Source organism: Somniosus microcephalus, chromosome 11 (assembly GCF_052327205.1).
Source record: "Somniosus microcephalus isolate GS21.2 chromosome 11, FLI_Smic_1.0, whole genome shotgun sequence".
NCBI lineage: Eukaryota > Metazoa > Chordata > Chondrichthyes > Squaliformes > Somniosidae > Somniosus > Somniosus microcephalus.
The window spans coordinates 79,182,968-79,255,056 of record NC_140997.1 but is presented as its reverse complement, the minus strand read 5'-3'; positions in this window follow the sequence as shown (position 1 = coordinate 79,255,056).

Sequence of the window (72,089 nt, the reverse complement as noted above, 5' to 3'; positions counted from 1 at the left end):
CCGTGTCCTAACTCGCACCAAGTCCCGTTCACCCATCACCCCTGTGCTCACTGCTGCCCATGTCCTAACTCAAACCAAGTCCCGTTCACCCATCACCCCTGTGCTCACTGCCCCGTGTCCTAACTCACACCAAGTCCCGTTCACCCATCACCCCTGTGCTCACTGCTGCCCGTGTCCTAACTCGCACCAAGTCCCGTTCATCCATCCCCCCTGTGCTCACTGCTGCCCGTGTCCTAACTCGCACCAAGTCCCGTTCACCCATCCCCCCTGTGCTCACTGCTGCCCGTGTCCTAACTCGCACCAAGTCCCGTTCACCCATCACCCCTGTGCTCACTGCTGCCCGTGTCCTAACTCACACCAAGTCCCGTTCAAACATCACCCCTGTGCTCACTGCCCCGTGTCCTAACTCGCACCAAGTCCCGTTCACCCATCACCCCTGTGCTCACTGCTGCCCGTGTCCAAACTCGCACCAAGTCCCGTTCACCCATCACCCCTGTGCTCACTGCTGCCCGTGTCCTAACTCGCACCAAGTCCCGTTCACCCACCACCCCCTGTGCTCGCTGCTGCCCGTGTCCCAGCTCGCACCAAGTCCCGTTCACCCGTCAGCCCTGTGCTCACTGCTGCCCGTGTCCTAACTCGCACCAAGTCCCGTTCACACATCACCCCTGTGCTCACTGCTGCCCGTGTCCTAACTCACACCAAGTCACGTTCACCCATTACCCCTGTGCTCACTGCTGCCTGTGTCCTAACTCGCACCAAGTCCCGGTCACCCATCACCCCTGTGCTCACTGCTGCCCATGTCCTAACTCGCACCAAGTCCCGTTCACCCGTCTCCCCGGTGCTCATTGCTGCCCGTGTCCTAACTCGCACCAAGTCCCATTCACCCATCACCACTGTGCTCACTGCTGCCCGTGTCCTAACTCGCAACAAGTCCCGTTCACCCATCACCCCTGTGCTCACTGCTGCCTGTGTCCTAACTCGCACCAAGTCCCGGTCACCCCTCACCCCTGTGCTCACTGCCGCCCGTGTCCTAACTCGCACCAAGTCCCGTTCACCCATCACCCCTGTGCTCACTGCTGCCCGTGTCCTAACTCGCACCAAGTCCCATTCACCCATCACCCCTGTGCTCACTGCTGCCCGTGTCCTAACTCGCACCAAGTCCCATTCACCCATCACCCCTGTGCTCACTGCTGCCCATGTCCTAACTCGCACCAAGTCACGTTCACCCATCACCCCTGTGCTCACTGCTGCCCGTGTCCTAACTCGCACCAAGTCCCGTTCGCACATCACCCCTGTGCTCACTGCTGCCCATGTCCTAACTCGCGCCAAGTCCCGTTCACCCATCACCCCTGTGCTCACTGCTGCCCGTGTCGTAACTCGCACCAAGTCCCGTTCACCCATCCCCCCTGTGCTCACTGCTGCCCGTGTCCTAACTCGCACCAAGTCCGGTTCACCCATCCCCCCTGTGCTCACTGCTGCCCGTGTCCAAACTCGCACCAAGTCCCGTTCACCCATCACCCCTGTGCTCACTGCTGCCCGTGTCCTAACTCGCACCAAGTCCCGTTCACCCATCACCCCTGTGCTCACTGCTGCCCGTGTCCTAACTCGCACTAAGTCCCGTTCACCCATCACCACTGTGCTCACTGCTGCCCGTGTCCTAACTCGCACCAAGTCCCGTTCACCCATCACCACTGTGCTCACTGCTGCCCGTGTCCTAACTCACACCAAGTCCCGTTCACCCATCACCACTGTGCTCAATGCTGCCTGTGTCCTAACTCGCACCAAGTCCCGGTCACCCTTCACCCCTGTGCTCACTGCTGCCCGTGTCCTAACTCGCACCAAGTCCCGTTCACCCGTCACCCCTGTGCTCACTGCTGCCCGTGTCCTAACTCGCACCAAGTCCCGTTCACCCATCAACCCTGTGCTCACTGCTGCCCGTGTCCTAACTCGCACCAAGTCCCGTTCACCCATCACCCCTGTGCTCACTGCTGCCCGTGTCCTAACTCGCACCAAGTCCCTTTCACCCATCCCCCCTGTGCTCACTGCTGCCCGTGTCCTAACTCGCACCAAGTCCCTTTCACACATCCCCCCTGTGCTCACTGCTGCCCGTGTCCTAACTCGCACCAAGTCCCGTTCAACCATCACCCCTGTGCTCACTCCGCCGTGTCCTAACTCGCACCAAGTCCCGTTCACCCATCACCCCTATGCTCACTGCTGCCCGTGTCCAAACTCGTACCAAGTCCCGTTCACCCATCACCCCTGTGCTCACTGCTGCCCGTGTCCTAACTAGCACCATGTCCCGTTCACCCATCACCCCTGTGCTCACTGCTGCCCGTGTCCTAACTCGCACTACGTCCCGTTCACCCATCACCCCTGTGCTCACTGCCCTGTGTCCTAACTCGCACCAAGTCCTGTTCACCCATCACCCCTGTGCTCACTGCTGCCCATGTCCTAACTCACACCAAGTCCCGTTCACCCATCAGCCCTGTGCTCACTGCCCCGTGTCCAAACTCGCACCAAGTCCCGTTCACCCATCACCCCTGTGCTCACTGCTGCCCGTGTCCTAACTCGCACCAAGTCCCGTTCACCCATCACCCCTGTGCTCACTGCAGCCCGTGTCCTAACTTGCACCAAGTCCCATTCATCCATCACCCCTGTGCTCACTGATGCCCGTGTCCTAACTCGCACCAAGTCCCGTTCGCCTATCACCCCTGTGCTCTCTGCTGCCCGTGTCCTAACTCGCACCAAGTCCCGTTCACCCATCACCCCTGTGCTCACTGCTGCGCATGTCCTAACTCGCACCAAGTCCCGTTCACCCATCACCCCTGTGCTCTCTGCTGCCCGTGTCCTATCTCGCACCGAGTCCCGATCAGCCATCACCCACTGTGCTCACTGCTGCCCGTGTCCTAACTCGCACCAAGTCCCGTTCACCCATCCCCCCTGTGATCACTGCTGCCCGTGTCCTAACTCACACCAAGTCCCGTTCACCCACCACCCCCTGTGCTCGCTGCTGCCCATTTCCTAACTCGCACCAAGTCCCGTTCACCCGTCACCCCTGTGCTCACTGCTGCCCGTGTCCTAACTCACACCAAGTCCCGTTCACCCAGCACCCACTGTGCTCGCTGCTGCCCGTGTCCTAACTCGCAGCAAGTCTCGTTCACCCATCACCCCTGTGCTGAGTGCTGCCTGTATCCTAACTCGCACCAAGTCCCGGTCACCCTTCACCCCTGTGCTGACTGCTGCCCGTTTCCTAACTCGCACCAAGTCCCGATCACCCGTCTCCCCGGTGCTCACTGCTGCCCGTGTCCTAACTCGCACTAAGTCCCGTTCACCCATCACCACTGTGCTCACTGCTGCCCGTGTCCTAACTCGCACCAAGTCCCGTTCACCCATCACCACTGTGCTCGCTGCTGCCCGTGTCCTAACTCACACCAAGTCCCGTTCACCCATCACCACTGTGCTCACTGCTGCCTGTGTCCTAACTCGCACCAAGTCCCGGTCACCCTTCACCCCTGTGCTCACTGCTGCCCGTGTCCTAACTCGCACCAAGTCCCGTTCATCCGTCACCCCTGTGCTCACTGCTGCCCGTGTCCTAACTCGCACCAAGTCCCGTTCACCCATCAACCCTTTGCTCACTGCTGCCCGTGTCCTAACTCGCACCAAGTCCCGTTCACCCATCACCCCTGTGCTCACTGCTGCCCGTGTCCTAACTCGCACCAAGTCCCTTTCACCCATCCCCCCTGTGCTCACTGCTGCCCGTGTCCTAACTCGCACCAAGTCCCTTTCACACATCCCCCCTGTGCTCACAGCTGCCCGTGTCCTAACTCGCACCAAGTCCCGTTCAACCATCACCCCTGTGCTCACTGCTGCCCGTGTCCTAACTCGCACCAAGTCCCGTTCACCCATCACCCCTGTGCTCACTGCTGCCCGTGTCCAAACTCGCACCAAGTCCCGTTCACCCATCACCCCTGCGCTCACTGCTGCCCATGTCCTAACTAGCACCAAGTCCCGTTCACCCATCACCCCTGTGCTCACTGCTGCCCGTGTCCTAACTTGCACCAAGTCCCGTTCGCCGATCACCCCTGTGCTCACTGCTGCCCGTGTCCTAACTCGCACCAAGTCCCGGTCACCCATCACCCCTGTGCTCACTGCTGCCCGTGTCCTAACTCGCACCAAGTCCCGTTCACCCATCACCCCTGTGCTCACGGCTGCCCGTGTCCTAACTCGCACCAAGTCCCGTTCACCCATCCCCCCTGTGCTCACTGCTGCCCGTGTCCTAACTCGCACCAAGTCCCGTTCGCCCATCACCCCTGTGCTCACTGCTGCCCGTGTCCTAACTCACACCAAGTCTCGTTCACCCATCACGCCTGTGCTCACTGCTGCCTGTGTCCTATCTCGCACCAAGTCCCGTTCACCCATCACCCCTGTGCTCACTGCTGCCCGTGTCCTAACTCGCACCATGTCCCGTTCGCACATCACCCCTGTGCTCACTGCTGCCCGTGTCCTAACTCGCACCAAGTCCCGTTCGCCGATCACCCCTGTGCTCACTGTTGCCCGTGTCCTAACTCGCACCAAGTCCCAGTCACCCATCACCCCTTTGCTCACTGCTGCCCGTGTCCTAACTCGCACCAAGTCCCGTTCACCCATCACCCCTCTGCTCACTGCTGCCCGTGTCCTAACTCGCACCAAGTCCCGTTCACCCATCCCCCCTGTGCTCACTGCTGCCCGTGTCCTAACTCGCACCAAGTCCCTTTCACACATCCCCCCTGTGCTCACTGCTGCCCGTGTCCTAACTCGCACCAAGTCCCGTTCACCCATCACCCCTGTGCTCACTGCTGCCCGTGTCCTAACTCACACCAAGTCCCGTTCACCCATCACCCCTGTGCTCACTGCGCCGTGACCTAACTCGCACCAAGTCCCGTTCACCCATCACCCCTATGCTCACTGCTGCCCGTGACCAAACTCGCACCAAGTCCCGTTCACCCATCACCCCTGTGCTCACTGCTGCCCGTGTCCTAACTAGCACCATGTCCCGTTCAACCATCACCCCTGTGCTCACTGCCGCCCGTGTCCTAACTCGCACTACGTCCCGTTCACCCATCACCCCTGTGCTCACTGCCTCGTGTCCTAACTCGCACCAAGTCCCGTTCACCCATCACCCCTGTGCTCACTGCTGCCTGTGTCCTAACTCTCACCAAGTCCCGGTCACCCCTCACCCCTGTGCTCACTGCCGCCCATGTCCTAACTCGCACCAAGTCCCGTTCACCCATCACCCCTGTGCTCACTGCTGCCCGTGTCCTAACGCGCACCAAGTCCCATTCACCCATCACCGCTGTGCTCACTGCTGCCCGTGTCCTAACTCGCACCAAGTCCCGTTCACCCATCACCCCTGTGCTCACTGCTGCCCGTGTCCTAACTCGCACCAAGTCCCGTTCGCACATCACCCCTGTGCTCAGTGCTGCCCATGTCCTAACTCGCACCAAGTCCCGTTCACCCATCACCCCTGTGCTCACTGCTGCCCGTGTCGTAACTCGCACCAAGTCCCGTTCACGCATCCCCCCTGTGCTCACTGCTGCCCGTGTCCTAACTCGCACCAAGTCCCGTTCACCCATCCCCCCTGTGCTCACTGCTGCCCGTGTCCAAACTCGCACCAAGTCCCGTTCACCCATCACCCCTGTGCTCACTGCTGCCCGTGTCCTAACTCACACCAAGTACCGTTCACCCATCAGCCCTGTGCTCACTGCCCCGTGTCCCAACTCGCACCAAGTCCCGTTCACCCATCACCCCTGTGCTCACTGCTGCCCGTGTCCTAACTTGCACCAAGTCCCGTTTACCCATCACCCCTGTGCTCACTGCTGCCCGTGTCCTAACTCGCACCAAGTCCCGTTCGCCCATCACCCCTGTGCTCTCTGCTGCCCGTGTCCTAACTCGCACCAAGTCCCGTTCACCCATCACCCCCTGTGCTCACTGCTGCCCGTGTCCTAACTCGCAACAAGTCCCGATCACCCATCACCCCCTGTGCTCACTGCTGCCCGTGTCCTAACTCGCACCAAGTCCCGTTCACCCATCCCCCCTGTACTCACTGCTGCCCGTGTCCGAACTCACAACAAGTCCCGTTCACCCACCACCCCTGTGCTCGCTGCTGCCCGTGTCCTAACTCGCACCAAGTCCCGTTCACTCGTCACCCCTGTGCTCACTGCTGCCTGTGTCCTAACTCGCACCAAGTCCCGTTCACCCATCACCCCTGTGCTCACTGCTGCCCGTGTCCTAACTCACACCAAGTCCTGTTCACCCATCACCCCTGTGCTCACTGCCCCGTGTCCTAACTCGCACCAAGTCCCGTTCACCCATCACCCCTGTGCTCATTGCTGCCTGTGTCCTAACTCGCACCAAGTCCCGGTCACCCCTCACCCCTGTGCTCACTGCCGCCCGTGTCCTAACTCGCACCAAGTCCCGTTCACCCATCACCCCTGTGCTCACTGCTGCCCGTGTCCTAACTCGCACCAAGTCCCATTCACCCATCACCCCTGTGCTCACTGCTGCCCGTGTCCTAACTCGCACCAAGCCCCGTTCACCCATCACCCCTGTGCTCACTGCTGCCCGAGTCCTAACTCGCACCAAGTCCCGTTCGTACATCACCCCTGTGCTCACTGCTGCCCGTGTCCTAACTCGCACCAAGTCCCGTTCACCCATCACCCCTGTGCTCACTGCTGCCCGTGTCCTAACTCGCACCAAGTCCCGTTCACCCATCCCCCCTGTGCTCACTGCTGCCCGTGTCCTAACTCGCACCAAGTCCCGTTCACCCATCCCCCCTGTGCTCACTGCAGCCCGTGTCCTAACTTGCACCAAGTCCCATTCATCCATCACCCCTGTGCTCACTGATGCCCGTGTCCTAACTCGCACCAAGTCCCGTTCGCCCATCACACCTGTGCTCTCTGCTGCCCGTGTCCTAACTCGCACCAAGTCCCGTTCACCCATCACCCCTGTGCTCACTGCTGCGCATGTCCTAACTCGCACCAAGTCCCGTTCACCCATCACCCCTGTGCTCTCTGCTGCCCGTGTCCTATCTCGCACCGAGTCCCGATCAGCCATCACCCACTGTGCTCACTGCTGCCCGTGTCCTAACTCGCACCAAGTCCCGTTCACCCATCCCCCCTGTGATCACTGCTGCCCGTGTCCTAACTCACACCAAGTCCCGTTCACCCACCACCCCCTGTGCTCGCTGCTGCCCATTTCCTAACTCGCACCAAGTCCCGTTCACCCGTCACCCCTGTGCTCACTGCTGCCCGTGTCCTAACTCACACCAAGTCCCGTTCACCCAGCACCCACTGTGCTCGCTGCTGCCCGTGTCCTAACTCGCAGCAAGTCTCGTTCACCCATCACCCCTGTGCTCACTGCTGCCTGTGTCCTAACTCGCACCAAGTCCCGGTCACCCATCACCACTGTGCTGACTGCTGCCCGTTTCCTAACTCGCACCAAGTCCCGATCACCCGTCTCCCCGGTGCTCACTGCTGCCCGTGTCCTAACTCGCACTAAGTCCCGTTCACCCATCACCACTGTGCTCACTGCTGCCCGTGTCCTAACTCGCACCAAGTCCCGTTCACCCATCACCACTGTGCTCACTGCTGCCCGTGTCCTAACTCACACCAAGTCCCGTTCACCCATCACCACTGTGCTCACTGCTGCCTGTGTCCTAACTCGCACCAAGCCCCGGTCACCCTTCACCCCTGTGCTCACTGCTGCCCGTGTCCTAACTCGCACCAAGTCCCGTTCACCCGTCACCCCTGTGCTCACTGCTGCCCGTGTCCTAACTCGCACCAAGTCCCGTTCACCCATCAACCCTTTGCTCACTGCTGCCCGTGTCCTAACTCGCACCAAGTCCCGTTCACCCATCACCCCTGTGCTCACTGCTGCCCGTGTCCTAACTCGCACCATGTCCCTTTCACCCATCCCCCCTGTGCTCACTGCTGCCCGTGTCCTAACTCGCACCAAGTCCCTTTCACACATCCCCCCTGTGCTCACTGCTGCCCGTGTCCGAACTCGCACCAAGTCCCGTTCAACCATCACCCCTGTGCTCACTGCTGCCCGTGTCCTAACTCACACCAAGTCCCGTTCACCCATCACCCCTGTGCTCACTCCGCCGTGTCCTAACTCGCACCAAGTCCCGTTCACCCATCACCCCTATGCTCACTGCTGCCCGTGTCCAAACTCGCACCAAGTCCCGTTCACCCATCACCCCTGTGCTCACTGCTGCCCGTGTCCTAACTAGCACCATGTCCCGTTCACCCATCACCCCTGTGCTCACTGCTGCCCGTGTCCTAACTCATACCAAGTCCCGTTCACCCATCACCCCTGTGCTCACTGCCCCGTGTCCTAACTCGCACCAAGTCCCGTTCACCCATCACCCCTGTGCTCACTGCTGCCTGTGTCCTAACTCGCACCAAATCCCGGTCATCCCTCACCCCTGTGCTCACTGCCGCCCGTGTCCTAACTCGCACCAAGTCCCGTTCACCCATCACCCCTGTGCTCACTGCTGCCCGTGTCCTAACTCGCACCAAGTCCCATTCACCCATCACCCCTGTGCTCACTGCTGCCCGTGTCCTAACTCGCACCAAGCCCCGTTCACCCATCACCCCTGTGCTCACTGCTGCCCGTGTCCTAACTCGCACCAAGTCCCGTTCGTACATCAACCCTGTGCTCACTGCTGCCCGTGTCCTAACTCGCACCAAGTCCCGTTCACCCATCACCCCTGTGCTCACTGCTGCCCGTGTCCTAACTCGCACCAAGTCCCGTTCACCCATCCCCCCTGTGCTCACTGCTGCCCGTGTCCAAACTCGCACCAAGTCCCGTTCACCCATCACCCCTGTGCTCACTGCTGCCCGTGTCCTAACTCACACCAAGTACCGTTCACCCATCAGCCCTGTGCTCACTGCCCCGTGTCCCAACTCGCACCAAGTCCCGTTCACCCATCACCCCTGTGCTCACTGCTGCCCGTGTCCTAACTTGCACCAAGTCCCGTTTACCCATCACCCCTGTGCTCACTGCTGCCCGTGTCCTAACTCGCACCAAGTCCCGTTCGCCCATCACCCCTGTGCTCTCTGCTGCCCGTGTCCTAACTCGCACCAAGTCCCGTTCACCCATCACCCCCTGTGCTCACTGCTGCCCGTGTCCTAACTCGCACCAAGTCCCGATCACCCATCACCCCCTGTGCTCACTGCTGCCCGTGTCCTAACTCGCACCAAGTCCCGTTCACCCATCCCCCCTGTACTCACTGCTGCCCGTGTCCGAACTCACAACAAGTCCCGTTCACCCACCACCCCTGTGCTCGCTGCTGCCCGTGTCCTAACTCGCACCAAGTCCCGTTCACTCGTCACCCCTGTGCTCACTGCTGCCTGTGTCCTAACTCGCACCAAGTCCCGTTCACCCATCACCCCTGTGCTCACTGCTGCCCGTGTCCTAACTCACACCAAGTCCTGTTCACCCATCACCCCTGTGCTCACTGCCCCGTGTCCTAACTCGCACCAAGTCCCGTTCACCCATCACCCCTGTGCTCACTGCTGCCTGTGTCCTAACTCGCACCAAGTCCCGGTCACCCCTCACCCCTGTGCTCACTGCCGCCCGTGTCCTAACTCGCACCAAGTCCCGTTCACCCATCACCCCTGTGCTCACTGCTGCCCGTGTCCTAACTCGCACCAAGTCCCATTCACCCATCACCCCTGTGCTCACTGCTGCCCGTGTCCTAACTCGCACCAAGCCCCGTTCACCCATCACCCCTGTGCTCACTGCTGCCCGAGTCCTAACTCGCACCAAGTCCCGTTCGTACATCACCCCTGTGCTCACTGCTGCCCGTGTCCTAACTCGCACCAAGTCCCGTTCACCCATCACCCCTGTGCTCACTGCTGCCCGTGTCCTAACTCGCACCAAGTCCCGTTCACCCATCCCCCCTGTGCTCACTGCTGCCCGTGTCCTAACTCGCACCAAGTCCCGTTCACCCATCCCCCCTGTGCTCACTGCAGCCCGTGTCCTAACTTGCACCAAGTCCCATTCATCCATCACCCCTGTGCTCACTGATGCCCGTGTCCTAACTCGCACCAAGTCCCGTTCGCCCATCACCCCTGTGCTATCTGCTGCCCGTGTCCTAACTCGCACCAAGTCCCGTTCACCCATCACCCCTGTGCTCACTGCTGCGCATGTCCTAACTCGCACCAAGTCCCGTTCACCCATCACCCCTGTGCTCTCTGCTGCCCGTGTCCTATCTCGCACCGAGTCCCGATCAGCCATCACCCACTGTGCTCACTGCTGCCCGTGTCCTAACTCGCACCAAGTCCCGTTCACCCATCCCCCCTGTGATCACTGCTGCCCGTGTCCTAACTCACACCAAGTCCCGTTCACCCACCACCCCCTGTGCTCGCTGCTGCCCATTTCCTAACTCGCACCAAGTCCCGTTCACCCGTCACCCCTGTGCTCACTGCTGCCCGTGTCCTAACTCACACCAAGTCCCGTTCACCCAGCACCCACTGTGCTCGCTGCTGCCCGTGTCCTAACTCGCAGCAAGTCTCGTTCACCCATCACCCCTGTGCTCACTGCTGCCTGTGTCCTAACTCGCACCAAGTCCCGGTCACCCATCACCCCTGTGCTGACTGCTGCCCGTTTCCTAACTCGCACCAAGTCCCGATCACCCGTCTCCCCGGTGCTCACTGCTGCCCGTGTCCTAACTCGCACTAAGTCCCGTTCACCCATCACCACTGTGCTCACTGCTGCCCGTGTCCTAACTCGCACCAAGTCCCGTTCACCCATCACCACTGTGCTCACTGCTGCCCGTGTCCTAACTCACACCAAGTCCCGTTCACCCATCACCACTGTGCTCACTGCTGCCTGTGTCCTAACTCGCACCAAGCCCCGGTCACCCTTCACCCCTGTGCTCACTGCTGCCCGTGTCCTAACTCGCACCAAGTCCCGTTCACCCGTCACCCCTGTGCTCACTGCTGCCCGTGTCCTAACTCGCACCAAGTCCCGTTCACCCATCAACCCTTTGCTCACTGCTGCCCGTGTCCTAACTCGCACCAAGTCCCGTTCACCCATCACCCCTGTGCTCACTGCTGCCCGTGTCCTAACTCGCACCAAGTCCCTTTCACCCATCCCCCCTGTGCTCACTGCTGCCCGTGTCCTAACTCGCACCAAGTCCCTTTCACACATCCCCCCTGTGCTCACTGCTGCCCGTGTCCGAACTCGCACCAAGTCCCGCTCAACCATCACCCCTGTGCTCACTGCTGCCCGTGTCCTAACTCACACCAAGTCCCGTTCACCCATCACCCCTGTGCTCACTCCGCCGTGTCCTAACTCGCACCAAGTCCCGTTCACCCATCACCCCTATGCTCACTGCTGCCCGTGTCCAAACTCGCACCAAGTCCCGTTCACCCATCACCCCTGTGCTCACTGCTGCCCGTGTCCTAACTAGCACCATGTCCCGTTCACCCATCACCCCTGTGCTCACTGCTGCCCGTGTCCTAACTCACACCAAGTCCCGTTCACCCATCACCCCTGTGCTCACTGCCCCGTGTCCTAACTCGCACCAAGTCCCGTTCACCCATCACCCCTGTGCTCACTGCTGCCTGTGTCCTAACTCGCACCAAGTCCCGGTCATCCCTCACCCCTGTGCTCACTGCCGCCCGTGTCCTAACTCGCAGCAAGTCCCGTTCACCCATCACCCCTGTGCTCACTGCTGCCCGTGTCCTAACTCGCACCAAGTCCCATTCACCCATCACCCCTGTGCTCACTGCTGCCCGTGTCCTAACTCGCACCAAGCCCCGTTCACCCATCACCCCTGTGCTCACTGCTGCCCGTGTCCTAACTCGCACCAAGTCCCGTTCGTACATCAACCCTGTGCTCACTGCTGCCCGTGTCCTAACTCGCACCAAGTCCCGTTCACCCATCACCCCTGTGCTCACTGCTGCCCGTGTCCTAACTCGCACCAAGTCCCGTTCACCCATCCCCCCTGTGCTCACTGCTGCCCGTGTCCTAACTCGCACCAAGTCCCGTTCACCCATCCCCCCTGTGCTCACTGCTGCCCGTGTCCAAACTCGCACCAAGTCCCGTTCACCCATCACCCCTGTGCTCACTGCTGCCCGTGTCCTAACTCGCACCAAGTCCCGTTCGCCCATCACCCCGGTGCTCACTGCTGCCCGTGTCCTAACTCGCACTAAGTCCCGTTCACCCATCACCACTGTGCTCACTGCTGCCCGTGTCCTAACTCGCACCAAGTCCCGTTCACCCATCACCACTCTGCTCACTGCTGCCCATGTCCTAACTCACACCAAGTCCCGTTCACCCATCACCACTGTGCTCACTGCTGCCTGTGTCCTAACTCGCACCAAGTCCCGGTCACCCTTCACCCCTGTGCTCACTGCTGCCCGTGTCCTAACTTGCACCAAGTCCCGTTCACCCGTCACCCCTGTGCTCACTGCTGCCCGTGTCCTAACTCGCACCAAGTCCCGTTCACCCATCAACCCTGTGCTCACTGCTGCCCGTGTCCTAACTCGCACCAAGTCCCGTTCACCCATCACCTCTGTGCTCACTGCTGCCCGTGTCCTAACTCGCACCAAGTCCCTTTCACCCATCCCCCCTGTGCTCACTGCTGCCCGTGTCCTAACTCGCACCAAGTCCCTTTCACACATCCCCCCTGTGCTCACTGCTGCCCGTGTCCTAACTCGCACCAAGTCCCGTTCAACCATCACCCCTGTGCTCACTGCTGCCCGTGTCCTAACTCACACCAAGTCCCGTTCACCCATCACCCCTGTGCTCACTCCGCCGTGTCCTAACTCGCACCAAGTGCCGTTCACCCATCACCACTATTCTCACTGCTGCCCGTGTCCAAACTCGCACCAAGTCCCGTTCACCCATCACCCCTGTACTCACTGCTGCCCGTGTCCTAACTCACACCAAGTCCCGTTCACCCACCACCCCTGTGCTCGCTGCTGCCCGTGTCCTAACTCGCACCAAGTCCCGTTCACTCGTCACCCCTGTGCTCACTGCTGCCCGTGTCCTAACTCGCACCAAGTCCCGTTCACCCATCACCCCTGTGCTCACTGCTGCCCGTGTCCTAACTCACACCAAGTCCCGTTCACCCATCACCCCTGTGCTCACTGCCCCGTGTCCTAACTCGCACCAAGTCCCGTTCACCCATCACCCCTGTGCTCACTGCTGCCTGTGTCCTAACTCGCACCAAGTCCCGGTCAAACCTCACCCCTGTGCTCACTGCCGCCCGTGTCCTAACGAGCACCATGTTCCGTTCACCCATCACCCCTGTGCTCACTGCTGCCCGTGTCCTAACTCGCACTACGTCCCGTTCACCCATCACCCCTGTGCTCACTGCCCCGTGTCCTAACTCACACCAAGTCCCGTTCACCCATCACCCCTGTGCTCACTGCTGCCTGTGTCCTAACTCTAACCAAGTCCCGGTCACCCCTCACCCCTGTGCTCACTGCCGCCCGTGTCCTAACACGCACCAAGTCCCGTTCACCCATCACTCCTGTGCTCACTGCTGCCCGTGTCCTAACGCGCACCAAGTCCCATTCACCCATCACCCCTGTGCTCACTGCTGCCCGTGTCCTAACTTGCACCAAGTCCCGTTCACCCATCACCCCTGTGCTCACTGCTGCCCGTGTCCTAACTCGCACCAAGTCCCATTCACCCATCACCCCTGTGCTCACTGCTGCCCGTGTCCTAACTTGCACCAAGCCCCGTTCACCCATCACCCCTGTGCTCACTGCTGCCCATGTCCTAACTCGCACCAAGTCCCGTTCGTACATCACCCCTGTGCTCACTGCTGCCCGTGTCCTAACTCGCACCAAGTCCCGTTCACCCATCACCCCTGTGCTCACTGCTGCCCGTGTCCAAACTCGCACCAAGTCCCGTTCACCCATCCCCCCTGTGCTTACTGCTGCCCGTGTCCTAACTCGCACCAAGTCCCGTTCACCCATCCCCCCTGTGCTCACTGCTGCCCGTGACCAAACTCGCACCAAGTCCCGTTCACCCATCACCCCTGTGCTCACTGCTGCCCATGTCCTAACTCACACCAAGTCCCGTTCACCCATCAGCCCTGTGCTCACTGCCCCGTGTCCTAACTCGCACCAAGTCCCGTTCACCCATCACCTCTGTGCTCACTGCTGCCCGTGTCCTAACTCGCACCAAGTCCCGTTCACCCATCACCCCTGTGCTCACTGCTGCCCGTGTCCTAACTCGCACCAAGTCCCATTCACCCATCACCCCTGTGCTCACTGCTGCCCGTGTCCTAACTCGCACCAAGTCACGTTCACCCATCACCCCTGTGCTCACTGCTGCCCGTGTCCTAACTCGCACCAAGTCCCGTTCGCACATCACCCCTGTGCTCACTGCTGCCCATGTCCTAACTCGCAACAAGTCCCGTTCACCCATCACCCCTGTGCTCACTGCTGCCCGTGTCCTAACTCACACCAAGTCCCGTTCACCCATCAGCCCTGTGCTCACTGCCCCGTGTCCTAACTCGCACCAAGTCCCGTTCACCCATCACCCCTGTGCTCACTGCTGCCCATGTCCTAACTTGCACCAAGTCCCGTTCATCCATCACCCCTGTGCTCACTGCTGCCCGTGTCCTCACTCGCACCAAGTCCCGTTCGCCCATCACCCCTGTGCTCTCTGCTGCCCGTGTCCGAACTCGCACCAAGTCCCGTTCAATCATCACCCCCTGTGCTCACTGCTGCCCGTATCCTAAACCGCACCGAGTCCCGATCACCCATCACCCTGTGCTCACTGCTGCCCGTGTCCTAACTCGCACCAAGTCCCGTTCACCCATCCCCCCTGTACTCACTGCTGCCCGTGTCCTAACTCACACCAAGTCCCGTTCATCCACCACCCCTGTGCTCGCTGCTGCCCGTGTCCTAACTCGCACCAAGTCCCGTTCAGTCGTCACCCCTGTGCTCACTGCTGCCCGTGTCCTAACTCGCACCAAGTCCCGTTCACCCATCACCCCTGTGCTCACTGCTGCCCGTGTCCTAACTCACACCAAGTCCCGTTCACCCATCACCCCTGTGCTCACTGCCCCGTGTCCTAACTCGCACCAAGTCCCGTTCATCCATCACCCCTGTGCTCACTGCCCCGTGTTCTAACTCGCACCAAGTCCCGGTCACCCCTCACCCCTGTGCTCACTGCCGCCCGTGTCCTAACTAGCACCATGTCCCGTTCACCCATCACCCCTGTGCTCACTGCTGCCCGTGTCCTAACTCGCACTACGTCCCGTTCACCCATCTCCCCTGTGCTCACTGCCCCGTGTCCTAACTCACACCAAGTCCCGTTCACCCATCACCCCTGTGCTCACTGCTGCCTGTGTCCTAACTCTCACCAAGTCCCGGTCACCCCTCACCCCTGTGCTCACTGCCGTACGTGTCCTAACTCGCACCAAGTCCCGTTCACTCATCACCCCTGTGCTCACTGCTGCCCGTGTCCTAACGCGCACCAAGTCCCATTCACCCATCACCCCTGTGCTCACTGCTGCCCGTGTCCTAACTCGCACCAAGTCCCATTCACCCATCACCACTGTGCTCACTGCTGCCCGTGTCCTAACTCGCACCAAGTCCCATTCACCCATCACCCCCTGTGCTCACTGCTGCCCGTGTCCTAACTCGCACCAAGTCCCATTCACCCACCACCCACTGTGCTCACTGCTGCCCGTGTCCTAACTCGCACCAAGCCCCGTTCACCCATCACCCCTGTGCTCACTGCTGCCCGTGTCCTAACTCGCACCAAGTCCCGTTCGTACATCACCCCTGTGCTCACTGCTGCCCGTGTCCTAACTCGCACCAAGTCCCGTTCACCCATCACCCCTGTGCTCACTGCTGCCCGTGTCCTAACTCGCACCAAGTCCCGTTCACCCATCCCCCCTGTGCTTACTGCTGCCCGTGTCCTAACTCGCACCAAGTCCCGTTCACCCATCCCCCCTGTGCTCACTGCTGCCCGTGACCAAAGTCGCACCAAGTCCCGTTCACCCATCACCCCTGTGCTCACTGCTGCCCGTGTCCTAACTCACACCAAGTCCCGTTCACCCATCAGCCCTGTGCTCACTGCCCCATGTCCTAACTCGCACCAAGTCCCGTTCACCCATCACCTCTGTGCTCACTGCTGCCCGTGTCCTAACTCGCACCAAGTCCCGTTCACCCATCACCCCTGTGCTCACTGCAGCCCGTGTCCTAACTTGCACCAAGTCCCATTCACCCATCACCCCTGTGCTCACTGCTGCCCGTGTCCTAACTCGCACCAAGTCCCGTTCGCCCATCACCCCTTTGCTCTCTGCTGCCCGTGTCCTAACTCGCACCAAGTCCCGTTCACCCATCACGCCTGTGCTCACTGCTGCGCGTGTCCTAACTCGCACCAAGTCCCGTTCACCCATCACCCCTGTGCTCTCTGCTGCCCGTGTCCTAACTCGCACCGAGTCCCGATCACCCATCACCCCCTGTGCTCACTGCTGCCCGTGTCCTAACTCGCACCAAGTCCCGTTCACCCATCCCCCCTGTGCTCACTGCTGCCCGTGTCCTAACTCACACCAAGTCCCGTTCACCCACCACCCCCTGTGCTCGCTGCTGCCCATGTCCTAACTCGCACCAAGTCCCGTTCACCCGTCACCCCTGTGCTCACTGCTGCCCGTGTCCAAACTCACACCAAGTCCCGTTCACCCACCACCCCCTGTGCTCGCTGCTGCCCGTGTCCTAACTCGCACCAAGTCTCGTTCACCCATCACCCTGTGCTCACTGCTGCCTGTGTCCTAACTCGCACCAAGTCCCGGTCACCCATCACCCCTGTGCTGACTGCTGCCCGTGTCCTAACTCGCACCAAGTCCCGATCACCCGTCTCCCCGGTGCTCACTGCTGGCCGTGTCCTAACTCGCACCAAGTCCCGTTCACCCATCACCACTGTGCTCACTGCTGCCCGTGTCCTAACTCACACCAAGTCCCGTTCACCCATCACCACTGTGCTCACTGCTGCCTGTGTCCTAACTCGCACCAAGTCCCGGTCACCCTTCACCCCTGTGCTCACTGCTGCCCGTGTCCTAACTCGCACCAAGTCCCGTTCACCCATCACCCCTGTGCTCACTGCTGCCTGTGTCCTAACTCGCACCATGTCCCGTTCGCACATCACCCCTGTGCTCACTGCTGCCCGTGTCCTAACTCGCACCAAGTCCCGTTCGCCGATCACCCCTGTGCTCACTGCTGCCCGTGTCCTAACTCGCACCAAGTCCCGGTCACCCATCACCCCTGTGCTCACTGCTGCCCGTGTCCTAACTCGCACCAAGTCCCGTTCACCCATCCCCCCTGTACTCACTGCTGCCCGTGTCCTAACTCACACCAAGTCCCGTTCACCCACCACCCCTGTGCTCGCTGCTGCCCGTGTCCTAACTCGCACCAAGACCCGTTCACTCGTCACCCCTGTGCTCACTGCTGCCCGTGTCCTAACTCACACCAAGTCCCGTTCACCCATCACCCCTGTGCTCACTGCCCCGTGTCCTAACTCGCACCAAGTCCCGTTCACCCATCACCCCTGTGCTCACTGCTTCCTGTGTCCTAACTCGCACCAAGTCCCGGTCACCCCTCACCCCTGTGCTCACTGCCGCCCGTGTCCTAACTAGCACCATGTCCCGTTCACCCATCACCCCTGTGCTCACTGCTGCCCGTGTCCTAACTCGCACTACGTCCCGTTCACCCATCTCCCCTGTGCTCACTGCCCCGTGTCCTAACTCACACCAAGTCCCGTTCACCCATCACCCCTGTGCTCACTGCTGCCTGTGTCCTAACTCTCACCAAGTCCCGGTCACCCCTCACCCCTGTGCTCACTGCCGTACGTGTCCTAACTCGCACCAAGTCCCGTTCACTCATCACCCCTGTGCTCACTGCTGCCCGTGTCCTAACGCGCACCAAGTCCCATTCACCCATCACCCCTGTGCTCACTGCTGCCCGTGTCCTAACTCGCACCAAGTCCCATTCACCCATCACCACTGTGCTCACTGCTGCCCGTGTCCTAACTCGCACCAAGTCCCATTCACCCATCACCCACTGTGCTCACTGCTGCCCGTGTCCTAACTCGCACCAAGTCCCATTCACCCACCACCCACTGTGCTCACTGCTGCCCGTGTCCTAACTCGCACCAAGCCCCGTTCACCCATCACCCCTGTGCTCACTGCTGCCCGTGTCCTAACTCGCACCAAGTCCCGTTCGTACATCACCCCTGTGCTCACTGCTGCCCGTGTCCTAACTCGCACCAAGTCCCGTTCACCCATCACCCCTGTGCTCACTGCTGCCCGTGTCCTAACTCGCACCAAGTCCCGTTCACCCATCCCCCCTGTGCTTACTGCTGCCCGTGTCCTAACTCGCACCAAGTCCCGTTCACCCATCCCCCCTGTGCTCACTGCTGCCCGTGACCAAACTCGCACCAAGTCCCGTTCACCCATCACCCCTGTGCTCACTGCTGCCCGTGTCCTAACTCACACCAAGTCCCGTTCACCCATCAGCCCTGTGCTCACTGCCCCATGTCCTAACTCGCACCAAGTCCCGTTCACCCATCACCTCTGTGCTCACTGCTGCCCGTGTCCTAACTCGCACCAAGTCCCGTTCACCCATCACCCCTGTGCTCACTGCAGCCCGTGTCCTAACTTGCACCAAGTCCCATTCACCCATCACCCCTGTGCTCACTGCTGCCCGTGTCCTAACTCGCACCAAGTCCCGTTCGCCCATCACCCCTTTGCTCTCTGCTGCCCGTGTCCTAACTCGCACCAAGTCCCGTTCACCCATCACGCCTGTGCTCACTGCTGCGCGTGTCCTAACTCGCACCAAGTCCCGTTCACCCATCACCCCTGTGCTCTCTGCTGCCCGTGTCCTAACTCGCACCGAGTCCCGATCACCCATCACCCCCTGTGCTCACTGCTGCCCGTGTCCTAACTCGCACCAAGTCCCGTTCACCCATCCCCCCTGTGCTCACTCTGCCCGTCTCCTAACTCACACCAAGTCCCGTTCACCCACCACCCCCTGTGCTCGCTGCTGCCCATGTCCTAACTCGCACCAAGTCCCGTTCACCCGTCACCCCTGTGCTCACTGCTGCCCGTGTCCAAACTCACACCAAGTCCCGTTCACCCACCACCCCCTGTGCTCGCTGCTGCCCGTGTCCTAACTCGCACCAAGTCTCGTTCACCCATCACCCTGTGCTCACTGCTGCCTGTGTCCTAACTCGCACCAAGTCCTGGTCACCCATCACCCCTGTGCTGACTGCTGCCCGTGTCCTAACTCGCACCAAGTCCCGATCACCCGTCTCCCCGGTGCTCACTGCTGGCCGTGTCCTAACTCGCACCAAGTCCCGTTCACCCATCACCACTGTGCTCACTGCTGCCCGTGTCCTAACTCACACCAAGTCCCGTTCACCCATCACCACTGTGCTCACTGCTGCCTGTGTCCTAACTCGCACCAAGTCCCGGTCACCCTTCACCCCTGTGCTCACTGCTGCCCGTGTCCTAACTCGCACCAAGTCCCGTTCACCCATCACCCCTGTGCTCACTGCTGCCTGTGTCCTAACTCGCACCATGTCCCGTTCGCACATCACCCCTGTGCTCACTGCTGCCCGTGTCCTAACTCGCACCAAGTCCCGTTCGCCGATCACCCCTGTGCTCACTGCTGCCCGTGTCCTAACTCGCACCAAGTCCCGGTCACCCATCACCCCTGTGCTCACTGCTGCCCGTGTCCTAACTCGCACCAAGTCCCGTTCACCCATCACCCCTGTGCTCACTGCTGCCCGTGTCCTAACTCGCACCAAGTCCCGTTCACCCATCCCCCCTGTGCTCACTGCTGCCCGTGTCCTAACTCGCAACAAGTCCCTTTCACCTATCCCCCCTGTGCTCACAGCTGCCCGTGTCCTAACTCGCACCAAGTCCCGTTCACACATCACCCCTGTGCTCACTGCTGCCCGTGTCCTAACTCGCACCAAGTCCCGTTCACCCATCACCCCTGTGCTCACTGCTGCCCGTGTCCAAACTCGCACCAAGTCCCGTTCACCCATCACCCCTGTGCTCACTGCTGCCCATGTCCTAACTAGCACCAAGTCCCGTTCACCCATCACCCCTGTGCTCACTGCTGCCCGTGTCCTAACTTGCATCAAGTCCCGTTCGCCGATCACCCCTGTGCTCACTGCTGCCCGTGTCCTAACTCGCACCAAGTCCCGGTCACCCATCACCCCTGTGCTCACTGCTGCCCGTGTCCTAACTCGCACCAAGTCCCGTTCACCCATCACCCCTGTGCTCACGGCTGCCCGTGTCCTAACTCGCACCAAGTCCCGTTCACCCATCCCCCCTGTGCTCACTGCTGCCCGTGTCCTAACTCGCACCAAGTCCCGTTCGCCCATCACCCCTGTGCTCACTGCTGCCCGTGTCCTAACTCACACCAAGTCTCGTTCACCCATCACGCCTGTGCTCACTGCTGCCTGTGTCCTATCTCGCACCAAGTCCCGTTCACCCATCACCCCTGTGCTCACTGCTGCCCGTGTCCTAACTCGCACCATGTCCCGTTCGCACATCACCCCTGTGCTCACTGCTGCCCGTGTCCTAACTCGCACCAAGTCCCGTTCGCCGATCACCCCTGTGCTCACTGTTGCCCGTGTCCTAACTCGCACCAAGTCCCGGTCACCCATCACCCCTGTGCTCACTGCTGCCCGTGTCCTAACTCGCACCAAGTCCCGTTCACCCATCACCCCTCTGGTCACTGCTGCCCGTGTCCTAACTCGCACCAAGTCCCGTTCACCCATCCCCCCTGTGCTCACTGCTGCCCGTGTCCTAACTCGCACCAAGTCCCTTTCACACATCCCCCCTGTGCTCACTGCTGCCCGTGTCCTAACTCGCACCAAGTCCCGTTCACCCATCACCCCTGTGCTCACTGCTGCCCGTGTCCTAACTCACACCAAGTCCCGTTCACCCATCACCCCTGTGCTCACTGCGCCGTGTCCTAACTCGCACCAAGTCCCGTTCACCCATCACCCCTGTGCTCACTGCTGCCCGTGTCCTAACTAGCACCATGTCCCGTTCAACCATCACCCCTGTGCTCACTGCTGCCCGTGTCCTAACTCGCACTACGTCCCGTTCACCCATCACCCCTGTGCTCACTGCCCCGTGTCCTAACTCGCACCAAGTCCCGTTCACCCATCACCCCTGTGCTCACTGCTGCCTGTGTCCTAACTCTCACCAAGTCCCGGTCACCCCTCACCCCTGTGCTCACTGCCGCCCATGTCCTAACTCGCACCAAGTCCCGTTCACCCATCACCCCTGTGCTCACTGCTGCCCGTGTCCTAACGCGCACCAAGTCCCATTCACCCATCACCGCTGTGCTCACTGCTGCCCGTGTCCTAACTCGCACCAAGTCCCGTTCACCCATCACCCCTGTGCTCACTGCTGCCCGTGTCCTAACTCGCACCAAGTCCCGTTCGCACATCACCCCTGTGCTCACTGCTGCCCATGTCCTAACTCGCACCAGGTCCCGTTCACCCATCACCCCTGTGCTCACTGCTGCCCGTGTCGTAACTCGCACCAAGTCCCGTTCACCCATCCCCCCTGTGCTCACTGCTGCCCGTGTCCTAACTCGCACCAAGTCCCGTTCACCCATCCCCCCTGTGCTCACTGCTGCCCGTGTCCAAACTCGCACCAAGTCCCGTTCACCCATCACCCCTGTGCTCACTGCTGCCCGTGTCCTAACTCACACCAAGTACCGTTCACCCATCAGCCCTGTGCTCACTGCCCCGTGTCCTAACTCGCACCAAGTCCCGTTCACCCATCACCCCTGTGCTCACTGCTGCCCGTGTCCTAACTTGCACCAAGTCCCGTTCACCCATCACCCCTGTGCTCACTGCTGCCCGTGTCCTAACTCGCACCAAGTCCCGTTCGCCCATCACCCCTGTGCTCTCTGCTGCCCGTGTCCTAACTCGCACCAAGTCCCGTTCACCCATCACCCCCTGTGCTCACTGCTGCCCGTGTCCTAACTCGCACCAAGTCCCGATCGCCCATCACCCCCTGTGCTCACTGCTGCCCGTGTCCTAACTCGCACCAAGTCCCGTTCACCCATCCCCCCTGTACTCACTGCTGCCCGTGTCCGAACTCACAACAAGTCCCGTTCACCCACCACCCCTGTGCTCGCTGCTGCCCGTGTCCTAACTCGCACCAAGTCCCGTTCACTCGTCACCCCTGTGCTCACTGCTGCCTGTGTCCTAACTCGCACCAAGTCCCGTTCACCCATCACCCCTGTGCTCACTGCTGCCCGTGTCCTAACTCACACCAAGTCCTGTTCACCCATCACCCCTGTGCTCACTGCTGCCCGTGTCCTAACTCGCACCAAGTCCCATTCACCCATCACCCCTGTGCTCACTGCTGCCCGTGTCCTAACTCGCACCAAGCCCCGTTCACCGATCACCCCTGTGCTCACTGCTGCCCGAGTCCTAACTCGCACCAAGTCCCGTTCGTACATCACCCCTGTGCTCACTGCTGCCCGTGTCCTAACTCGCACCAAGTCCCGTTCACCCATCACCCCTGTGCTCACTGCTGCCCGTGTCCTAACTCGCACCAAGTCACGTTCACCCATCCCCCCTGTGCTCACTGCTGCCCGTGTCCTAACTCGCACCAAGTCCCGTTCACCCATCCCCCCTGTGCTCACTGCTGCCCGTGTCCAAACTCGCACCAAGTCCCGTTCACCCATCACCCCTGTGCTCACTGCTGCCCGTGTCCTAACTCACACCAAGTCCCGTTCACCCATCAGCCCTGTGCTCACTGCCCCGTGTCCTAACTCGCACCAAGTCCCGTTCACCCATCACCCCTGTGCTCACTGCTGCCCGTGTCCTAACTCGCACCAAGTCCCGTTCACCCATCACCCCTGTGCTCACTGCAGCCCGTGTCCTAACTTGCACCAAGTCCCATTCATCCATCACCCCTGTGCTCACTAATGCCCGTGTCCTAACTCGCACCAAGTCCCGTTCGCCCATCACCCCTGTGCTCTCTGCTGCCCGTGTCCTAACTCGCACCAAGTCCCGTTCACCCATCACCCCTGTGCTCTCTGCTGCCCGTGTCCTATCTCGCACCGAGTCCCGATCAGCCATCACCCACTGTGCTCACTGCTGCCAGTGTCCTAACTCGCACCAAGTCCCGTTCACCCATTCCCCCGTGATCACTGCTGCCCGTGTCCTAACTCACACCAAGTCCCGTTCACCCACCACCCCCTGTGCTCGCTGCTGCCCATTTCCTAACTCGCACCAAGTCCCGTTCACCCGTCACCCCTGTGCTCACTGCTGCCCGTGTCCTAACTCACACCAAGTCCCGTTCACCCAGCACCCACTGTGCTCGCTGCTGCCCGTGTCCTAACTCGCAGCAAGTCTCGTTCACCCATCACCCCTGTGCTCACTGCTGCCTGTGTCCTAACTCGCACCAAGTCCCGGTCACCCATCACCCCTGTGCTGACTGCTGCTCGTTTCCTAACTCGCACCAAGTCCCGATCACCCGTCACCACTGTGCTCACTGCAGCCCGTGTCCTAACTCACACCAAGTCCCGTTCACCCTTCACCACTGTGCTCACTGCTGCCTGTGTCCTAACTCGCACCAAGTCCCGGTCACCCTTCACCCCTGTGCTCACTGCTGCCCGTGTCCTAACTCGCACCAAGTCCCGTTCACCCGTCACCCCTGTGCTCACTGCTGCCCGTGTCCTAACTCGCAACAAGTCCCGTTCACCCATCAACCCTTTGCTCACTGCTGCCCGTGTCCTAACTCGCACCAAGTCCCGTTCACCCATCACCCCTCTGCTCACTGCTGCCCGTGTCCTAACTCGCACCAAGTCCCTTTCACCCATCCCCCCTGTGCTCACTGCTGCCCGTGTCCTAACTCGCACCAAGTCCCTTTCACACATCCCCCCTGTGCTCACTGCTGCCCGTGTCCGAACTCGCACCAAGTCCCGTTCAACCATCACCCCTGTGCTCACTGCTGCCCGTGTCCTAACTCACACCAAGTCCCGTTCACCCATCACCCCTGTGCTCACTCCACCGTGTCCTAACTCGCACCAAGTCCCGTTCACCCATCACCCCTATGCTCACTGCTGCCCGTGTCCAAACTCGCACCAAGTCCCGTTCACCCATCACCCCTGTGCTCACTGCTGCCCGTGTCCTAACTAGCACCATGTCCCGTTCACCCATCACCCCTGTGCTCACTGCTGCCCGTGTCCTAACTCACACCAAGTCCCGTTCACCCATCACCCCTGTGCTCACTGCCCCGTGTCCTAACTCGCACCAAGTCCCGTTCACCCATCACCCCTGTGCTCACTGCTGCCTGTGTCCTAACTCGCACCAAGTCCCGGTCACCCCTCACCCCTGTGCTCACTGCCGCCCGTGTCCTAACTCGCACCAAGTCCCGTTCACCCATCACCCCTGTGCTCACTGCTGCCCGTGTCCTAACTCGCACCAAGTCCCGTTCACCCATCACCCCTGTGCTCACTGCTGCCCGTGTCCTAACTCGCACCAAGCCCCGTTCACCCATCACCCCTGTGCTCACTGCTGCCCGTGTCCTAACTCGCACCAAGTCCCGTTCGTACATCACCCCTGTGCACACTGCTGCCCGTGTCCTAACTCGCACCAAGTCCCGTTCACCCATCACCCCTGTGCTCACTGCTGCCCGTGTCCTAACTCGCACCAAGTCCCGTTCACCCATCCCCCCTGTGCTCACTGCTGCCCGTGTCCTAACTCGCACCAAGTCCCGTTCACCCATCCCCCCTGTGCTCACTGCTGCCCGTGTCCAAACTCGCACCAAGTCCCGTTCACCCATCACCCCTGTGCTCACTGCTGCCCGTGTCCTAACTCGCACCAAGTCCCGTTCGCCCATCACCCCGGTGCTCACTGCTGCCCGTGTCCTAACTCGCACTAAGTCCCGTTCACCCATCACCACTGTGCTCACTGCTGCCCGTGTCCTAACTCGCACCAAGTCCCGTTCACCCATCACCACTGTGCTCACTGCTGCCCATGTCCTAACTCACACCAAGTCCCGTTCACCCATCACCACTGTGCTCACTGCTGCCTGTGTCCTAACTCGCACCAAGTCCCGGTCACCCTTCGCCCCTGTGCTCACTGCTGCCCGTGTCCTAACTCGCACCAAGTCCCGTTCACCCGTCACCACTGTGCTCACTGCTGCCCGTGTCCTAACTCGCACCAAGTCCCGTTCACCCATCAACCCTGTGCTCACTGCTGCCCGTGTCCTAACTCGCACCAAGTCCCGTTCACCCATCACCTCTGTGCTCACTGCTGCCCGTGTCCTAACTCGCACCAAGTCCCTTTCACCCATCCCCCCTGTGCTCACTGCTGCCCGTGTCCTAACTCGCACCAAGTCCCTTTCACACATCCCCCCTGTGCTCACTGCTGCCCGTGTCCTAACTCGCACCAAGTCCCGTTCAACCATCACCCCTGTGCTCACTGCTGCCCGTGTCCTAACTCACACCAAGTCCCGTTCACCCATCACCCCTGTGCTCACTCCGCCGTGTCCTAACTCGCACCAAGTCCCGTTCACCCATCACCACTATGCTCACTGCTGCCCGTGTCCAAACTCGCACCAAGTCCCGTTCACCCATCACCCCTGTGCTCACTGCTGCCCGTGTCCTAACTAGCACCATGTCCCGTTCACCCATCACCCCTGTGCTCACTGCTGCCCGTGTCCTAACTCGCACTACGTCCCGTTCACCCATCACCCCTGTGCTCACTGCCCCGTGTCCTAACTCGCACCAAGTCCTGTTCACCCATCACCCCTGTGCTCACTGCTGCCTGTGTCCTAACTCGCACCAAGTCCCGGTCACCCCTCACCCCTGTGCTCACTGCCGCCCGTGTCCTAACTCGCACCAAGTCCCGTTCACCCATCACCCCTGTGCTCACTGCTCCCCGTGTACTAACTCGCACCAAGTCCCATTCACCCATCACCCCTGTGCTCACTGCTGCCCGTGTCCTAACTCGCACCAAGTCACGTTCACCCATCACCCCTGTGCTCACTGCTGCCCGTGTCCTAACTCGCACCAAGTCCCGTTCGCACATCACCCCTGTGCTCACTGCTGCCCATGTCCTAACTCGCGCCAAGTCCCGTTCACCCATCACCCCTGTGCTCACTGCTGCCCGTGTCGTAACTCGCACCAAGTCCCGTTCACCCATCCCCCCTGTGCTCACTGCTGCCCGTGTCCTAACTCGCACCAAGTCCGGTTCACCCATCCCCCCTGTGCTCACTGCTGCCCGTGTCCAAACTCGCACCAAGTCCCGTTCACCCATCACCCCTGTGCTCACTGCTGCCCGTGTCCTAACTCGCACCAAGTCCCGTTCACCCATCACCCCTGTGCTCACTGCTGCCCGTGTCCTAACTCGCACTAAGTCCCGTTCACCCATCACCACTGTGCTCACTGCTGCCCGTGTCCTAACTCGCACCAAGTCCCGTTCACCCATCACCACTGTGCTCACTGCTGCCCGTGTCCTAACTCACACCAAGTCCCGTTCACCCATCACCACTGTGCTCACTGCTGCCTGTGTCCTAACTCGCACCAAGTCCCGGTCACCCTTCACCCCTGTGCTCACTGCTGCCCGTGTCCTAACTCGCACCAAGTCCCGTTCACCCGTCACCCCTGTGCTCACTGCTGCCCGTGTCCTAACTCGCACCAAGTCCCGTTCACCCATCAACCCTGTGCTCAGTGCTGCCCGTGTCCTAACTCGCACCAAGTCCCGTTCACCCATCACCCCTGTGCTCACTGCTGCCCGTGTCCTAACTCGCACCAAGTCCCTTTCACCCATCCCCCCTGTGCTCACTGCTGCCCGTGTCCTAACTCGCACCAAGTCCCTTTCACACATCCCCCCTGTGCTCACTGCTGCCCGTGTCCTAACTCGCACCAAGTCCCGTTCAACCATCACCCCTGTGCTCACTGCTGCCCGTGTCCTAACTCACACCAAGTCCCGTTCACCCATCACCCCTGTGCTCACTCCGCCGTGTCCTAGCTCGCACCATGTCCCGTTCACCCATCACCACTATGCTCACTGCTGCCCGTGTCCAAACTCGCACAAGTCCCGTTCACCCATCACCCCTGTGCTCACTGCTGCCCGTGTCCTAACTAGCACCAAGTCCCGTTCACCCATCACCCCTGTGCTCACTGCTGCCCGTGTCCTAACTCGCACTACGTCCCGTTCACCCATCACCCCTGTGCTCACTGCCCCGTGTCCTAACTCGCACCAAGTCCTGTTCACCCATCACCCCTGTGCTCACTGCTGCCTGTGTCCTAACTCGCACCAAGTCCCGGTCACCCCTCACCCCTGTGCTCACTGCCGCCCGTGTCCTAACTCGCACCAAGTCCCGTTCACCCATCACCCCTGTGCTCACTGCTGCCCGTGTACTAACTCGCACCAAGTCCCATTCACCCATCACCCCTGTGCTCACTGCTGCCCGTGTCCTAACTCGCACCAAGTCACGTTCACCCATCACCCCTGTGCTCACTGCTGCCCGTGTCCTAACTCGCACCAAGTCCCATTCACCCATCACCCCTGTGCTCACTGCTGCCCGTGTCCTAACTCGCACCAAGTCCCGTTCGCACATCACCCCTGTGCTCACTGCTGCCCATGTCCTAACTCGCGCCAAGTCCCGTTCACCCATCACCCCTGTGCTCACTGCTGCCCGTGTCGTAACTCGCACCAAGTCCCGTTCACCCATCCCCCCTGTGCTCACTGCTGCCCGTGTCCTAACTCGCACCAAGTCCGGTTCACCCATCCCCCCTGTGCTCACTGCTGCCCGTGTCCAAACTCGCACCAAGTCCCCTTCACCCATCACCCCTGTGCTCACTGCTGCCCGTGTCCTAACTCGCACCAAGTCCCGTTCACCCATCACCCCTGTGCTCACTGCTGCCCGTGTCCTAACTCGCACTAAGTCCCGTTCACCCATCACCACTGTGCTCACTGCTGCCCGTGTCCTAACTCGCACCAAGTCCCGTTCACCCATCACCACTGTGCTCACTGCTGCCCGTGTCCTAACTCACACCAAGTCCCGTTCACCCATCACCACTGTGCTCACTGCTGCCTGTGTCCTAACTCGCACCAAGTCCCGGTCACCCTTCACCCCTGTGCTCACTGCTGCCCGTGTCCTAACTCGCACCAAGTCCCGTTCACCCGTCACCCCTGTGCTCACTGCTGCCCGTGTCCTAACTCGCACCAAGTCCCGTTCACCCATCAACCCTGTGCTCACTGCTGCCCGTGTCCTAACTCGCACCAAGTCCCGTTCACCCATCACCCCTGTGCTCACTGCTGCCCGTGTCCTAACTCGCACCAAGTCCCTTTCACCAATCCCCCCTGTGCTCACTGCTGCCCGTGTCCTAACTCGCACCAAGTCCCTTTCACACATCCCCCCTGTGCTCACTGCTGCCCGTGTCCTAACTCGCACCAAGTCCCGTTCAACCATCACCCCTGTGCTCACTCCGCCGTGTCCTAACTCGCACCAAGTCCCGTTCACCCATCACCCCTATGCTCACTGCTGCCCGTGTCCAAACTCGCACCAAGTCCCGTTCACCCATCACCTCTGTGCTCACTGCTGCCCGTGTCCTAACTAGCACCATGTCCCGTTCACCCATCACCCCTGTGCTCACTGCTGCCCGTGTCCTAACTCGCACTACGTCCCGTTCACCATTACCCCTGTGCTCACTGCCCCGTGTCCTAACTCGCACCAAGTCCTGTTCACCCATCACCCCTCTGCTCACTGCTGCCTGTGTCCTAACTCGCACCAAGTCCCGGTCACCCCTCACCCCTGTGCTCACTGCCGCCCGTGTCCTAACTCGCACCAAGTCCCGTTCACCCATCACCCCTGTGCTCACTTCTGCCCGTGTCCTAACTCGCACCAAGTCACGTTCACCCATCATCCCTGTGCTCGCTGCTGCCCGTGTCCTAACTCGCACCAAGTCCCGTTCGCACATCACCCGTGTGCTCACTGCTGCCCATGTCCTAACTCGCGCCAAGTCCCGTTCACCCATCACCCCTGTGCTCACTGCTGCCCGTGTCGTAACTCGCACCAAGTCCCGTTCACCCATCCCCCCTGTGCTCACTGCTGCCCGTGTCCTAACTCGCACCAAGTCCGGTTCACCCATCCCCCCTGTGCTCACTGCTGCCCGTGTCCTAACTCGCACCAAGTCCCGTTCGCATATCACCCCTGTGCTCACTGCTGCCCATGTCCTAACTCGCGCCAAGTCCCGTTCACCCATCACCCCTGTGCTCACTGCTGCCCGTGTCGTAACTCGCACCAAGTCCCGTTCACCCATCCCCCCTGTGCTCACTGCTGCCCGTGTCCTAACTCGCACCAAGTCCGGTTCACCCATCCCCCCTGTGCTCACTGCTGCCCGTGTCCAAACTCGCACCAAATCCCGTTCACCCATCACCCCTGTGCTCACTGCTGCCCGTGTCCTAACTCGCACCAAGTCCCGTTCACCCATCACCCCTGTGCTCACTGCTGCCCGTGTCCTAACTCGCACCAAGTCCCATTCACCCATCACCCCTGTGCTCACTGCTGCCCGTGTCCTAACTCGCACCAAGCCCCGTTCACCCATCACCCCTGTGCTCACTGCTGCCCGTGTCCTAACTCGCACCAAGTCCCGTTCACCCATCCCCCCTGTGCTCACTGCTGCCCGTGTCCTAACTCGCACCAAGTCCCGTTCACCCATCCCCCCTGTGCTCACTGCTGCCCGTGTCCAAACTCGCACCAAGTCCCGTTCACCCATCACCCCTGTCCTCACTGCTGCCCGTGTCCTAACTCGCACCAAGTCCCGTTCACCCATCAGCCCTGTGCTCACTGCCCCGTGTCCTAACTCGCACCAAGTCCCGTTCACCCATCACCCCTGTGCTCACTGCTGCCCGTGTCCTAACTCGCACCAAGTCCCGTTCACCCATCACCCCTGTGCTCACTGCAGCCCGTGTCCTAACTTGCACCAAGTCCCATTCATCCATCACCCCTGTGCTCTCTGCTGCCCGTGTCCTAACTCGCACCAAGTCCCATTCACCCATCACCCCTGTGCTCACTGCTGCGCGTGTCCTAACTCGCACCAAGTCCCGTTCACCCATCACCCCTGTGCTCTCTGCTGCCCGTGTCCTAACTCGCACCGAGTCCCGATCAGCCATCACCCACTGTGCTCACTGCTGCCCGTGTCCTAACTGGCACCAAGTCCCATTCACCCATTCCCCCTGTGCTCACTGCTGCCCGTGTCCTAACTCACACCAAGTCCCGTTCACCCACCACCCCCTCTGCTCGCTGCTGCCCATGTCCTAACTCGCACCAAGTCCCGTTCACCCGTCACCCCTGTGCTCACTGCTGCCCGTGTCCTAACTCACACCAAGTCCCGTTCACCCACCACCCACTGTGCTCGCTGCTGCCCGTGTCCTAACTCGCACCAAGTCTCGTTCACCCATCACCCCTGTGCTCACTGCTGCCTGTGTCCTAACTCGCACCAAGTCCCGGTCACCCATCACCCCTGTGCTGACTGCTGCCCGTTTCCTAACTCGCACCAAGTCCCGATCACCCGTCTCCCCGGTGCTCACTGCTGCCCGTGTCCTAACTCGCACCAAGTCCCGTTCACCCATCACCACTGAGCTCACTGCTGCCCGTGTCCTAACTCACACCAAGTCCCGTTCACCCATCACCACTGTGCTCACTGCTGCCTGTGTCCTAACTCGCACCAAGTCCCGGTCATCCTTCACCCCTGTGCTCACTGCTGCCCGTGTCCTAACTCGCACCAAGTCCCGTTCACCCATCACCCCTGTGCTCACTGCTGCCCGTGTCCTAACTCGCACCAAGTCCCGTTCACCCATCAACCCTGTGCTCACTGCTGCCCGTGTCCTAACTCGCACCAAGTCCCGTTCACCCATCACCCCTGTGCTCACTGCTGCCCGTGTCCTAACTCGCTCCAAGTCCCTTTCACCCATCCCCCCTGTGCTCACTGCTGCCCGTGTCCTAACTCGCACCAAGTCCCTTTCACACATTCCCCCTGTGCTCACTGCTGCCCGTGTCCTAACTCGCACCAAGTCCCGTTCAACCATCACCCCTGTGCTCAGTGCTGCCCGTGTCCTAACTCACACCAAGTCCCGTTCACCCATCACCCCTGAGCTCACTCCGCCGTGTCCTAACTCGCACCAAGTCCCGTTCACCCATCACCCCTATGCTCACTGCTGCCCGTGTCCAAACTCGCACCAAATCCCGTTCACCCATCACCCCTGTGCTCACTGCTGCCCGTGTCCTAACTCGCACTATGTCCCGTTCACCCATCACCCCTGTGCTCACTGCTGCCCGTGTCCTAACTCGCACTACGTCCCGTTCACCCATCACCCCTGTGCTCACTGCCCCGTGTCCTAACTCGCACCAAGTCCCGTTCGCCCATCACCCCTGTGCTCACTGCTGCCTGTGTCCTAACTCGCACCAAGTCCCGGTCACCCCTCACCCCTGTGCTCACTGCCGCCCGTGTCCTAACTCGCACCAAGTCCCGTTCACCCATCACCCCTGTGCTCACTGCTGCCCGTGTCCTAACTCGCACCAAGTCCCATTCACCCATCACCCCTGTGCTCACTGCTGCCCGTGTCCTAACTCGCACCAAGTCACGTTCACCCATCACCCCTGTGCTCACTGCTGCCCGTGTCCTAACTCGCACCAAGTCCCGTTCGCACATCACCCCTGTGCTCACTGCTGCCCATGTCCTAACTCGCACCAAGTCCCGTTCACCCATCACCCCTGTGCTCACTGCTGCCCGTGTCGTAACTCGCACCAAGTCCCGTTCACCCATCCCCCCTGTGCTCACTGCTGCCCGTGTCCAAACTCGCACCAAGTCCCGTTCACCCATCACCCCTGTGCTCACTGCTGCCCGTGTCCTAACTCACACCAAGTCCCGTTCACCCATCAGCCCTGTGCTCACTGCCCCGTGTCCTAACTCGCACCAAGTCCCGTTCACCCATCACCCCTGTGCTCACTGCTGCCCATGTCCTAACTTGCACCAAGTCCCGTTCACCCATCACCCCTGTGCTCACTGCTGCCCGTATCCTCACTCGCACCAAGTCCCGTTCGCCCATCACCCCTGTGCTCTCTGCTGCCCGTGTCCGAACTCGCACCAAGTCCCGTTCACCCATCAGCCCTGTGCTCACTGCCCCGTGTCCTAACTCGCACCAAGTCCCGTTCACCCATCACCCCTGTGCTCACTGCTGCCCATGTCCTAACATGCACCAAGTCCCGTTCACCCATCACCCCTGTGCTCACTGCTGCCCGTATCCTCACTCGCACCAAGTCCCGTTCGCCCATCACCCCTGTGCTCACTGCTGCCCGTGTCCTAACTCGCACCAAGTCCCGTTCACTCATCACCCCCTGTGCTCACTGCTGCCCGTATCCTAAACCGCACCGAGTCCCGATCACCCATCACCCTGTGCTCACTGCTGCCCGTGTCCTAACTCGCACCAAGTCCCGTTCACCCATCCCCCCTGTACTCACTGCTGCCCGTGTCCTAACTCACACCAAGTCCCGTTCACCCACCACCCCTGTGCTCGCTGCTGCCCGTGTCCTAACTCGCACCAAGTCCCGTTCACTCGTCACCCCTGTGCTCACTGCTGCCCGTGTCCTAACTCGCACCAAGTCCCGTTCACCCATCACCCCTGTGCTCACTGCTGCCCGTGTCCTAACTCACACCAAGTCCCGTTCACCCATCACCCCTGTGCTCACTGCCCCGTGTCCTAACTCGCACCAAGTCCCGTTCAACCATCACCCCTGTGCTCACTGCTGCCTGTGTCCTAACTCGCACCAAGTCCCGGTCACCCCTCACCCCTGTACTCACTGCCGCCCGTGTCCTAACTAGCACCATGTCCCGTTCACCCATCACCCCTGTGCTCACTGCTGCCCGTGTCCTAACTCGCACTACGTCCCATTCACCCATCACCCCTGTGCTCACTGCCCCGTGTCCTAACTCGCACCAAGTCCCGTTCACCCATCACCCCTGTGCTCACTGCTGACTGTGTCCTAACTCTCACCAAGTCCCGGTCACCCCTCACCCCTGTGCTCACTGCCGCCCGTGTCCTAACTCGCACCAAGTCCCGTTCACCCATCACCCCTGTGCTCACTGCTGCCCTTGTCCTAACGCGCACCAAGTCCCATTCACCCATCACCCCTGTGCTCACTGCTGCCCGTGTCCTAACTCGCATCAAGTCCCGTTCACCCATCACCCCTGTGCTCACTGCTGCCCGTGTCCTAACTCGCACCAAGTCCCATTCACCCATCACCCCTGTGCTCACTGCTGCCCGTGTCCTAACTCGCACCAATCCCCGTTCACCCATCACCCCTGTGCTCACTGCTGCCCGTGTCCTAACTCGCACCAAGTCCCGTTCGTACATCACCCCTGTGCTCACTGCTGCCCGTGTCCTAACTCGCACCAAGTCCCGTTCACCCATCACCCCTGTGCTCACTGCTGCCCGTGTCCTAACTCGCACCAAGTCCCGTTCACCCATCCCCCCTGTGCTTACTGCTGCCCGTGTCCTAACTCGCACCAAGTCCCGTTCACCCATCCCCCCTGTGCTCACTGCTGCCCGTGTCCACACTCGCACCAAGTCCCGTTCACCCATCACCCCTGTGCTCACTGCTGCCCGTGTCCTAACTCACACCAAGTCCCGTTCACCCATCAGCCCTGTGCTCACTGCCCCGTGTCCTAACTCGCACCAAGTCCCGTTCACCCATCACCTCTGTGCTCACTGCTGCCCGTGTCCTAACTCGCACCAAGTCCCGTTCACCCATCACCCCTGTGCTCACTGCAGCCCGTGTCCTAACTTGCACCAAGTCCCATTCACCCATCACCCCTGTGCTCACTGCTGCCCGTGTCCTAACTCGCACCAAGTCCCGTTCGCCCATCACCCCTGTGCTCTCTGCTCCCCGTGTCCTAACTCGCACCAAGTCCCGTTCACCCATCACGCCTGTGCTCACTGCTGCGCGTGTCCTAACTCGCACCAAGTCCCGTTCACCCATCACCCCTGTGCTCTCTGCTGCCCGTGTCCTAACTCGCACCGAGTCCCGATCACCCATCACCCCCTGTGCTCACTGCTGCCCGTGTCCTAACTCGCACCAAGTCCCGTTCACCCATCCCCCCCTGTGCTCACTGCTGCCCGTGTCCTAACTCACACCAAGTCCCGTTCACCCACCACCCCCTGTGCTCGCTGCTGCCCATGTCCTAACTCGCACCAAGTCCCGTTCACCTGTCACCTCTGTGCTCACTGCTGCCCATGTCCTAACTCACACCAAGTCCCGTTCACCCACCACCCCCCGGTGCTCACTGCTGGCCGTGTCCTAACTCGCACCAAGTCCCGTTCACCCATCACCACTGTGCTCACTGCTGCCTGTGTCCTAACTCGCACCAAGTCCCGGTCACCCTTCACCCCTGTGCTCACTGCCGCCCGTGTCCTAACTCGCACCAAGTCCCGTTCACCCATCACCCCTGTGCTCACTGCCGCCCGTGTCCTAACTCGCACCAAGTCCCATTCACCCATCACCCCTGTGCTCACTGCTGCCCGTGTCCTAACTCGCACCAAGTCACGTTCACCCATCACCCCTGTGCTCACTGCTGCCCGTGTCCTAACTCGCACCAAGTCCCGTTCGCACATCACCCCTGTGCTCACTGCTGCCCATGTCCTAACTCGCACCAAGTCCCGTTCACCCATCACCCCCTGTGCTCACTGCTGCCCGTGTCCAAACTCGCACCAAGTCCCGTTCACCCATCACCCCTGTGCTCACTGCTGCCCGTGTCCTAACTCACACCAAGTCCCGTTCACCCATCAGCCCTGTGCTCACTGCCCCGTGTCCTAACTCGCACCAAGTCCCGTTCACCCATCACCCCTGTGCTCACTGCTGCCCATGTCCTAACTTGCACCAAGTCCCGTTCACCCATCACCCCTGTGCTCACTGCTGCCCGTATCCTCACTCGCACCAAGGCCCGTTCGCCCATCACCCCTGTGCTCTCTGCTGCCCGTGTCCGAACTCGCACCAAGTCCCGTTCACCCATCACCCCTGTGCTCACTGCTGCCCGTGTCCTAACTCACACCAAGTCCCGTTCACCCATCAGCCCTATGCTCACTGCCCCGTGTCCTAACTCGCACCAAGTCCCGTTCACCCATCACCCCTGTGCTCACTGCTGCCCATGTCCTAACTTGCACCAAGTCCCGTTCACCCATCACCCCTGTGCTCACTGCTGCCCGTGTCCTCACTCGCACCAAGTCCCGTTCGCCCATCACCCCTGTGCTCACTGCTGCCCGTGTCCTAACTCGCACCAAGTCCCGTTCACTCATCACCCCCTGTGCTCACTGCTGCCCGTATCCTAAACCGCACCGAGTCCCGATCACCCATCACCCTGTGCTCACTGCTGCCCGTGTCCTAACTCGCACCAAGTCCCGTTCACCCATCCCCCCTGTACTCACTGCTGCCCGTGTTCTAACTCACACCAAGTCCCGTTCACCCACCACCCCTGTGCTCGCTGCTGCCCGTGTCCTAACTCGCACCAAGTCCCGTTCACTCGTCACCCCTGTGCTCACTGCTGCCCGTGTCCTAACTCACACCAAGTCCCGTTCACCCATCACCCCTGTGCTCACTGCCCCGTGTCCTAACTCGCACCAAGTCCCGTTCACCCATCACCCCTGTGCTCACTGCTGCCTGTGTCCTAACTCGCACCAAGTCCCGGTCACCCCTCACCCCTGTGCTCACTGCCGCCCGTGTCCTAACTAGCACCATGTCCCGTTCACCCATCACCCCTGTGCTCACTGCTGCCCGTGTCCTAACTCGCACTACGTCCCATTCACCCATCACCCCTGTGCTCACTGCCCCGTGTCCTAACTCGCACCAAGTCCCGTTCACCCATCACCCATGTGCTCACTGCTGACTGTGTCCTAACTCTCACCAAGTCCCGGTCACCCCTCACCCCTGTGCTCACTGCCGCCCGTGTCCTAACTCGCACCAAGTCCCGTTCACCCATCACCCCTGTGCTCACTGCTGCCCGTGTCCTAACGCGCACCAAGTCCCATTCACCCATCACCCCTGTGCTCACTGCTGCCCGTGTCCTAACTCGCACCAAGTCCCGTTCACCCATCACCCCTGTGCTCACTGCTGCCCGTGTCCTAACTCGCACCAAGTCCCATTCACCCATCACCCCTGTGCTCACTGCTGCCCGTGTCCTAACTCGCACCAATCCCCGTTCACCCATCACCCCTGTGCTCACTGCTGCCCGTGTCCTAACTCGCACCAAGTCCCGTTCGTACATCACCCCTGTGCTCACTGCTGCCTGTGTCCTAACTCGCACCAAGTCCCGTTCACCCATCACCCCTGTGCTCACTGCTGCCCGTGTCCTAACTCGCACCAAGTCCCGTTCACCCATCCCCCCTGTGCTTACTGCTGCCCGTGTCCTAACTCGCACCAAGTCCCGTTCACCCATCCCCCCTGTGCTCACTGCTGCCCGTGTCCAAACTCGCACCAAGTCCCGTTCACCCATCACCCCTGTGCTCACTGCTGCCCGTGTCCTAACTCACACCAAGTCCCGTTCACCCATCAGCCCTGTGCTCACTGCCCCGTGTCCTAACTCGCACCAAGTCCCATTCACCCATCACCTCTGTGCTCACTGCTGCCCGTGTCCTAACTCGCAACAAGTCCCGTTCACCCATCACCCCTGTGCTCACTGCAGCACGTGTCCTAACTTGCACCAAGTCCCATTCACCCATCACCCCTGTGCTCACTGCTGCCCGTGTCCTAACTCGCACCAAGTCCCGTTCGCCCATCACCCCTGTGCTCTCTGCTCCCCGTGTCCTAACTCGCACCAAGTCCCGTTCACCCATCACGCCTGTGCTCACTGCTGCGCGTGTCCTAACTCGCACCAAGTCCCGTTCACCCATCACCCCTGTGCTCTCTGCTGCCCGTGTCCTAACTCGCACCGAGTCCCGATCACCCATCACCCCCTGTGCTCACTGCTGCCCGTGTCCTAACTCGCACCAAGTCCCGTTCACCCATCCCCCCTGTGCTCACTGCTGCCCGTGTCCTAACTCACACCAAGTCCCGTTCACCCACCACCCCCTGTGCTCGCTGCTGCCCATGTCCTAACTCGCACCAAGTCCCGTTCACCTGTCACCTCTGTGCTCACTGCTGCCCATGTCCTAACTCACACCAAGTCCCGTTCACCCACCACCCCCGGTGCTCACTGCTGGCCGTGTCCTAACTCGCACCAAGTCCCGTTCACCCATCACCACTGTGCTCACTGCTGCCTGTGTCCGAACTCGCACCAAGTCCCGGTCACCCTTCACCCCTGTGCTCACTGCTGCCCGTGTCCTAACTCGCACCAAGTCCCGTTCACCCATCACCCCTGTGCTCACTGCTGCCCGTGTCCTAACTCGCACCATGTCCCGTTCGCACATCACCCCTGTGCTCACTGCTGCCCGTGTCCTAACTCGCACCAAGTCCCGTTCGCCGATCACCCCTGTGCTCACTGCTGCCCGTGTCCTATCTCGCATCAAGTCCCGGTCACCCATCACCCCTGTGCTCACTGCTGCCCGTGTCCTAACTCGCACCAAGTCCCGTTCACCCATCACCCCTGTGCTCACTGCTGCCCGTGTCCTAACTCGCACCAAGTCCCGTTCACCCATCCCCCCTGTGCTCACTGCTGCCCGTGTCCTAACTCGCAACAAGTCCCTTTCACCCATCCCCCCTGTGCTCACTGCTGCCTGTGTCCTAACTCGCACCAAGTCCCGTTCACCCATCACCCCTGTGCTCACTGCTGCCCGTGTCCTAACTCGCACCAAGTCCCGTTCAACCATCACCCCTGTGCTCACTGCTGCCCGTGTCCAAACTCGCACCAAGTCCCGTTCACCCATCACCCCTGTGCTCACTGCTGCCCATGTCCTAACTGGCACCAAGTGCCGTTCACCCATCACCCCTGTGCTCACTGCTGCCCGTGTCCTAACTTGCACCAAGTCCCTTTCGCCGATCACCCCTGTGCTCACTGCTGCCCGTGTCCTAACTCGCACCAAGTCCCGGTCACCCATCACCCCTGTGCTCACTGCTGCCCGTGTTCTAACTCGCACCAAGTCTCGTTCACCTATCACCCCTGTGCTCACGGCTGCCCGTGTCCTAACTCGCACCAAGTCCCGTTCACCCATCCCCCCTGTGCTCACTGCTGCCCGTGTCCTAACTCGCACCAAGTCCCGTTCGCCCATCACCCCTGTGCTCACTGCTGCCCGTGTCCTAACTCACACCAAGTCTCGTTCACCCATCACGCCTGTGCTCACTGCTGCCTGTGTCCTATCTCGCACCAAGTCCCGTTCACCCATCACCCCTGTGCTCACTGCTGCCCGTGTCCTAACTCGCACCATGTCCCGTTCGCACATCACCCCTGTGCTCACTGCTGCCCGTGTCCTAACTCGCACCAAGTCCCGTTCGCCGATCACCCCTGTGCTCACTGTTGCCCGTGTCCTAACTCGCACCAAGTCCCGTTCACCCATCACCCCTGTGCTCACTGCTGCCCGTGTCCTAACTCGCACCATGTCCCGTTCACCCATCACCTCTGTGCTCACTGCTGCCCGTGTCCTAACTCGCACCAAGTCCCGTTCACCCATCCCCCCTGTGCTCACTGCTGCCCGTGTCCTAACTCGCACCAACTCCCTTTCACACATCCCCCCTGTGCTCACTGCTGCCCGTGTCCTAACTCGCACCAAGTCCCGTTCACCCATCACCCCTGTGCTCACTGCTGCCCGTGTCCTAACTCACACCAAGTCCCGTTCACCCATCACCCCTGTGCTCACTGCGCCGTGTCCTAACTCGCACCAAGTCCCGTTCACCCATCCCCCCTGTGCTCACTGCTGCCCGTGTCCTAACTCGCACCAAGTCCCGTTCACCCATCACCCCTGTGCTCACTGCTGCCCGTGTCCTAACTCGCACCAAGTCCCGTTCACCCATCACCCCTGTGCTCACTGCTGCCCGTGTCCAAACTCGCACCAAGTCCCGTTCACCCATCACCCCTGTGCTCACTGCTGCCCCTGTCCTAACTAGCACCAAGTCCCGTTCACCCATCACCCCTGTGCTCACTGCTGCCCGTGTCCTAACTTGCACCAAGTCCCGTTCGCCGATCACCCCTGTGCTCACTGCTGCCCGTGTCCTAGCTCGCACCAAGTCCCGGTCACCCATCACCCCTGTGCTCACTGCTGCCCGTGTCCTAACTCGCACCAAGTCCCGTTCACCCATCACCCCTGTGCTCACGGCTGCCCGTGTCCTAACTCGCACCAAGTCCCGTTCACCCATCCCCCCTGTGCTCACTGCTGCCCGTGTCCTAACTCGCACCAAGTCCCGTTCGCCCATCACCCCTGTGCTCACTGCTGCCCGTGTCCTAACTCACACCAAGTCTCGTTCACCCATCACGCCTGTGCTCACTGCTGCCTGTGTCCTATCTCGCACCAAGTCCCGTTCACCCATCACCCCTGTGCTCACTGCTGCCCGTGTCCTAACTCGCACCATGTCCCGTTCGCACATCACCCCTGTGCTCACTGCTGCCCGTGTCCTAACTCGCACCAAGTCCCGTTCGCCGATCACCCCTGTGCTCACTGTTGCCCGTGTCCTAACTCGCACCAAGTCCCGGTCACCCATCACCCCTGTGCTCACTGCTGCCCGTGTCCTAACTCGCACCATGTCCCGTTCACCCATCACCTCTGTGCTCACTGCTGCCCGTGTCCTAACTCGCACCAAGTCCCGTTCACCCATCCCCCCTGTGCTCACTGCTGCCCGTGTCCTAACTCGCACCAAGTCCCTTTCACACATCCCCCCTGTGCTCACTGCTGCCCGTGTCCTAACTCGCACCAAGTCCCGTTCACCCATCACCCCTGTGCTCACTGCTGCCCGTGTCCTAACTCACACCAAGTCCCGTTCACCCATCACCCCTGTGCTCACTGCGCCGTGTCCTAACTCGCACCAAGTCCCGTTCACCCATCACCCCTATGCTCACTGCTGCCCGTGTCCAAACTCGCACCAAGTCCCGTTCACCCATCACCCCTGTGCTCACTGCTGCCCGTGTCCTAACTAGCACCATGTCCCGTTCACCCATCACCCCTGTGCTCACTGCTGCCCGTGTCCTAACTCGCACTACGTCCCGTTCACCCATCACCCCTGTGCTCACTGCCCCGTGTCCTAACTCGCACCAAGTCCCGTTCACCCATCACCCCTGTGCTCACTGCTGCCTGTGTCCTAACTCTCACCAAGTCCCGGTCTCCCCTCACCCCTGTGCTCACTGCCGCCCGTGTCCTAACTCGCACCAAGTCCCGTTCACCCATCACCCCTGTGCTCACTGCTGCCCGTGTCCTAACGCGCACCAAGTCCCATTCACCCATCACCCCTGTGCTCACTGCTGCCCGTGTCCTAACTCGCACCAAGTCTCGTTCACCCATGACCCCTGTGCTCACTGCTGCCCGTGTCCTAACTCGCACCAAGTCCCGTTCGCACATCACCCCTGTGCTCACTGCTGCCCATGTCCTAACTCGCACCAAGTCCCGTTCACCCATCACCCCTGTGCTCACTGCTGCCCGTGTCGTAACTCGCACCGAGTCCCGTTCACCCATCCCCCCTGTGCTCACTGCTGCCCGTGTCCTAACTCGCACCAAGTCCCGTTCACCCATCCCCCCTGTGCTCACTGCTGCCCGTGTCCAAACTCGCACCAAGTCCCGTTCACCCATCACCCCTGTGCTCACTGCTGCCCGTGTCCTAACTCGCACCAAGTCCCGTTCACCCATCACCCCTGTGCTCACTGCTGCCCGTGTCCAAACTCGCACCAAGTCCCGTTCACCCATCACCCCTGTGCTCACTGCTGCCCATGTCCTAACTAGCACCAAGTCCCGTTCACCCATCACCCCTGTGCTCACTGCTACCCGTGTCCTAACTTGCACCAAGTCCCGTTCGCCGATCACCCCTGTGCTCACTGCTGCCCGTGTCCTAACTCGCACCAAGTCCCGGTCACCCATCACCCCTGTGCTCACTGCTGCCCGTGTCCTAACTCGCACCAAGTCCCGTTCACCCATCACCCCTGTGCTCACTGCTGCCCGTGTCCTAACTTGCACCAAGTCCCGTTCACCCATCACCCCTGTGCTCACTGCTGCCCGTGTCCTAACTCGCACCAAGTCCCGTTCGCCCATCACCCCTGTGCTCTCTGCTGCCCGTGTCCTAACTCGCACCAAGTCCCGTTCACCCATCCCCCCTGTACTCACTGCTGCCCGTGTCCGAACTCACAACAGGTCCCGTTCACCCACCACCCCTGTGCTCGCTGCTGCCCGTGTCCTAACTCGCACCAAGTCCCGTTCACTCGTCACCCCTGTGCTCACTGCTGCCTGTGTCCTAACTCGCACCAAGTCCCGTTCACCCATCACCCCTGTGCTCACTGCTGCCCGTGTCATAACTCACACCAAGTTCCGTTCACCCATCACCCCTGTGCTAACTGCCCCGTGTCCTAACTCGCACCATGTCCCGTTCACCCATCACCTCTGTGCTCACTGCTGCCCGTGTCCTAACTCGCACCAAGTCCCGTTCACCCATCCCCCCTGTGCTCACTGCTGCCCGTGTCCTAACTCGCACCAAGTCCCTTTCACACATCCCCCCTGTGCTCACTGCTGCCCGTGTCCTAACTCGCACCAAGTCCCGTTCACCCATCACCCCTGTGCTCACTGCTGCCCGTGTCCTAACTCACACCAAGTCCCGTTCACCCATCACCCCTGTGCTCACTGCGCCGTGTCCTAACTCGCACCAAGTCCCGTTCACCCATCCCCCCTTTGCTCACTGCTGCCCGTGTCCTAACTCGCACCAAGTCCCGTTCAACCATCACCCCTGTGCTCACTGCTGCCCGTGTCCTAACTCGCACCAAGTCCCGTTCACCCATCACCCCTGTGCTCACTGCTGCCCATGTCCTAACTAGCACCAAGTCCCGTTCACCCATCACCCCTGTGCTCACTGCTGCCCGTGTCCTAACTTGCACCAAGTCCCGTTCGCCGATCACCCCTGTGCTCACTGCTGCCCGTGTCCTAACTCGCACCAAGTCCCGGTCACCCATCACCCCTGTGCTCACTGCTGCCCGTGTCCTAACTCGCACCAATTCCCGTTCACCCATCACCCCTGTGCTCACGGCTGCCCGTGTCCTAACTCGCACCAAGTCCCGTTCACCCATCCCCCCTGTGCTCACTGCTGCCCATGTCCTAACTCGCACCAAGTCCCGTTCGCCCATCACCCCTGTGCTCACTGCTGCCCGTGTCCTAACTCACACCAAGTCTCGATCACCCATCACGCCTGTGCTCACTGCTGCCTGTGTCCTATCTCGCACCAAGTCCCGTTCACCCATCACCCCTGTGCTCACTGCTGCCCGTGTCCTAACTCGCACCATGTCCCGTTCGCACATCACCCCTGTGCTCACTGCTGCCCGTGTCCTAACTCGCACCAAGTCCCGTTCGCCGATCACCCCTGTGCTCACTGTTGCCCGTGTCCTAACTCGCACCAAGTCCCGGTCACCCATCACCCCTGTGCTCACTGCTGCCCGTGTCCTAACTCGCACCATGTCCCGTTCACCCATCACCTCTGTGCTCACTGCTGTCCGTGTCCTAACTCGCACCAAGTCCCGTTCACCCATCCCCCCTGTGCTCACTGCTGCCCGTGTCCTAACTCGCACCAACTCCCTTTCACACATCCCCCCTGTGCTCACTGCTGCCCGTGTCCTAACTCGCACCAAGTCCCGTTCACCCATCACCCCTGTGCTCACTGCTGCCCGTGTCCTAACTCACACCAAGTCCCGTTCACCCATCACCCCTGTGCTCACTGCGCCGTGTCCTAACTCGCACCAAGTCCCGTTCACCCATCCCCCCTGTGCTCACTGCTGCCCGTGTCCTAACTCGCACCAAGTCCCGTTCACCCATCACCCCTGTGCTCACTGCTGCCCGTGTCCTAACTCGCACCAAGTCCCGTTCACCCATCACCCCTGTGCTCACTGCTGCCCGTGTCCAAACTCGCACCAAGTCCCGTTCACCCATCACCCCTGTGCTCACTGCTGCCCCTGTCCTAACTAGCACCAAGTCCCGTTCACCCATCACCCCTGTGCTCACTGCTGCCCGTGTCCTAACTTGCACCAAGTCCCGTTCGCCGATCACCCCTGTGCTCACTGCTGCCCGTGTCCTAGCTCGCACCAAGTCCCGGTCACCCATCACCCCTGTGCTCACTGCTGCCCGTGTCCTAACTCGCACCAAGTCCCGTTCACCCATCACCCCTGTGCTCACGGCTGCCCGTGTCCTAACTCGCACCAAGTCCCGTTCACCCATCCCCCCTGTGCTCACTGCTGCCCGTGTCCTAACTCGCACCAAGTCCCGTTCGCCCATCACCCCTGTGCTCACTGCTGCCCGTGTCCTAACTCACACCAAGTCTCGTTCACCCATCACGCCTGTGCTCACTGCTGCCTGTGTCCTATCTCGCACCAAGTCCCGTTCACCCATCACCCCTGTGCTCACTGCTGCCCGTGTCCTAACTCGCACCATGTCCCGTTCGCACATCACCCCTGTGCTCACTGCTGCCCGTGTCCTAACTCGCACCAAGTCCCGTTCGCCGATCACCCCTGTGCTCACTGTTGCCCGTGTCCTAAATCGCACCAAGTCCCGGTCACCCATCACCCCTGTGCTCACTGCTGCCCGTGTCCTAACTCGCACCATGTCCCGTTCACCCATCACCTCTGTGCTCACTGCTGCCCGTGTCCTAACTCGCACCAAGTCCCGTTCACCCATCCCCCCTGTGCTCACTGCTGCCCGTGTCCTAACTCGCACCAAGTCCCTTTCACACATCCCCCCTGTGCTCACTGCTGCCCGTGTCCTAACTCGCACCAAGTCCCGTTCACCCATCACCCCTGTGCTCACTGCTGCCCGTGTCCTAACTCACACCAAGTCCCGTTCACCCATCACCCCTGTGCTCACTGCGCCGTGTCCTAACTCGCACCAAGTCCCGTTCACCCATCACCCCTATGCTCACTGCTGCCCGTGTCCAAACTCGCACCAAGTCCCGTTCACCCATCACCCCTGTGCTCACTGCTGCCCGTGTCCTAACTAGCACCATGTCCCGTTCACCCATCACCCCTGTGCTCACTGCTGCCCGTGTCCTAACTCGCACTACGTCCCGTTCACCCATCACCCCTGTGCTCACTGCCCCGTGTCCTAACTCGCACCAAGTCCCGTTCACCCATCACCCCTGTGCTCACTGCTGCCTGTGTCCTAACTCTCACCAAGTCCCGGTCACCCCTCACCCCTGTGCTCACTGCCGCCCGTGTCCTAACTCGCACCAAGTCCCGTTCACCCATCACCCCTGTGCTCACTGCTGCCCGTGTCCTAACGCGCACCAAGTCCCATTCACCCATCACCCCTGTGCTCACTGCTGCCCGTGTCCTAACTCGCACCAAGTCTCGTTCACCCATGACCCCTGTGCTCACTGCTGCCCGTGTCCTAACTCGCACCAAGTCCCGTTCGCACATCACCCCTGTGCTCACTGCTGCCCATGTCCTAACTCGCACCAAGTCCCGTTCACCCATCACCCCTGTGCTCACTGCTGCCCGTGTCGTAACTCGCACCGAGTCCCGTTCACCCATCCCCCCTGTGCTCACTGCTGCCCGTGTCCTAACTCGCACCAAGTCCCGTTCACCCATCCCCCCTGTGCTCACTGCTGCCCGTGTCCAAACTCGCACCAAGTCCCGTTCACCCATCAACCCTGTGCTCACTGCTGCCCGTGTCCTAACTCGCACCAAGTCCCGTTCACCCATCACCCCTGTGCTCACTGCTGCCCGTGTCCAAACTCGCACCAAGTCCCGTTCACCCATCACCCCTGTGCTCACTGCTGCCCATGTCCTAACTAGCACCTAGTCCCGTTCACCCATCACCCCTGTGCTCACTGCTACCCGTGTCCTAACTTGCACCAAGTCCCGTTCGCCGATCACCCCTGTGCTCACTGCTGCCCGTGTCCTAACTCGCACCAAGTCCCGGTCACCCATCACCCCTGTGCTCACTGCTGCCCGTGTCCTAACTCGCACCAAGTCCCGTTCACCCATCACCCCTGTGCTCACTGCTGCCCGTGTCCTAACTTGCACCAAGTCCCGTTCACCCATCACCCCTGTGCTCACTGCTGCCCGTGTCCTAACTCGCACCAAGTCCCGTTCGCCCATCACCCCTGTGCTCTCTGCTGCCCGTGTCCTAACTCGCACCAAGTCCCGTTCACCCATCCCCCCTGTACTCACTGCTGCCCGTGTCCGAACTCACAACAGGTCCCGTTCACCCACCACCCCTGTGCTCGCTGCTGCCCGTGTCCTAACTCGCACCAAGTCCCGTTCACTCGTCACCCCTGTGCTCACTGCTGCCTGTGTCCTAACTCGCACCAAGTCCCGTTCACCCATCACCCCTGTGCTCACTGCTGCCCGTGTCTTAACTCACACCAAGTTCCGTTCACCCATCACCCCTGTGCTAACTGCCCCGTGTCCTAACTCGCACCATGTCCCGTTCACCCATCACCTCTGTGCTCACTGCTGCCCGTGTCCTAACTCGCACCAAGTCCCGTTCACCCATCCCCCCTGTGCTCACTGCTGCCCGTGTCCTAACTCGCACCAAGTCCCTTTCACACATCCCCCCTGTGCTCACTGCTGCCCGTGTCCTAACTCGCACCAAGTCCCGTTCACCCATCACCCCTGTGCTCACTGCTGCCCGTGTCCTAACTCACACCAAGTCCCGTTCACCCATCACCCCTGTGCTCACTGCGCCGTGTCCTAACTCGCACCAAGTCCCGTTCACCCATCCCCCCTTTGCTCACTGCTGCCCGTGTCCTAACTCGCACCAAGTCCCGTTCAACCATCACCCCTGTGCTCACTGCTGCCCGTGTCCTAACTCGCACCAAGTCCCGTTCACCCATCACCCCTGTGCTCACTGCTGCCCGTGTCCAAACTCGCACCAAGTCCCGTTCACCCATCACCCCTGTGCTCACTGCTGCCCATGTCCTAACTAGCACCAAGTCCCGTTCACCCATCACCCCTGTGCTCACTGCTGCCCGTGTCCTAACTTGCACCAAGTCCCGTTCGCCGATCACCCCTGTGCTCACTGCTGCCCGTGTCCTAACTCGCACCAAGTCCCGGTCACCCATCACCCCTGTGCTCACTGCTGCCCGTGTCCTAACTCGCACCAATTCCCGTTCACCCATCACCCCTGTGCTCACGGCTGCCCGTGTCCTAACTCGCACCAAGTCCCGTTCACCCATCCCCCCTGTGCTCACTGCTGCCCATGTCCTAACTCGCACCAAGTCCCGTTCGCCCATCACCCCTGTGCTCACTGCTGCCCGTGTCCTAACTCACACCAAGTCTCGATCACCCATCACGCCTGTGCTCACTGCTGCCTGTGTCCTATCTCGCACCAAGTCCCGTTCACCCATTACCCCTGTGCTCACTGCTGCCCGTGTCCTAACTCGCACCATGTCCCGTTCGCACATCACCCCTGTGCTCACTGCTGCCCGTGTCCTAACTCGCACCAAGTCCCGTTCGCCGATCACCCCTGTGCTCACTGTTGCCCGTGTCCTAACTCGCACCAAGTCCCGGTCACCCATCACCCCTGTGCTCACTGCTGCCCGTGTCCTAACTCGCACCATGTCCCGTTCACCCATCACCTCTGTGCTCACTGCTGTCCGTGTCCTAACTCGCACCAAGTCCCGTTCACCCATCCCCGCTGTGCTCACTGCTGCCCGTGTCCTAACTCGCACCAAGTCCCTTTCACACATCCCCCCTGTGCTCACTGCTGCCCATGTCCTAACTCGCACCAAGTCCCGTTCACCCATCACCCCTGTGCTCACTGCTGCCCGTGTCCTAACTCACACCAAGTCCCGTTCACCCATCACCCCTGTGCTCACTGCGCCGTGTCCTAACTCGCACCAAGTCCCGTTCACCCATCACCCCTATGCTCACTGCTGCCCGTGTCCAAACTCGCACTACGTCCCGGTCACCCATCACCCCTGTGCTCACTGCCCCGTGTCCTAACTCGCACCAAGTCCTGTTCACCCATCACCCCTGTGCTCACTGCTGCCTGTGTCCTAACTCGCACCAAGTCCCGGTCACCCCTCACCCCTGTGCTCACTGCCGCCCGTGTCCTAACTCGCACCAAGTCCCGTTCACCCATCACCCCTGTGCTCACTGCTGCCCGTGTCCTAACTCGCACCAAGTCCCATTCACCCATCACCACTGTGCTCACTGCTGCCCGTGTCCTAACTCGCACCAAGTCACGTTCACCCATCACCCCTGTGCTCACTGCTGTCCGTGTCCTAACTCGCACCAAGTCCCGTTCGCCCATCACCCCTGTGCTCTCTGCTGCCCGTGTCCGAACTCGCACCAAGTCCCGTTCACTCATCACCCCCTGTGCTCACTGCTGCCCGTGTCCTAACTCGCACCAAGTCCCGTTCACCCAACGCCCCTGTGCTCACTGCTGCGCGTGTCCTAACTCGCACCAAGTCCCGTTCACCCATCACCCCTGTGCTCTCTGCTGCCCGTATCCTAAATCGCACCGAGTCCCGATCACCCATCACCCCCAGTGCACACTGCTGCCCGTGTCCTAACTCGCACCAAGTCCCGTTCACCCATCCCCCCTGTACTCACTGCTGCCCGTGTCCTAACTCACACCAAGTCCCGTTCACCCACCACCCCTGTGCTCGCTGCTGCCCGTGTCCTAACTCGCACCAAGTCCCGTTCACTCGTCACCCCTGTGCTCACTGCTGCCCGTGTCCTAACTCGCACCAAGTCCCGTTCACCCATCACCCCTGTGCTCACTGCTGCCCGTGTCCTAACTCACACCAAGTCCCGTTCACCCATCAGCCCTGTGCTCACTGCCCCGTGTCCTAACTCGCACCAAGTCCCGTTCACCCATCACCCCTGTGCTCACTGCTGCCTGTGTCCTAACTCGCACCAAGTCCCGGTCACCCCTCACCCCTGTGCTCACTGCCGCCCGTGTCCTAACTCGCACCAAGTCCCGTTCACCCATCACCCCTGTGCTCACTGCTGCCCGTGTCCTAACTCGCACCAAGTCCCATTCACCCATCACCCCTGTGCTCACTGCTGCCCGTGTCCTAACTCGCACCAAGCCCCGTTCACCCATCACCCCTGTGCTCACTGCTGCCCGTGTCCTAACTAGCACCATGTCCCGTTCACCCATCACCCCTGTGCTCACTGCTGCCCGTGTCCTAACTCGCACTACGTCCCGTTCACCCATCACCCCTGTGCTCACTGCCCCGTGTCCTAACTCGCACCAAGTCCCGTTCACCCATCACCCCTGTGCTCACTGCTGCCTGTGTCCTAACTCTCACCAAGTCCCGGTCACCCCTCACCCCTGTGCTCACTGCCGCCCGTGTCCTAACTCGCACCAAGTCCCGTTCACCCATCACCCCTGTGCTCACTGCTGCCCGTGTCCTAACGCGCACCAAGTCCCATTCACCCATCACCCCTGTGCTCACTGCTGCCCGTGTCCTAACTCGCACCAAGTCCCGTTCACCCATGACCCCTGTGCTCACTGCTGCCCGTGTCCTAACTCGCACCAAGTCCCGTTCGCACATCACCCCTGTGCTCACTGCTGCCCATGTCCTAACTCGCACCAAGTCCCGTTCACCCATCACCCCTGTGCTCACTGCTGCCCGTGTCGTAACTCGCACCGAGTCCCGTTCACCCATCCCCCCTGTGCTCACTGCTGCCCGTGTCCTAACTCGCACCAAGTCCCGTTCACCCATCCCCCCTGTGCTCACTGCTGCCCGTGTCCAAACTCGCACCAAGTCCCGTTCACCCATCACCCCTGTGCTCACTGCTGCCCGTGTCCTAACTCGCACCAAGTCCCGTTCACCCATCACCCCTGTGCTCACTGCTGCCCGTGTCCAAACTCGCACCAAGTCCCGTTCACCCATCACCCCTGTGCTCACTGCTGCCCATGTCCTAACTAGCACCAAGTCCCGTTCACCCATCACCCCTGTGCTCACTGCTACCCGTGTCCTAACTTGCACCAAGTCCCGTTCGCCGATCACCCCTGTGCTCACTGCTGCCCGTGTCCTAACTCGCACCAAGTCCCGGTCACCCATCACCCCTGTGCTCACTGCTGCCCGTGTCCTAACTCGCACCAAGTCCCGTTCACCCATCACCGCTGTGCTCACTGCTGCCCGTGTCCTAACTTGCACCAAGTCCCGTTCACCCATCACCCCTGTGCTCACTGCTGCCCGTGTCCTAACTCGCACCAAGTCCCGTTCGCCCATCACCCCTGTGCTCTCTGCTGCCCGTGTCCTAACTCGCACCAAGTCCCGTTCACCCATCCCCCCTGTACTCACTGCTGCCCGTGTCCGAACTCACAACAGGTCCCGTTCACCCACCACCCCTGTGCTCGCTGCTGCCCGTGTCCTAACTCGCACCAAGTCCCGTTCACTCGTCACCCCTGTGCTCACTGCTGCCTGTGTCCTAACTCGCACCAAGTCCCGTTCACCCATCACCCCTGTGCTCACTGCTGCCCGTGTCATAACTCACACCAAGTTCCGTTCACCCATCACCCCTGTGCTAACTGCCCCGTGTCCTAACTCGCACCATGTCCCGTTCACCCATCACCTCTGTGCTCACTGCTGCCCGTGTCCTAACTCGCACCAAGTCCCGTTCACCCATCCCCCCTGTGCTCACTGCTGCCCGTGTCCTAACTCGCACCAAGTCCCTTTCACACATCCCCCCTGTGCTCACTGCTGCCCGTGTCCTAACTCGCACCAAGTCCCGTTCACCCATCACCCCTGTGCTCACTGCTGCCCGTGTCCTAACTCACACCAAGTCCCGTTCACCCATCACCCCTGTGCTCACTGCGCCGTGTCCTAACTCGCACCAAGTCCCGTTCACCCATCCCCCCTTTGCTCACTGCTGCCCGTGTCCTAACTCGCACCAAGTCCCGTTCAACCATCACCCCTGTGCTCACTGCTGCCCGTGTCCTAACTCGCACCAAGTCCCGTTCACCCATCACCCCTGTGCTCACTGCTGCCCGTGTCCAAACTCGCACCAAGTCCCGTTCACCCATCACCCCTGTGCTCACTGCTGCCCATGTCCTAACTAGCACCAAGTCCCGTTCACCCATCACCCCTGTGCTCACTGCTGCCCGTGTCCTAACTTGCACCAAGTCCCGTTCGCCGATCACCCCTGTGCTCACTGCTGCCCGTGTCCTAACTCGCACCAAGTCCCGGTCACCCATCACCCCTGTGCTCACTGCTGCCCGTGTCCTAACTCGCACCAATTCCCGTTCACCCATCACCCCTGTGCTCACGGCTGCCCGTGTCCTAACTCGCACCAAGTCCCGTTCACCCATCCCCCCTGTGCTCACTGCTGCCCATGTCCTAACTCGCACCAAGTCCCGTTCGCCCATCACCCCTGTGCTCACTGCTGCCCGTGTCCTAACTCACACCAAGTCTCGATCACCCATCACGCCTGTGCTCACTGCTGCCTGTGTCCTATCTCGCACCAAGTCCCGTTCACCCATCACCCCTGTGCTCACTGCTGCCCGTGTCCTAACTCGCACCATGTCCCGTTCGCACATCACCCCTGTGCTCACTGCTGCCCGTGTCCTAACTCGCACCAAGTCCCGTTCGCCGATCACCCCTGTGCTCACTGTTGCCCGTGTCCTAACTCGCACCAAGTCCCGGTCACCCATCACCCCTGTGCTCACTGCTGCCCGTGTCCTAACTCGCACCATGTCCCGTTCACCCATCACCTCTGTGCTCACTGCTGTCCGTGTCCTAACTCGCACCAAGTCCCGTTCACCCATCCCCCCTGTGCTCACTGCTGCCCGTGTCCTAACTCGCACCAAGTCCCTTTCACACATCCCCCCTGTGCTCACTGCTGCCCATGTCCTAACTCGCACCAAGTCCCGTTCACCCATCACCCCTGTGCTCACTGCTGCCCGTGTCCTAACTCACACCAAGTCCCGTTCACCCATCACCCCTGTGCTCACTGCGCCGTGTCCTAACTCGCACCAAGTCCCGTTCACCCATCACCCCTATGCTCACTGCTGCCCGTGTCCAAACTCGCACTACGTCCCGGTCACCCATCACCCCTGTGCTCACTGCCCCGTGTCCTAACTCGCACCAAGTCCTGTTCACCCATCACCCCTGTGCTCACTGCTGCCTGTGTCCTAACTCGCACCAAGTCCCGGTCACCCCTCACCCCTGTGCTCACTGCCGCCCGTGTCCTAACTCGCACCAAGTCCCGTTCACCCATCACCCCTGTGCTCACTGCTGCCCGTGTCCTAACTCGCACCAAGTCCCATTCACCCATCACCACTCTGCTCACTGCTGCCCGTGTCCTAACTCGCACCAAGTCACGTTCACCCATCACCCCTGTGCTCACTGCTGTCCGTGTCCTAACTCGCACCAAGTCCCGTTCGCCCATCACCCCTGTGCTCACTGCTGCCCGTGTCCTAACTCACACCAAGTCTCGATCACCCATCACGCCTGTGCTCACTGCTGCCTGTGTCCTATCTCGCACCAAGTCCCGTTCACCCATCACCCCTGTGCTCACTGCTGCCCGTGTCCTAACTCGCACCATGTCCCGTTCGCACATCACCCCTGTGCTCACTGCTGCCCGTGTCCTAACTCGCACCAAGTCCCGTTCGCCGATCACCCCTGTGCTCACTGTTGCCCGTGTCCTAACTCGCACCAAGTCCCGGTCACCCATCACCCCTGTGCTCACTGCTGCCCGTGTCCTAACTCGCACCATGTCCCGTTCACCCATCACCTCTGTGCTCACTGCTGTCCGTGTCCTAACTCGCACCAAGTCCCGTTCACCCATCCCCCCTGTGCTCACTGCTGCCCGTGTCCTAACTCGCACCAAGTCCCTTTCACACATCCCCCCTGTGCTCACTGCTGCCCATGTCCTAACTCGCACCAAGTCCCGTTCACCCATCACCCCTGTGCTCACTGCTGCCCGTGTCCTAACTCACACCAAGTCCCGTTCACCCATCACCCCTGTGCTCACTGCGCCGTGTCCTAACTCGCACCAAGTCCCGTTCACCCATCACCCCTATGCTCACTGCTGCCCGTGTCCAAACTCGCACTACGTCCCGGTCACCCATCACCCCTGTGCTCACTGCCCCGTGTCCTAACTCGCACCAAGTCCTGTTCACCCATCACCCCTGTGCTCACTGCTGCCTGTGTCCTAACTCGCACCAAGTCCCGGTCACCCCTCACCCCTGTGCTCACTGCCGCCCGTGTCCTAACTCGCACCAAGTCCCGTTCACCCATCACCCCTGTGCTCACTGCTGCCCGTGTCCTAACTCGCACCAAGTCCCATTCACCCATCACCACTGTGCTCACTGCTGCCCGTGTCCTAACTCGCACCAAGTCACGTTCACCCATCACCCCTGTGCTCACTGCTGTCCGTGTCCTAACTCGCACCAAGTCCCGTTCGCCCATCACCCCTGTGCTCTCTGCTGCCCGTGTCCGAACTCGCACCAAGTCCCGTTCACTCATCACCCCCTGTGCTCACTGCTGCCCGTGTCCTAACTCGCACCAAGTCCCGTTCACCCAACGCCCCTGTGCTCACTGCTGCGCGTGTCCTAACTCGCACCAAGTCCCGTTCACCCATCACCCCTGTGCTCTCTGCTGCCCGTATCCTAAATCGCACCGAGTCCCGATCACCCATCACCCCCAGTGCACACTGCTGCCCGTGTCCTAACTCGCACCAAGTCCCGTTCACCCATCCCCCCTGTACTCACTGCTGCCCGTGTCCTAACTCACACCAAGTCCCGTTCACCCACCACCCCTGTGCTCGCTGCTGCCCGTGTCCTAACTCGCACCAAGTCCCGTTCACTCGTCACCCCTGTGCTCACTGCTGCCCGTGTCCTAACTCGCACCAAGTCCCGTTCACCCATCACCCCTGTGCTCACTGCTGCCCGTGTCCTAACTCACACCAAGTCCCGTTCACCCATCAGCCCTGTGCTCACTGCCCCGTGTCCTAACTCGCACCAAGTCCCGTTCACCCATCACCCCTGTGCTCACTGCTGCCTGTGTCCTAACTCGCACCAAGTCCCGGTCACCCCTCACCCCTGTGCTCACTGCCGCCCGTGTCCTAACTCGCACCAAGTCCCGTTCACCCATCACCCCTGTGCTCACTGCTGCCCGTGTCCTAACTCGCACCAAGTCCCATTCACCCATCACCCCTGTGCTCACTGCTGCCCGTGTCCTAACTCGCACCAAGCCCCGTTCACCCATCACCCCTGTGCTCACTGCTGCCCGTGTCCTAACTAGCACCATGTCCCGTTCACCCATCACCCCTGTGCTCACTGCTGCCCGTGTCCTAACTCGCACTACGTCCCGTTCACCCATCACCCCTGTGCTCACTGCCCCGTGTCCTAACTCGCACCAAGTCCCGTTCACCCATCACCCCTGTGCTCACTGCTGCCTGTGTCCTAACTCTCACCAAGTCCCGGTCACCCCTCACCCCTGTGCTCACTGCCGCCCGTGTCCTAACTCGCACCAAGTCCCGTTCACCCATCACCCCTGTGCTCACTGCTGCCCGTGTCCTAACGCGCACCAAGTCCCATTCACCCATCACCCCTGTGCTCACTGCTGCCCGTGTCCTAACTCGCACCAAGTCCCGTTCACCCATGACCCCTGTGCTCACTGCTGCCCGTGTCCTAACTCGCACCAAGTCCCGTTCGCACATCACCCCTGTGCTCACTGCTGCCCATGTCCTAACTCGCACCAAGTCCCGTTCACCCATCACCCCTGTGCTCACTGCTGCCCGTGTCGTAACTCGCACCGAGTCCCGTTCACCCATCCCCCCTGTGCTCACTGCTGCCCGTGTCCTAACTCGCACCAAGTCCCGTTCACCCATCCCCCCTGTGCTCACTGCTGCCCGTGTCCAAACTCGCACCAAGTCCCGTTCACCCATCACCCCTGTGCTCACTGCTGCCCGTGTCCTAACTCGCACCAAGTCCCGTTCACCCATCACCCCTGTGCTCACTGCTGCCCGTGTCCAAACTCGCACCAAGTCCCGTTCACCCATCACCCCTGTGCTCACTGCTGCCCATGTCCTAACTAGCACCAAGTCCCGTTCACCCATCACCCCTGTGCTCACTGCTACCCGTGTCCTAACTTGCACCAAGTCCCGTTCGCCGATCACCCCTGTGCTCACTGCTGCCCGTGTCCTAACTCGCACCAAGTCCCGGTCACCCATCACCCCTGTGCTCACTGCTGCCCGTGTCCTAACTCGCACCAAGTCCCGTTCACCCATCACCCCTGTGCTCACTGCTGCCCGTGTCCTAACTTGCACCAAGTCCCGTTCACCCATCACCCCTGTGCTCACTGCTGCCCGTGTCCTAACTCGCACCAAGTCCCGTTCGCCCATCACCCCTGTGCTCTCTGCTGCCCGTGTCCTAACTCGCACCAAGTCCCGTTCACCCATCCCCCCTGTGCTCACTGCTGCCCGTGTCCTAACTCGCACCAAGTCCCTTTCACACATCCCCCCTGTGCTCACTGCTGCCCATGTCCTAACTCGCACCAAGTCCCGTTCACCCATCACCCCTGTGCTCACTGCTGCCCGTGTCCTAACTCACACCAAGTCCCGTTCACCCATCACCCCTGTGCTCACTGCGCCGTGTCCTAACTCGCACCAAGTCCCGTTCACCCATCACCCCTATGCTCACTGCTGCCCGTGTCCAAACTCGCACTACGTCCCGGTCACCCATCACCCCTGTGCTCACTGCCCCGTGTCCTAACTCGCACCAAGTCCTGTTCACCCATCACCCCTGTGCTCACTGCTGCCTGTGTCCTAACTCGCACCAAGTCCCGGTCACCCCTCACCCCTGTGCTCACTGCCGCCCGTGTCCTAACTCGCACCAAGTCCCGTTCACCCATCACCCCTGTGCTCACTGCTGCCCGTGTCCTAACTCGCACCAAGTCCCATTCACCCATCACCACTCTGCTCACTGCTGCCCGTGTCCTAACTCGCACCAAGTCACGTTCACCCATCACCCCTGTGCTCACTGCTGTCCGTGTCCTAACTCGCACCAAGTCCCGTTCGCCCATCACCCCTGTGCTCACTGCTGCCCGTGTCCTAACTCACACCAAGTCTCGATCACCCATCACGCCTGTGCTCACTGCTGCCTGTGTCCTATCTCGCACCAAGTCCCGTTCACCCATCACCCCTGTGCTCACTGCTGCCCGTGTCCTAACTCGCACCATGTCCCGTTCGCACATCACCCCTGTGCTCACTGCTGCCCGTGTCCTAACTCGCACCAAGTCCCGTTCGCCGATCACCCCTGTGCTCACTGTTGCCCGTGTCCTAACTCGCACCAAGTCCCGGTCACCCATCACCCCTGTGCTCACTGCTGCCCGTGTCCTAACTCGCACCATGTCCCGTTCACCCATCACCTCTGTGCTCACTGCTGTCCGTGTCCTAACTCGCACCAAGTCCCGTTCACCCATCCCCCCTGTGCTCACTGCTGCCCGTGTCCTAACTCGCACCAAGTCCCTTTCACACATCCCCCCTGTGCTCACTGCTGCCCATGTCCTAACTCGCACCAAGTCCCGTTCACCCATCACCCCTGTGCTCACTGCTGCCCGTGTCCTAACTCACACCAAGTCCCGTTCACCCATCACCCCTGTGCTCACTGCGCCGTGTCCTAACTCGCACCAAGTCCCGTTCACCCATCACCCCTATGCTCACTGCTGCCCGTGTCCAAACTCGCACTACGTCCCGGTCACCCATCACCCCTGTGCTCACTGCCCCGTGTCCTAACTCGCACCAAGTCCTGTTCACCCATCACCCCTGTGCTCACTGCTGCCTGTGTCCTAACTCGCACCAAGTCCCGGTCACCCCTCACCCCTGTGCTCACTGCCGCCCGTGTCCTAACTCGCACCAAGTCCCGTTCACCCATCACCCCTGTGCTCACTGCTGCCCGTGTCCTAACTCGCACCAAGTCCCATTCACCCATCACCACTGTGCTCACTGCTGCCCGTGTCCTAACTCGCACCAAGTCACGTTCACCCATCACCCCTGTGCTCACTGCTGTCCGTGTCCTAACTCGCACCAAGTCCCGTTCGCCCATCACCCCTGTGCTCTCTGCTGCCCGTGTCCGAACTCGCACCAAGTCCCGTTCACTCATCACCCCCTGTGCTCACTGCTGCCCGTGTCCTAACTCGCACCAAGTCCCGTTCACCCAACGCCCCTGTGCTCACTGCTGCGCGTGTCCTAACTCGCACCAAGTCCCGTTCACCCATCACCCCTGTGCTCTCTGCTGCCCGTATCCTAAATCGCACCGAGTCCCGATCACCCATCACCCCCAGTGCACACTGCTGCCCGTGTCCTAACTCGCACCAAGTCCCGTTCACCCATCCCCCCTGTACTCACTGCTGCCCGTGTCCTAACTCACACCAAGTCCCGTTCACCCACCACCCCTGTGCTCGCTGCTGCCCGTGTCCTAACTCGCACCAAGTCCCGTTCACTCGTCACCCCTGTGCTCACTGCTGCCCGTGTCCTAACTCGCACCAAGTCCCGTTCACCCATCACCCCTGTGCTCACTGCTGCCCGTGTCCTAACTCACACCAAGTCCCGTTCACCCATCAGCCCTGTGCTCACTGCCCCGTGTCCTAACTCGCACCAAGTCCCGTTCACCCATCACCCCTGTGCTCACTGCTGCCTGTGTCCTAACTCGCACCAAGTCCCGGTCACCCCTCACCCCTGTGCTCACTGCCGCCCGTGTCCTAACTCGCACCAAGTCCCGTTCACCCATCACCCCTGTGCTCACTGCTGCCCGTGTCCTAACTCGCACCAAGTCCCATTCACCCATCACCCCTGTGCTCACTGCTGCCCGTGTCCTAACTCGCACCAAGCCCCGTTCACCCATCACCCCTGTGCTCACTGCTGCCCGTGTCCTAACTAGCACCATGTCCCGTTCACCCATCACCCCTGTGCTCACTGCTGCCCGTGTCCTAACTCGCACTACGTCCCGTTCACCCATCACCCCTGTGCTCACTGCCCCGTGTCCTAACTCGCACCAAGTCCCGTTCACCCATCACCCCTGTGCTCACTGCTGCCTGTGTCCTAACTCTCACCAAGTCCCGGTCACCCCTCACCCCTGTGCTCACTGCCGCCCGTGTCCTAACTCGCACCAAGTCCCGTTCACCCATCACCCCTGTGCTCACTGCTGCCCGTGTCCTAACGCGCACCAAGTCCCATTCACCCATCACCCCTGTGCTCACTGCTGCCCGTGTCCTAACTCGCACCAAGTCCCGTTCACCCATGACCCCTGTGCTCACTGCTGCCCGTGTCCTAACTCGCACCAAGTCCCGTTCGCACATCACCCCTGTGCTCACTGCTGCCCATGTCCTAACTCGCACCAAGTCCCGTTCACCCATCACCCCTGTGCTCACTGCTGCCCGTGTCGTAACTCGCACCGAGTCCCGTTCACCCATCCCCCCTGTGCTCACTGCTGCCCGTGTCCTAACTCGCACCAAGTCCCGTTCACCCATCCCCCCTGTGCTCACTGCTGCCCGTGTCCAAACTCGCACCAAGTCCCGTTCACCCATCACCCCTGTGCTCACTGCTGCCCGTGTCCTAACTCGCACCAAGTCCCGTTCACCCATCACCCCTGTGCTCACTGCTGCCCGTGTCCAAACTCGCACCAAGTCCCGTTCACCCATCACCCCTGTGCTCACTGCTGCCCATGTCCTAACTAGCACCAAGTCCCGTTCACCCATCACCCCTGTGCTCACTGCTACCCGTGTCCTAACTTGCACCAAGTCCCGTTCGCCGATCACCCCTGTGCTCACTGCTGCCCGTGTCCTAACTCGCACCAAGTCCCGGTCACCCATCACCCCTGTGCTCACTGCTGCCCGTGTCCTAACTCGCACCAAGTCCCGTTCACCCATCACCCCTGTGCTCACTGCTGCCCGTGTCCTAACTTGCACCAAGTCCCGTTCACCCATCACCCCTGTGCTCACTGCTGCCCGTGTCCTAACTCGCACCAAGTCCCGTTCGCCCATCACCCCTGTGCTCTCTGCTGCCCGTGTCCTAACTCGCACCAAGTCCCGTTCACCCATCCCCCCTGTACTCACTGCTGCCCGTGTCCGAACTCACAACAGGTCCCGTTCACCCACCACCCCTGTGCTCGCTGCTGCCCGTGTCCTAACTCGCACCAAGTCCCGTTCACTCGTCACCCCTGTGCTCACTGCTGCCTGTGTCCTAACTCGCACCAAGTCCCGTTCACCCATCACCCCTGTGCTCACTGCTGCCCGTGTCATAACTCACACCAAGTTCCGTTCACCCATCACCCCTGTGCTAACTGCCCCGTGTCCTAACTCGCACCATGTCCCGTTCACCCATCACCTCTGTGCTCACTGCTGCCCGTGTCCTAACTCGCACCAAGTCCCGTTCACCCATCCCCCCTGTGCTCACTGCTGCCCGTGTCCTAACTCGCACCAAGTCCCTTTCACACATCCCCCCTGTGCTCACTGCTGCCCGTGTCCTAACTCGCACCAAGTCCCGTTCACCCATCACCCCTGTGCTCACTGCTGCCCGTGTCCTAACTCACACCAAGTCCCGTTCACCCATCACCCCTGTGCTCACTGCGCCGTGTCCTAACTCGCACCAAGTCCCGTTCACCCATCCCCCCTTTGCTCACTGCTGCCCGTGTCCTAACTCGCACCAAGTCCCGTTCAACCATCACCCCTGTGCTCACTGCTGCCCGTGTCCTAACTCGCACCAAGTCCCGTTCACCCATCACCCCTGTGCTCACTGCTGCCCGTGTCCAAACTCGCACCAAGTCCCGTTCACCCATCACCCCTGTGCTCACTGCTGCCCATGTCCTAACTAGCACCAAGTCCCGTTCACCCATCACCCCTGTGCTCACTGCTGCCCGTGTCCTAACTTGCACCAAGTCCCGTTCGCCGATCACCCCTGTGCTCACTGCTGCCCGTGTCCTAACTCGCACCAAGTCCCGGTCACCCATCACCCCTGTGCTCACTGCTGCCCGTGTCCTAACTCGCACCAATTCCCGTTCACCCATCACCCCTGTGCTCACGGCTGCCCGTGTCCTAACTCGCACCAAGTCCCGTTCACCCATCCCCCCTGTGCTCACTGCTGCCCATGTCCTAACTCGCACCAAGTCCCGTTCGCCCATCACCCCTGTGCTCACTGCTGCCCGTGTCCTAACTCACACCAAGTCTCGATCACCCATCACGCCTGTGCTCACTGCTGCCTGTGTCCTATCTCGCACCAAGTCCCGTTCACCCATCACCCCTGTGCTCACTGCTGCCCGTGTCCTAACTCGCACCATGTCCCGTTCGCACATCACCCCTGTGCTCACTGCTGCCCGTGTCCTAACTCGCACCAAGTCCCGTTCGCCGATCACCCCTGTGCTCACTGTTGCCCGTGTCCTAACTCGCACCAAGTCCCGGTCACCCATCACCCCTGTGCTCACTGCTGCCCGTGTCCTAACTCGCACCATGTCCCGTTCACCCATCACCTCTGTGCTCACTGCTGTCCGTGTCCTAACTCGCACCAAGTCCCGTTCACCCATCCCCCCTGTGCTCACTGCTGCCCGTGTCCTAACTCGCACCAAGTCCCTTTCACACATCCCCCCTGTGCTCACTGCTGCCCATGTCCTAACTCGCACCAAGTCCCGTTCACCCATCACCCCTGTGCTCACTGCTGCCCGTGTCCTAACTCACACCAAGTCCCGTTCACCCATCACCCCTGTGCTCACTGCGCCGTGTCCTAACTCGCACCAAGTCCCGTTCACCCATCACCCCTATGCTCACTGCTGCCCGTGTCCAAACTCGCACTACGTCCCGGTCACCCATCACCCCTGTGCTCACTGCCCCGTGTCCTAACTCGCACCAAGTCCTGTTCACCCATCACCCCTGTGCTCACTGCTGCCTGTGTCCTAACTCGCACCAAGTCCCGGTCACCCCTCACCCCTGTGCTCACTGCCGCCCGTGTCCTAACTCGCACCAAGTCCCGTTCACCCATCACCCCTGTGCTCACTGCTGCCCGTGTCCTAACTCGCACCAAGTCCCATTCACCCATCACCACTGTGCTCACTGCTGCCCGTGTCCTAACTCGCACCAAGTCACGTTCACCCATCACCCCTGTGCTCACTGCTGTCCGTGTCCTAACTCGCACCAAGTCCCGTTCGCCCATCACCCCTGTGCTCTCTGCTGCCCGTGTCCGAACTCGCACCAAGTCCCGTTCACTCATCACCCCCTGTGCTCACTGCTGCCCGTGTCCTAACTCGCACCAAGTCCCGTTCACCCATCACCCCTGTGCTCACTGCTGCCCGTGTCCTAACTCACACCAAGTCCCGTTCACCCATCACCCCTGTGCTCACTGCGCCGTGTCCTAACTCGCACCAAGTCCCGTTCACCCATCCCCCCTTTGCTCACTGCTGCCCGTGTCCTAACTCGCACCAAGTCCCGTTCAACCATCACCCCTGTGCTCACTGCTGCCCGTGTCCTAACTCGCACCAAGTCCCGTTCACCCATCACCCCTGTGCTCACTGCTGCCCGTGTCCAAACTCGCACCAAGTCCCGTTCACCCATCACCCCTGTGCTCACTGCTGCCCATGTCCTAACTAGCACCAAGTCCCGTTCACCCATCACCCCTGTGCTCACTGCTGCCCGTGTCCTAACTTGCACCAAGTCCCGTTCGCCGATCACCCCTGTGCTCACTGCTGCCCGTGTCCTAACTCGCACCAAGTCCCGGTCACCCATCACCCCTGTGCTCACTGCTGCCCGTGTCCTAACTCGCACCAATTCCCGTTCACCCATCACCCCTGTGCTCACGGCTGCCCGTGTCCTAACTCGCACCAAGTCCCGTTCACCCATCCCCCCTGTGCTCACTGCTGCCCATGTCCTAACTCGCACCAAGTCCCGTTCGCCCATCACCCCTGTGCTCACTGCTGCCCGTGTCCTAACTCACACCAAGTCTCGATCACCCATCACGCCTGTGCTCACTGCTGCCTGTGTCCTATCTCGCACCAAGTCCCGTTCACCCATCACCCCTGTGCTCACTGCTGCCCGTGTCCTAACTCGCACCATGTCCCGTTCGCACATCACCCCTGTGCTCACTGCTGCCCGTGTCCTAACTCGCACCAAGTCCCGTTCGCCGATCACCCCTGTGCTCACTGTTGCCCGTGTCCTAACTCGCACCAAGTCCCGGTCACCCATCACCCCTGTGCTCACTGCTGCCCGTGTCCTAACTCGCACCATGTCCCGTTCACCCATCACCTCTGTGCTCACTGCTGTCCGTGTCCTAACTCGCACCAAGTCCCGTTCACCCATCCCCCCTGTGCTCACTGCTGCCCGTGTCCTAACTCGCACCAAGTCCCTTTCACACATCCCCCCTGTGCTCACTGCTGCCCATGTCCTAACTCGCACCAAGTCCCGTTCACCCATCACCCCTGTGCTCACTGCTGCCCGTGTCCTAACTCACACCAAGTCCCGTTCACCCATCACCCCTGTGCTCACTGCGCCGTGTCCTAACTCGCACCAAGTCCCGTTCACCCATCACCCCTATGCTCACTGCTGCCCGTGTCCAAACTCGCACTACGTCCCGGTCACCCATCACCCCTGTGCTCACTGCCCCGTGTCCTAACTCGCACCAAGTCCTGTTCACCCATCACCCCTGTGCTCACTGCTGCCTGTGTCCTAACTCGCACCAAGTCCCGGTCACCCCTCACCCCTGTGCTCACTGCCGCCCGTGTCCTAACTCGCACCAAGTCCCGTTCACCCATCACCCCTGTGCTCACTGCTGCCCGTGTCCTAACTCGCACCAAGTCCCATTCACCCATCACCACTGTGCTCACTGCTGCCCGTGTCCTAACTCGCACCAAGTCACGTTCACCCATCACCCCTGTGCTCACTGCTGTCCGTGTCCTAACTCGCACCAAGTCCCGTTCGCCCATCACCCCTGTGCTCTCTGCTGCCCGTGTCCGAACTCGCACCAAGTCCCGTTCACTCATCACCCCCTGTGCTCACTGCTGCCCGTGTCCTAACTCGCACCAAGTCCCGTTCACCCAACGCCCCTGTGCTCACTGCTGCGCGTGTCCTAACTCGCACCAAGTCCCGTTCACCCATCACTCCTGTGCTCTCTGCTGCCCGTATCCTAAATCGCACCGAGTCCCGATCACCCATCACCCCCAGTGCACACTGCTGCCCGTGTCCTAACTCGCACCAAGTCCCGTTCACCCATCCCCCCTGTACTCACTGCTGCCCGTGTCCTAACTCACACCAAGTCCCGTTCACCCACCACCCCTGTGCTCGCTGCTGCCCGTGTCCTAACTCGCACCAAGTCCCGTTCACTCGTCACCCCTGTGCTCACTGCTGCCCGTGTCCTAACTCGCACCAAGTCCCGTTCACCCATCACCCCTGTGCTCACTGCTGCCCGTGTCCTAACTCACACCAAGTCCCGTTCACCCATCACCCCTGTGCTCACTGCCCCGTGTCCTAACTCGCACCAAGTCCCGTTCACCCATCACCCCTGTGCTCACTGCTGCCTGTGTCCTAACTCGCACCAAGTCCCGGTCACCCCTCACCCCTGTGCTCACTGCCGCCCGTGTCCTAACTCGCACCAAGTCCCGTTCACCCATCACCCCTGTGCTCACTGCTGCCCGTGTCCTAACTCGCACCAAGTCCCATTCACCCATCACCCCTGTGCTCACTGCTGCCCGTGTCCTAACTCGCACCAAGCCCCGTTCACCCATCACCCCTGTGCTCACTGCTGCCCGTGTCCTAACTAGCACCATGTCCCGTTCACCCATCACCCCTGTGCTCACTGCTGCCCGTGTCCTAACTCGCACTACGTCCCGTTCACCCATCACCCCTGTGCTCACTGCCCCGTGTCCTAACTCGCACCAAGTCCCGTTCACCCATCACCCCTGTGCTCACTGCTGCCTGTGTCCTAACTCTCACCAAGTCCCGGTCACCCCTCACCCCTGTGCTCACTGCCGCCCGTGTCCTAACTCGCACCAAGTCCCGTTCACCCATCACCCCTGTGCTCACTGCTGCCCGTGTCCTAACGCGCACCAAGTCCCATTCACCCATCACCCCTGTGCTCACTGCTGCCCGTGTCCTAACTCGCACCAAGTCCCGTTCACCCATGACCCCTGTGCTCACTGCTGCCCGTGTCCTAACTCGCACCAAGTCCCGTTCGGACATCACCCCTGTGCTCACTGCTGCCCATGTCCTAACTCGCACCAAGTCCCGTTCACCCATCACCCCTGTGCTCACTGCTGCCCGTGTCGTAACTCGCACCGAGTCCCGTTCACCCATCCCCCCTGTGCTCACTGCTGCCCGTGTCCTAACTCGCACCAAGTCCCGTTCACCCATCCCCCCTGTGCTCACTGCTGCCCGTGTCCAAACTCGCACCAAGTCCCGTTCACCCATCACCCCTGTGCTCACTGCTGCCCGTGTCCTAACTCTCACCAAGTACCGTTCACCCATCAGCCCTGTGCTCACTGCCCCGTGTCCTAACTCGCACCAAGTCCCGTTCACCCATCACCCCTGTGCTCACTGCTGCCCGTGTCCTAACTCGCACCAAGTCCCGTTCGCCCATCACCCCTGTGCTCTCTGCTGCCCGTGTCCTAACTCGCACCAAGTCCCGTTCACCCATCACCCCCTGTGCTCACTGCTGCCCGTGTCCTAACTCGCACCGAGTCCCGATCACCCATCACCCCCTGTGCTCACTGCTGCCCGTGTCCTAACTCGCACCAAGTCCCGTTCACCCATCCCCCCTGTACTCACTGCTGCCCGTTTCCGAACTCACAACAGGTCCCGTTCACCCACCACCCCTGTGCTCGCTGCTGCCCGTGTCCTAACTCGCACCAAGTCCCGTTCACTCGTCACCCCTGTGCTCACTGCTGCCTGTGTCCTAACTCGCACCAAGTCCCGTTCACCCATCACCCCTGTGCTCACTGCTGCCCGTGTCATAACTCACACCAAGTTCCGTTCACCCATCACCCCTGTGCTCACTGCCCCGTGTCCTAACTCGCACCAAGTCCCGTTCACCCATCACCCCTGTGCTCACTGCTGCCTGTGTCCTAACTCGCACCACGTCCCGGTCACCCCTCACCCCTGTGCTCACTGCCGCCCGTGTCCTAACTCGCACCAGGTCCCGTTCACCCATCACCCCTGTGCTCACTGCTGCCCGTGTCCTAACTCGCACAAAGTCCCATTCACCCATCACCCCTGTGCTCACTGCTGCCCGTGTCCTAACTCGCACCAAGTCCCGTTCACCCATCACCCCTGTGCTCACTGCTGCCCGTGTCCTAACTCACACCAAGTCCCGTTCACCCATCAGCCCTGTGCTCACTGCCCCGTGTCCTAACTCGCACCAAGTCCCGTTCACCCATCACCCCTGTGCTCACTGCTGCCCGTATCCTAACTCGCACCAAGTCCCGTTCACCCATCACCCCTGTGCTCACTGCAGCCCGTGTCCTAACTTGCACCAAGTCCCATTCATCCATCACCCCTGTGCTCACTGATGCCCGTGTCCTAACTCGCACCAAGTCCCGTTCGCCCATCACCCCTGTGCTCTCTGCTGCCCGTGTCCTAACTCGCACCAAGTCCCGTTCACCCATCACCCCTGTGCTCACTGCTGCGCGTGTCCTAACTCGCACCAAGTCCCGTTCACCCATCACCCCTGTGCTCTCTGCTGCCCGTGTCCTAACTCGCACCGAGTCCCGATCAGCCATCACCCACTGTGCTCACTGCTGCCCGTGTCCTAACTCGCACCAAGTCCCGTTCACCCATCCCCCCTGTGCTCACTGCTGCCCGTGTCCTAACTCACACCAAGTCCCGTTCACCCACCACCCCCTGTGCTCGCTGCTGCCCATGTCCTAACTCGCACCAAGTCCCGTTCACCCGTCACCCCTGTGCTCACTGCTGCCCGTGTCCTAACTCACACCAAGTCCCGTTCACCCACCACCCACTGTGCTCGCTGCTGCCCGTGTCCTAACTCGCACCAAGTCCCGTTCACCCGTCACCCCTGTGCTCACTGCTGCCCGTGTCCTAACTCACACCAAGTCCCGTTCACCCACCACCCACTGTGCTCACTGCTGCCCGTGTCCTAACTCACACCAAGTCCCGTTCACCCATCACCCCTGTGCTCACTGCGCCGTGTCCTAACTCGCACCAAGTCCCGTTCACCCATCACCCCTATGCTCACTGCTGCCCGTGTCCAAACTCGCACTACGTCCCGGTCACCCATCACCCCTGTGCTCACTGCCCCGTGTCCTAACTCGCACCAAGTCCTGTTCACCCATCACCCCTGTGCTCACTGCTGCCTGTGTCCTAACTCGCACCAAGTCCCGGTCACCCCTCACCCCTGTGCTCACTGCCGCCCGTGTCCTAACTCGCACCAAGTCCCGTTCACCCATCACCCCTGTGCTCACTGCTGCCCGTGTCCTAACTCGCACCAAGTCCCATTCACCCATCACCACTGTGCTCACTGCTGCCCGTGTCCTAACTCGCACCAAGTCACGTTCACCCATCACCCCTGTGCTCACTGCTGTCCGTGTCCTAACTCGCACCAAGTCCCGTTCGCCCATCACCCCTGTGCTCTCTGCTGCCCGTGTCCGAACTCGCACCAAGTCCCGTTCACTCATCACCCCCTGTGCTCACTGCTGCCCGTGTCCTAACTCGCACCAAGTCCCGTTCACCCAACGCCCCTGTGCTCACTGCTGCGCGTGTCCTAACTCGCACCAAGTCCCGTTCACCCATCACCCCTGTGCTCTCTGCTGCCCGTATCCTAAATCGCACCGAGTCCCGATCACCCATCACCCCCAGTGCACACTGCTGCCCGTGTCCTAACTCGCACCAAGTCCCGTTCACCCATCCCCCCTGTACTCACTGCTGCCCGTGTCCTAACTCACACCAAGTCCCGTTCACCCACCACCCCTGTGCTCGCTGCTGCCCGTGTCCTAACTCGCACCAAGTCCCGTTCACTCGTCACCCCTGTGCTCACTGCTGCCCGTGTCCTAACTCGCACCAAGTCCCGTTCACCCATCACCCCTGTGCTCACTGCTGCCCGTGTCCTAACTCACACCAAGTCCCGTTCACCCATCACCCCTGTGCTCACTGCCCCGTGTCCTAACTCGCACCAAGTCCCGTTCACCCATCACCCCTGTGCTCACTGCTGCCTGTGTCCTAACTCGCACCAAGTCCCGGTCACCCCTCACCCCTGTGCTCACTGCCGCCCGTGTCCTAACTCGCACCAAGTCCCGTTCACCCATCACCCCTGTGCTCACTGCTGCCCGTGTCCTAACTCGCACCAAGTCCCATTCACCCATCACCCCTGTGCTCACTGCTGCCCGTGTCCTAACTCGCACCAAGCCCCGTTCACCCATCACCCCTGTGCTCACTGCTGCCCGTGTCCTAACTAGCACCATGTCCCGTTCACCCATCACCCCTGTGCTCACTGCTGCCCGTGTCCTAACTCGCACTACGTCCCGTTCACCCATCACCCCTGTGCTCACTGCCCCGTGTCCTAACTCGCACCAAGTCCCGTTCACCCATCACCCCTGTGCTCACTGCTGCCTGTGTCCTAACTCTCACCAAGTCCCGGTCACCCCTCACCCCTGTGCTCACTGCCGCCCGTGTCCTAACTCGCACCAAGTCCCGTTCACCCATCACCCCTGTGCTCACTGCTGCCCGTGTCCTAACGCGCACCAAGTCCCATTCACCCATCACCCCTGTGCTCACTGCTGCCCGTGTCCTAACTCGCACCAAGTCCCGTTCACCCATGACCCCTGTGCTCACTGCTGCACGTGTCCTAACTCGCACCAAGTCCTGTTCGGACATCACCCCTGTGCTCACTGCTGCCCATGTCCTAACTCGCACCAAGTCCCGTTCACCCATCACCCCTGTGCTCACTGCTGCCCGTGTCGTAACTCGCACCGAGTCCCGTTCACCCATCCCCCCTGTGCTCACTGCTGCCCGTGTCCTAACTCGCACCAAGTCCCGTTCACCCATCCCCCCTGTGCTCACTGCTGCCCGTGTCCAAACTCGCACCAAGTCCCGTTCACCCATCACCCCTGTGCTCACTGCTGCCCGTGTCCTAACTCTCACCAAGTACCGTTCACCCATCAGCCCTGTGCTCACTGCCCCGTGTCCTAACTCGCACCAAGTCCCGTTCACCCATCACCCCTGTGCTCACTGCTGCCCGTGTCCTAACTCGCACCAAGTCCCGTTCGCCCATCACCCCTGTGCTCTCTGCTGCCCGTGTCCTAACTCGCACCAAGTCCCGTTCACCCATCACCCCCTGTGCTCACTGCTGCCCGTGTCCTAACTCGCACCGAGTCCCGATCACCCATCACCCCCTGTGCTCACTGCCGCCCGTGTCCTAACTCGCACCAAGTCCCGTTCACCCATCACCCCTGTGCTCACTGCTGCCCGTGTCCTAACTCGCACCAAGTCCCATTCACCCATCACCCCTGTGCTCACTGCTGCCCGTGTCCTAACTCGCACCAAGCCCCGTTCACCCATCACCCCTGTGCTCACTGCTGCCCGTGTCCTAACTCGCACCAAGCCCCGTTCACCCATCACCCCTGTGCTCACTGCTGCCCGTGTCCTAACTCGCACCAAGTCCAGTTCACCCATCAACCCTGTGCTCACTGCTGCCCGTGTCCTAACTCGCACCAAGTCCCGATCACCCATCACCCCTGTGCTCGCTGCTGCCCGTGTCCTAACTCGCACCAAGTCCCGTTCACTCGTCACCCCTGTGCTCACTGCTGCCCGTGTCCTAACTCGCACCAAGTCCCGTTCACCCATCACCCCTGTGCTCACTGCTGCCCGTGTCCTAACTCACACCAAGTCCCGTTCACCCATCACCCCTGTGCTCACTGCCCCGTGTCCTAACTCGCACCAAGTCCCGTTCACCCATCACCCCTGTGCTCACTGCTGCCCGTGTCCTAACTCACACCAAGTACCGTTCACCCATCCCCACTGTGCTCACTGCTGCCCGTGTCCCAACTCACACCAAGTCCCGTTCACCCACCACCCCCTGTGCTCGCTGCGGCCCGTGTCCTAACTCGCACCAAGTCCCGTTCACCCATCACCCCTGTGCTCACTGCTGCCCGTGTCCTAACTCGCACCAAGTCCCGTTCACCCATCACCCCTGTGCTCACTGCTGCCCGTGTCATAACTCGCACCAAGTCCCGTTCACCCATCACCCCTGTGCTCTCTGCTGCCCGTGTCCTAACTCGCACCAAGTCCCTTTCACCCATCCCCCCTGTGCTCACTGCTGCCCGTGTCCTAACTCGCACCAAGTCCCTTTCACACATCCCCCCTGTGCTCACTGCTGCCCGTGTCCTAACTCGCACCAAGTCCCTTTAAACCATCACCCCTGTGCTCACTGCCCCGTGTCCTAACTCGCACCAAGTCCCGTTCACCCATCACCTCTGTGCTCACTGCTGCCCGTGTCCTAACTCGCACCAAGTCCCGTTCACCCATCACCCCTGTGCTCACTGCAGCCCGTGTCCTAACTTGCACCAAGTCCCATTCACCCGTCACCCCTGTGCTCACTGCTGCCCGTGTCCTAACTCGCACCAAGTCCCGTTCGCCCATCACCCCTGTGCTCTCTGCTGCCAATGTCCTAACTCGCACCAAGTCCCGTTCACCCATCACGCCAGTGCTCACTGCTGCGCGTGTCCTAACTCGCACCAAGTCCCGTTCACCCATCACCCCTGTGCTCTCTGCTGCCCGTGTCCTAACTCGCACCGAGTCCCGATCACCCATCAGCCCCTGTGCTCACTGCTGCCCGTGTCCTAACTCGCACCAAGTCCCGTTCACCCATCACCCCTGTGCTCACTGCTGCCCGTGTCCTAACTCACACCAAGTCCCGTTCACCCATCACCCCTGTGCTCACTGCCCCGTGTCCTAACTCGCACCAAGTCCCGTTCACCCATCACCCCTGTGCTCACTGCTGCCTGTGTCCTAACTCGCACCAAGTCCCGATCACCCCTCACCCCTGTGCTCACTGCCGCCCGTGTCCTAACTCGCACCAAGTCCCGTTCACCCATCACCCCTGTGCTCACTGCTGCCCGTGTCCTAACTCGCACCAAGTCCCATTCACCCATCACCCCTGTGCTCACTGCTGCCCGTGTCCTAACTCGCACCAAGTCCCGTTCGTACATCACCCCTGTGCTCACTGCTGCCCGTGTCCTAACTCGCACCAAGTCCCGTTCACCCATCACCCCTGTGCTCACTGCTGCCCGTGTCCTAACTCGCACCAAGTCCCGTTCACCCATCCCCCCTGTGCTCACTGCTGCCCGTGTCCTAACTCACACCAAGTCCCGTTCACCCATCAGCCCTGTGCTCACTGCCCCGTGTCCTAACTCGCACCAAGTCCCGTTCACCCATCACCTCTGTGCTCACTGCTGCCCGTGTCCTAACTCGCACCAAGTCCCGTTCACCCATCACCCCTGTGCTCACTGCTGCCCGTGTCCTAACTCGCACCAAGTCCCGTTCGCCCATCACCCCTGTGCTCTCTGCTGCCCATGTCCTAACTCGCACCAAGTCCCGTTCACCCATCACGCCTGTGCTCACTGCTGCGCGTGTCCTAACTCGCACCAAGTCCCGTTCACCCATCACCCCTGTGCTCTCTGCTGCCCGTGTCCTAACTCGCACCGAGTCCCGATCACCCATCAGCCCCTGTGCTCACTGCTGCCCGTGTCCTAACTCGCACCAAGTCCCGTTCACCCACCCCCCCTGTGCTCACTGCTGCCCGTGTCCTAACTCACACCAAGTCCCGTTCACCCACCACCCCCTGTGCTCGCTGCTGCCCATGTCCTAACTCGCACCAAGTCCCGTTCACCCGTCACCCCTGTGCTCACTGCTGCCCATGTCCTAACTCACACCAAGTCCCGTTCACCCAGCACCCCCTGTGCTCGCTGCTGCCCGTGTCCTAACTCGCACCAAGTCTCGTTCAACCATCACCCCTGTGCTCACTGCTGCCTGTGTCCTAACTCGCACCAAGTCCCGGTCACCCATCACCCCTGTGCTGACTGCTGCCCGTGTCCTAACTCGCACCAAGTCCCGATCACCCGTCTCCCCGGTGCTCACTGCTGCCCGTGTCCTAACTCGCACCAAGTCCCGTTCACCCATCACCACTGTGCTCACTGCTGCCCGTGTCCTAACTCACACCAAGTCCCGTTCACCCATCACCACTGTGCTCACTGCTGCCTGTGTCCTAACTCGCACCAAGTCCCGGTCACCCTTCACCCCTGTGTTCACTGCTGCCCGTGTCCTAACTCGCACCAAGTCCCGTTCACCCGTCACCCCTGTGCTCACTGCTGCCCGTGTCCTAACTCGCACCAAGTCCAGTTCACCCATCAACCCTGTGCTCACTGCTGCCCGTGTCCTAACTCGCACCAAGTCCCGGTCACCCATCAGCCCTGTGCTCTCTGCTGCCCGTGTCCTAACTCGCACCAAGTCCCGTTCACCCATCACCCCTGTGCTCACTGCTGCCCGTGTCCTAACTCGCACCATGTCCCGTTCGCACATCACCCCTGTGCTCACTGCTGCCCGTGTCCTAACTCGCACCAAGTCCCGTTCGCCGATCACCCCTGTGCTCACTGCTGCCCGTGTCCTAACTCGCACCAAGTCCCGATCACCCATCACCCCTGTGCTCACTGCTGCCCGTGTCCTAACTCGCACCAAGTCCCGTTCACCCATCACCCCTGTGCTCACTGCTGCCCGTGTCCTAACTCGCACCAAGTCCCGTTCACCCATCCCCCCTGTGCTCACTGCTGCCCGTGTCCTAACTCGCACCAAGTCCCGTTCACCCATCACCCCTGTGCTCACTGCTGCCCGTGTCCTAACTCACACCAAGTCCCGTTCACCCATCACCCCTGTGCTCACTGCCCCGTGTCCTAACTCGCACCAAGTCCCGTTCACCCATCACCCCTGTGCTCACTGCTGCCTGTGTCCTAACTCGCACCAAGTCCCGATCACCCCTCACCCCTGTGCTCACTGCCGCCCGTGTCCTAACTCGCACCAAGTCCCGTTCACCCATCACCCCTGTGCTCACTGCTGCCCGTGTCCTAACTCGCACCAAGTCCCATTCACCCATCACCCCTGTGCTCACTGCTGCCCGTGTCCTAACTCGCACCAAGTCCCGTTCGTACATCACCCCTGTGCTCACTGCTGCCCGTGTCCTAACTCGCACCAAGTCCCGTTCACCCATCACCCCTGTGCTCACTGCTGCCCGTGTCCTAACTCGCACCAAGTCCCGTTCACCCATCCCCCCTGTGCTCACTGCTGCCCGTGTCCTAACTCACACCAAGTCCCGTTCACCCATCAGCCCTGTGCTCACTGCCCCGTGTCCTAACTCGCACCAAGTCCCGTTCACCCATCACCTCTGTGCTCACTGCTGCCCGTGTCCTAACTCGCACCAAGTCCCGTTCACCCATCACCCCTGTGCTCACTGCTGCCCGTGTCCTAACTCGCACCAAGTCCCGTTCGCCCATCACCCCTGTGCTCTCTGCTGCCCATGTCCTAACTCGCACCAAGTCCCGTTCACCCATCACGCCTGTGCTCACTGCTGCGCGTGTCCTAACTCGCACCAAGTCCCGTTCACCCATCACCCCTGTGCTCTCTGCTGCCCGTGTCCTAACTCGCACCGAGTCCCGATCACCCATCAGCCCCTGTGCTCACTGCTGCCCGTGTCCTAACTCGCACCAAGTCCCGTTCACCCACCCCCCCTGTGCTCACTGCTGCCCGTGTCCTAACTCACACCAAGTCCCGTTCACCCACCACCCCCTGTGCTCGCTGCTGCCCATGTCCTAACTCGCACCAAGTCCCGTTCACCCGTCACCCCTGTGCTCACTGCTGCCCATGTCCTAACTCACACCAAGTCCCGTTCACCCAGCACCCCCTGTGCTCGCTGCTGCCCGTGTCCTAACTCGCACCAAGTCTCGTTCAACCATCACCCCTGTGCTCACTGCTGCCTGTGTCCTAACTC